The sequence below is a fragment of the Pseudonaja textilis genome, chromosome Z, assembly GCF_049901715.1.
Source record: "Pseudonaja textilis isolate UNSWEBS1 chromosome Z, rPseTex1.2, whole genome shotgun sequence".
Classification (NCBI taxonomy): domain Eukaryota; kingdom Metazoa; phylum Chordata; class Lepidosauria; order Squamata; family Elapidae; genus Pseudonaja; species Pseudonaja textilis.
Genome location: NC_142008.1, coordinates 116202835 through 116274923, shown reverse-complemented (window position 1 = coordinate 116274923; position 72089 = coordinate 116202835). Strand labels below are relative to the sequence as shown.

The 72089-nt window shown below is 41.3% G+C and overlaps 1 long non-coding RNA gene, 1 pseudogene and 2 gene segments (V, D, J or C); all 4 read right to left on the bottom strand.

The window, feature by feature from the left end:
* Positions 1–20540: 20540 nt before the first annotated feature.
* On the bottom strand, positions 20541–42456 carry LOC113448756 (Ig gamma-2C chain C region-like). The segment is given in 8 exon segments: positions 20541–20984; positions 21785–22114; positions 24057–24389; positions 25943–26336; positions 30584–30633; positions 41204–41350; positions 42000–42279; positions 42427–42456. Coding segments are annotated over 8 exon segments (1887 nt in total).
* A 2317-nt stretch (positions 42457–44773) lies between these two features.
* LOC113448757 (Ig gamma-2 chain C region-like) lies at positions 44774–46301 on the bottom strand (annotated as a pseudogene).
* A 13052-nt stretch (positions 46302–59353) lies between these two features.
* LOC148124310 (uncharacterized) lies at positions 59354–63683 on the bottom strand. Its single transcript, XR_015740217.1, has 2 exons — positions 62825–63683; positions 59354–60754 (listed from the first exon to the last, which is right to left on the bottom strand). It is a non-coding gene; the product is annotated as an uncharacterized LOC148124310 (long non-coding RNA).
* Positions 63684–66882: 3199 nt separating this feature from the next.
* Positions 66883–70910, bottom strand: LOC148124309 (Ig gamma-2 chain C region-like). The segment is given in 4 exon segments: positions 66883–67338; positions 67712–68041; positions 68811–69137; positions 70553–70910. Coding segments are annotated over 4 exon segments (1335 nt in total).
* Positions 70911–72089: the final 1179 nt, after the last annotated feature.

The window sequence follows — 72089 nt, the reverse complement described above, 5'->3', positions numbered from 1 at the left end:
TGCCTCCATTGTGGTCCCAGAGAGATTCCCAAGCAGCTAGCCACTAGATTATCAACATGAATTCCAACCCAGTCTTCCCATCGTTCAAGCCGGATGAGGAGAAATGGGAGTCATACAAGAATCGCTTTAACCATTACATCAACGCCATTGGGCTGGCGGACGCAAGGGAGCACCGAAAAAAATCATATTTCCTGATCTACTGCGGAGCCATCGTCTTTGATACTGCCACAGCACTCGTGGCTCCACGTGAGTTAAAAAACGTCCCCTGGACAGAACTGTTAGAAATCCTTACTAACCACTATTCTCCTAGACCCTCACAGATTGCCAGGCGGTTCACCTTCCGTATGAGGAAACAATCAGACAAAGAAACTATCAACCAGTACATGGCTGCCCTCAGGACTGCAACACTCCATTGTGGGTTTGGGACCTACCTGGATGACATGCTCCTCGATCAGCTAGTCTGTGGGGTCAAGGATCTTCACCTTCAAAGGCGCCTACTCGCCAGGAAGGACCTCAACCTCGCTCAAGCCGTCGAGGAAGCCCTGGCAGCGGAGCTGGCAGCACACTCAGCCACCGAGATCCAAGGTCCTGTCTCCAAACAAATTGCAGTTTCCGTCCACTCTGAAGAGGTGGTCATCGAGGAGGACCCCAGTGATGCGGCCGACATCCACCGCCTAGCTCACACCAGACACCCGCAGGTAGGAGCCAAGCAAGAAAGCATCAGTCAATCCAAGCACATCACCCTGTGCCTATCCTGTGGTGGATCTCACCTGAGGACCACCTGCAAATTCAAGGGAGCCACCTGCAACAATTGTCACAAAAAGGGGCACATCGCCAGAGTCTGTCAAGCCACTCACAACTCGGCACAAAGGGTCCCTTCCTTTTCACATACTGGACCCCAAAGGCAAGTATTGAACTGTCGCACCCGCCACCATGCTAAGCACGCTTGCCATACCATTAGTAAAATCTCTCTCTCCGTTTTATTAGAAGGTAAACCTTGCCGCATGGAGGTTGACACGGGGTCAGCGCTCTCAATTATCTCTTGGAGCACCCTCAAGAAACTACAGCCCAGTCTATCCAGAAACCGGCTCCAGAAGTGCCAGCTTAGCCTGAAGGACTACCAGGGGAAGATCATTCCTGTAATCGGCAGAGGCAAGTTTCTTGTTAATTTTAAAACTTTCAAAGGCCACCTACCTCTAGTGGTAGTTAGCGGCAACCTCCCTACACTTTTGGGACTTGATTGGTTCCCCCACCTCGGCCTAGGGTTAACAGGAGTCCATGCGGTCTCAACCTCTGACACTGACTCCCTATTCGCTGACTACTCAAACGTATTCAGCAATGAGCTGGGGTGTTATAACGGTACCCCTATCTCATTCTCAGTCGACCCCCAAGCAGTCCCAATCCGGTTGAAACCTCGTAGAGTTCCGTTCGCTATTCGGCCTAAATTAGATGCGGAACTGGATAAATTATTAAAACAAGGGGTCATTGAGCCAACAGATTTCGCCAAATGGGAGACGCCCATTGTCACACCCCTCAAAAAAGACGGTAGCCTGAGAATTTGCTCGGACTACAAAACCACAATTAATAAGTTTTTACAAGTTAGCGCTTACCCAGTGCCCGTCATTCAGCATTTATTACACACTTTTGAACCTGGCAGCATTTTTGCCAAATTGGACATGTCTCAAGCGTATCAACAGTTCCCTGTTGACAACCAAACAGCGGAACTCCAGACCATTGTCACCCACAAGGGTGCTTTCCGGTGCAAGCGCCCAATTTGGCGTAAGTGTTGCCCCAGGCATTTTTCAATCCCTCATGGAGCGGATTTTGCAGGGCCTCCCTGGTGTAGTACCCTACTTCGACGACATCTTAGTCTCGGCCAGGGACAGACCCCAACTCTTCCAGAGAGTTCGAGCAGTGTTAGAGAGGTTCAGACAGCATGGCCTCAAATTAAAAAAAGAAAAATGTGCCATTGCCACTAGACAGGTGGACTTTCTGGGTTATAAAATTGACGCCTCAGGCATTCACCCCCTGGAGTCCAAGGTTAAGGCAATTCATGAGGCACCCACTCCAACCTCCAAAGCGGAACTGCAGGCCTTCTTGGGGCTATTGAATTTTTACGCATCTTTCCTGCCCCATAAAGCATCTGTGGCAGAACCCCTGCACAGACTTTTGGATAAAAATCGTCTTGGCATTGGGGACACAAAGACTCAGACTCCGCTTTCGCAGTCAAATCACTACTCACGCCGGAGGCGGTCCTTATTCAGTTTGACCCCAACCTTCCATTAGTGCTAGCAGCGGACGCATCCCCTTTTGGAATTGGGGCAGTGTTAAGCCACAGGCTCCCCAATGGCCCGAGGCTCCCATCGCTTTTTTTCCAGGACGCCTCTGCAACAGAGCGCAATTATAGCCAAATCGATAAGGAAGCTTTAGCAGCTGTCGCAGCAGTGAAGAAATTTCATGAATTTCTTTTGGCCACTTTTTCGAGCTGGTCACGGATCATAAGCCTCTCCTGGGTCTACTAGCAGGTGACAAACAGACCCCTCAAGTCCTGTCTCCTAGAATGACGAGGTGGACTCTTTTCCTAGCGGCATACTCGTATAGACTCATACACCGTCCAGGTAAAACATTGTCCCACGCAGACGCCTCAGCCGCTGCCCCTGCCTGCCCCAGCTGAGGATCCTGCCCCGGTCCATGCTATCTTTGAGGTCACCCAACTGGACCTCCCCATCACTGCCCTTGACATTGCCGCCAAATCCAAGGCAGACAAAACGATCGCCCAGGTACTGGACTGGGTGAGGAGGGGGTGGCCGGGCAGTGATGTTGAAACCAAATTCACGCCTTTTAAGACCCGCCTACAGGAGTTATCCAGTTTGCAGGGCTGTTTGCTGTGGGGCACACGAGTGGTCATCCCGACCTCACTGCGTACCCGAGTTTTGGAGGCGTTGCATGAGGGCCACCCTGGCATCGCCAGGATGAAGGCATTAGCACGCAGCTACGATGGTGGCCTGGCCTCGACGATGACATCATCAGATGGGTAAGCTCCTGCCATCCCTGCCAGGAATCCCGTCCATCCCCTCCAATTGCCACCCCCACTAAGTGGGAAAGCGCCAGCGCACCTTGGTCCAGGATTCACATTGACCTAGCGGGCCCAATGCACGGCAAAATGTTCCTGGTGGTCGTGGACTCTTACTCTAAATGGATTGACGTGGCACAACTATCCACAACCACCACGCAAGCGGTTACCAAGGTATTGACTCGCCTGTTCGTAACACACGGGCTACCAGACTCTATTGTTTCCGACAATGGCCCCCAGTTCGCATCGGCCGAGTTCAGTCGCTTCGCTGCCAATCTGGGCATCCGCCACATCTTCACGGCTCCCTTTCATCCTGCCAGTAACGGATTGGCAGAAAGAGCCGTTAGGACCACTAAAGAAGCTCTAGCTAGGTTCAGCAAGGAAGACTGGCACCACAGACTCTCCTGTTTCTTGCTGAGCCAGCACTCAACCCCGTGCACAGTCACTAATAAGTCCCCGGCTGAACTCCTGATGGGTAGACGCCTGCGGACTGTATTGGACAGGCTTCACCCACATTACTGCCCTGACTCTCCCCTCGCTTCCACATCGGGGTTAGGCATTTTGTCTTACAGGAAACCGTGTTCGCGAGGAACTTCGCTGGGGACCCTCTGTGGATCCCGGGCGAGATCGTGGCCATCACCGGACCCAGGTCGTATCGAGTCAGACTGGAGGATGGCCAAATCTGGAAAAGGCACCTGGATCAGCTGCGGAAGCGCCAAGGCACTCACGTTAGCAGTGACTCATGGTTGCAGACCGCTGCGAGGCTACAGCATCAACCCCACATCAGCACCAATTCCGGTGACCTGTTTACACCTGCAGCCGAGCCGGGGAGCCCGAACACGAACCGTGACCACCAGACGGCTGACCAGTCCGAACCAGTCAACGGGAGCACATCCCCAGTGACCAGCCCTACGAGTCCCGAACCAGCACTGACCGAGGAACACGTCGTGTGACACCCCACCGGTCCGACCTTCCTCTGCAGACACTGAACTACCAGACAACTCACCAGAATTGCGCCGCTTCTGGGCGCCAGCATAAGCCTCCCGCTACCTTAAGGACTATGCGTGTTCGCATCTGGGGGAAGGGGTGTTATGTCCCTGGAACTTAAAGAAGTTCCCACCCAGGTCCGTTCGCGCTGCGGGGCGGTTGCCCTCTCTCATTGGCTGGTTCTCCCCAGCAGCCAGCTATAAAAGCAGGCTGCGGGTCCAACCAGTCGCTGTTCGCTGCGAGCCAGTTCCAGGCTTGGCAAGCACGTTCAGTCCTTTATTTCCTAAATAAAGTATTGTTGCATCCATGCCCTGGTTCAGCCTCTCATTGCTCAACTACAACAGCTGGCTCATATTTAAATGGTTGTCCACTAGGACTCTGATATCCCTCTCACAGTTACTGCTATTGGGCAAGGTACCACATATATCCTGTACCTGTGTATTTTTTGCCTAAATGTAGAACCTTACTTTTTTCACTATTGAATTTCATTTTGTTAGATAGCGCCCAATGTCCAAGTCTGTCAAGATCCTTCTATAGATTGGACACACTAGATTGGACATACCCAATTCCTACAGCCGTTCTTCGTATGTTTTAGCCTCCAGGCTCCTAATCATCTTTGTTGTTCTGTTCCACACTCTTTCCAGAGTCTCTACATCTTTTTTAGAATACGGTGACAAAACTGGATATAATATTCCAAGGATGGTCTTACTGGAATGGCATTTTCTGATCCCCATTCAGCTGTCTTTTCCCCCACCCCAAGCTAAATTTGGTCTCTCCTCCAGCCTAAGCTTCTAGACCCCCTAATTAACTTGGTTACACTTTCTTGAACTTTTTTGGAGTTTCTGTGAATTTTACATGAAAACAATGGCATGCTCAATATCTATGGAGATTCTCAGCCATCCAGGTCATGGTTTTCTCAATGGTGCTTCCCCCCCAAAAAAAGATAACTGGATTGTCTCGGATTTTTTCTTGAAGATACAGTATTTAGCTTCTCAGCCAAGAAGCTTCTTCAGTTCTTCACCAGCCAGAACTAACTAAGCTTCTTGGATATAAAGCAAAACATCTTCTGGGAAAAAAACAAGAAAGTCTAGTTGCCTTCTGAAAAAAGAAATTGGGACAATACAGTGGTCTTGTATTTCATTGGCAGTTCCCACCAGGTACAATTCGAATATGGGTATGGCAGTTATAAACCAATAATTATGTCCTTGGGCTTGAAACCATCTTTACAAAGGCCAGCTAAGTTTTCATTTCCTTTCTGTGATCTCAGAAGGGGTATCAAACACATTCAGAAAAGGATGCAAACATTCTAAAAATAGTGAATACATTAGTTTGGAGGGACAGGTTTCAACCAAATGTGTGTGGGTTTCCCCTCTCGCTCTTTTAGGATTTTTTGTGGGGAGGGCAGAAGATTAGGCCTGAGGCTAAGAATTGTGGGGCTTCTTTTAATGACCTGGGTCTCTTGACAATCTGGAAGCAAATTGACAAAAAGGACATTTCTTCATGCAATCTTCTCCCTACATGAAAAAACATTTTTTTTTGGATCTGCTGCTTGTTCTGCCCAGGATAGCTTCATATTCCTTGATAATTAAAATTTAACAGAACAAGAGAGTTGGAAGGGAACTTGGAGGTCCTCTAGTCCAGCCCCTGTTTAAATAGGAAACCCCATATACCATTTCAGACAAATGGCTGTCCAATCTCTTCTTAAAAACCTCCAGTGTTGGAGAATGTATAATTTATGGAGGCAAGTCATTACACTGACTGATTGTTTTAATTGTCAAGAAATTTCTCCTTAGTTCTAGGTTGGTTCTCTCTTTGGTTAGTGTCCATCTATTGCTTCTTGTCTTGCCCTCGGGTTCTTTGGAGAATAGGCTGATCTCCCTGGTGGCAGCCCCTCTAACTGAGGATCTTCAGTGGACTAAAAACATAACTTTATGGAGAAAGATTAAAGGAGATGTCATATTTAACTTGTAGACAAAAAGACTATAGAGGGCAAAATTCTTCAAATAACTGAATCCCACAGAGGTCACGAAGACACATTCCCTCTCATTTCAGATGTAACTGGTTTTGAAGGCAGATTCCAATTCAATGCTAGGAAAAACTTCTTAACAAAGTACTTAGACATGAGTGCTCATGATCCAGACCTACAACCATGAAGCACCTAGAACAGGAGTGTCAAACTCAATTTCATTGAGGGCTGCATCAGGGTTGTTTGACCATGGGGGCCTCAGGGTGGGCGTGGTCAGGGTGGGCATGGTCAGCATGGTGTCACTTGTGTCAGAGGCACCTATGGTAGCCTGAGTACTCTGCCAGTGAAAACGGGCTCCTGAGCTCAGTTTTTGGCTATGATGGCCTCCTGCAATCCTTTGCCAGTGAAAATGGAGCTGGGGGTGGGGCATGCATGGCCCTTGCAAACTCCATTTTTGGCTGGGATGGCCTCCTGCAACCATCTGCCAGCAAAAAGGAGCTCAGGAGGGATGGGCACAGGCTTCTTGAGCTCTGTTTTTGCTGGCAGAGGCACTGTGGGCCAGTTCTTTACAATTTCCAGGGCAGCCCAGGCTCGATCTGGTCCTGAGGCTCTGAGTTTAACACCCCTGACTTAGAACTTCTGAAAGAAAGGGATCCCACTGGCTAATTGTTCTCACCTTCAGGAAGATTCAAGTTCTAGGTTTCTTCTCTCTTTAATTAGTTTCCATCCATTGTTTCTTTCTTTTTTTTAAATAAAGTTTAATTTGGGTTTTCACACATACAAAATACAAGTAAAACATCTTTTTTGAAAATAGCATGGTCCCGGGTTGAACTTCTTTATACAGACACAAAACTCAATTTTATGCTCCTTTTTGTATTCTATTCCATATCTTATACTATTTTACATTTTCTATATAGTTTTTCCCCTCTTTTGATTTTCTCAGTTTTAATTTGATTATCTCATCTCAATTCAAATCATTATATTTATACTTTTGTCTGTTCTGTTTCAATTTCATATTACCTTTTCTCATTAAACAAGTTTTCTCCTGTAGTTACTAATTGGAGTATGACACCTTTGTATCTTTTAATTACATCCATTCAACTCTTATTTAAACTTCAATATATACCTTAAGGTTATGACCTTCAATAAAATACATAATACATAACTTCCAATCGAATTCTACTTGTACATTCTTATAATACACACTATATTCTTTAAAAAAAAGATTGCATATGTAATTATAAACCCTCATTCCATTCCAGTTCAGTTCTATCATTAATAATCATTAAAATCTTAACATCTTTAACACTTCTTTTCAATTAAATATCATACTTCCTTAAAAACACATATAATCTCCATAATTAATTTTTCCCTTATTTCTCTTCACATATGTTTTATAAATCATTAAATATACCTTTTATTACATTTATTTATTGACAAGCATTATGATAGCTATTTTATCAGACATTTTAATCATACATTGTTTCATATTTTCTAAAATTATTTCTGTTTCTAATATAACCATACTATCTTATGTACCTTTGCAGAATCCACTTTTCCATTAAATTTTCACCCATTATCTCTAAATAGGCCCTGTTTCTCTGTATTTTGTTTCTGTCCTTTATGACTTCTTTTCCTTTCTTTCTTCCCTCTCATCTTCTCCCTCCTCTTTTTATCCCCTTGTCTCTCTATTTCTAATTCTCTCTTCTGCATTTCCCTCTTCTGTTGCTTTCTGATTTTATACTTATTTTTCACTCTATTTTTTTTTGGAGTTGTTTTTCCCAATCTTAAACTTTCCATTCTCTTTCCCCCTTTCCTCCCCGCCCATCTAAGATTACTTGTTCATTAAAGATGGCTTCTTCTTTGTCGCAATCTTCTAGTTCTGCAGGCATGTCTTGTTGTTTCTCATAATTCCAAATCTCCATTTCCAAAAACTGAAATACGAAGGCAAAAGAACCTCTCCCTTCTTGTGCATCTTCCTTGTACTTTTTAAGTTCCATTTTCAGTTCTTCTAAAAGTAGAGCCATTTTAAACAGTTTTAAACAACCACCCGATTGATTTTAGTCATTCAAAACAATAAACAAGAATCCAGAAATCATCAAGTAATCCAGATAGTCCCGAGTTATATCTTCTTATTTCTTTTTCAACTTTCTCTTCCTGGGGGTTTTGTTGCGATATTTCAGTTAGAATGTATCTTTTGGAAGTCTTGTTGAGATTTTGCTATAAGTTCTTTTTTAATTCCAGGCAGTCTCCTCCCTTCCAGATGCTGCCCTTTTATTCTTCCTCTCTCCTTTCCTGTTTTCAAAAGCTTTTAATTATCCAGAAATCTTTATTATTCCTTTGACTTTTTATTTTCAACATTAAATGCCTATTGATGTCAAAGTGGATTTTTTCCCCAATTTCTTACTTAAGTCTCTTAGCTGTCGGTATAGGAAAAGGAGAAAAAAACCCAAATCTTTCCCCCTTTCTCTCTCCTTCGCAGCTTAAAAATCTTTTTAGGGAACAATGTTATTGTTTTTTGACAGTTTCAATTCCAGGGTACCTTATTTGTTGCTTTTGCTGTTTGACCTGGTAAACCAAAACTTTCTCTTCTTATCTTCCTCCTGCACATTCTTTTCCAGTCAAGTTCTTCTTTGTGGTGGCCATTTCTGACCACCGCTGCAACCACCTTTGTTGCAGCTGGCCATTGCACTGCTGCAATGGCCAGCTGGGGAGGAGAGATGAGGCTCTCCTCAACCCTGCAGGCAGTCTCTCCCCCCTTCACCACCTCTACAGGGTGGCTTAGCCCCGAAGCCAGCCAGCTTGGGGCGCTCCAGCGGCGAGCACGGATCAAAGCCTCACAGAGACAAGGTTTCGTTCTGTCACTGAAGAAGCTCAAACCGGAATCGCCATCCATTGTTTCTTGTCCTGCCTTCTGGGTTTTGGAAAAATCGAACACTGCCATCATTTCACTCCTAGTGTTTCTTTTCACTACATTAGACATACCCAATTCCTACAATTGTTCCTCATATGTTTTATAGCCTGCAGCCCTTTAATAATCAGTTACACTTCTCTGCACTTTTTCCAAAGTTTCAACATCATTTTTATAATGTGCTGACAAAAATTAGATGCAGTATTCCAGGTATAGTCTTACTAAGGTTTTATAAAGTGGTACTAACACTTCATGTGATTTTGATTGTATGCATCTGTTTATACAACCAAGGATTGTATTACCTTTTTTACTGCACATTGCTGGCTCATATTTAAGTGATTGTCCACTATGGCTCCAAAATCCCTCTTATAATTACTCCTATTAAGCTAGGTTTTGCCATGGTCAGACTGGAAAAGGAATTAAGAGTAATAATGCAGAGAAACAAGTTATTTCCTGAAACTAAATCAGGTTGCTTTTATTTCTCAGTACGGTTATTCTATAACCCCCTTTTTTCCTCTAGGAATCTGATTCCTGTGCCATCTCATTTTTGACCTCCATGTGTCAAGAGATGGCTTCCCCACTGATTTTAAATAATTTGATTGAATGGATTTCACCAGATCATTTTGATTACAGGTCTGAAAAGCATTTTCTCTTGAAATGAGTAAAGGAAAAATAATTTCTGCTAAAAGTAGAGGAGAGAAAAGAGCTTCCCCCTAAATGTATATGTTATGTATGCTATATATTAAAATCCCTAGCATCCATCAGCTCATTAATGAGGTCAATTGAGATTTCGGGTTCTTAAAAGTAGACATCAGTCAATCTGAGAACATTCCAAACTGCCTCATACAAAGTCAGAACTTTGATCATTTCTGCCTTACTTGCTTAACTTGAAAAGGTTGTTCGAAGGAAGTTTCCATTTAACAGATAACATATAATCAGAGTTGGAAGAGACCTTGTAAGTCATCTAGTCCAACCCCATGCCCAAGCAGGAGACCCTACACTATTTCTGACAAATGGCAGTCCAATCTCTTTTTGAAAGTCTCAAGTGATGGCGCTCCCAGAACTTCTGAGGGCAACTTCTGTTCCATTGGCTGATTGTTCTCACTGTCAGAAAGTTTCTCCTTATTTCCAGGTTAAATCTCTCCTTGTTCAGTTTCCACCCATTGTTCCTTGTCTGGCCTACAGGCACTTTAGAGAATACCTTGACCCCTTCCTCTCTGTGGCAACCCCACAAATATTGGAAGAGTGCTATCATGTCTCCCCTGGTCCTTCTTTTTACTAGTCTAGCCAAGCCCAGTTCCTATAACCATTCTTCATATGTTTTAGTCTCCAGTCCCCTAATTATCCTGGTTGCTCTTCTTTTTACTTTTTCTAGAGTCTCAATATCTGTTCTTTAGGAATGCCTCAGAATAACTAAAAAATTCCCTTTTTAATACTTTTGTCAGCGAATGAAAAGAGAGTTATAACTGATTCAGAAGCAACATTTTTAACCCATTTGATTTACAGATTAACAGAGTTGGAAGGGATCTTGTTGGTCAACTAGTCCAAGAAGGAGACCCTACACCATTTCTGACAGATGGCAGTCTAATGTCTTCTTGAAAGCTTCCAGTGATGAAGCTCCCACAATTTCTGAAGGCAACTTTTGTTCCATGGGTTGATTGTTCTCACAGAAAATTTCTCCTTACTTCTAGGGTGAATCTCTCTTTGATTAGCTTCCATCTGTTATTCCTTGTCTGGTCTTTGGGTGCCTTGGAAAATAGCTAGACCCTTTCCTTTCTATGGCAATCCCTCAAATTGATTTGATTTATTTGATTTGTCAATTGCTTACAAGATAATAGGTATAAGTATATACATAGTTATGAATACATGAAATTGATACATGTAAGAAAAATAAAAATAAACAATAGGACAGGGACAGTAGGCACGTTGGTGCACTAATGCACAGCTCCTATAGACCTCTTAGGAAAGGGGTGAGGTCAATAGTAGAAAGTCTAAGATTAAAGTTTTTGCGGTTTGGGGAAGAAACCACAGAGTCAGGTAGAGTATTCCAGACATTGACCACTCTGTTGCTGAAGTTGTATTTCCTGCAATCAAGTTTGGTGCGGTTAACCTTGAGTTTGTATCTATTGTGCATTCTTGTATTGTTATGGTTGAAGCTGAAGTATTCATTGACAGGTAGGACATTGCAGTGTATGATTTTATATCCTATACTGAGATTGGACTGAGGCCAGTGTAGGTCTAGGTTTTCTACATCTAGAATTTCAAGTCTGGTGGCATAAGGTATTCTGCAATGAGAAGAGGAGTGGAGAACTCTTCTTATGAAATATTTCTGGACTTTCTCAACTATGTTAATATCAGATACGTAATGTGGGTTCCAGACTGATGAGCTGTATTCAAGTATTGGTCTAGCAAATGTTTTGTATGCTCTAGTTAGTAGCATGATATTACCAGAGAAAAAGCTATGTAGGATTAGGTTAACAATTCTTAATGCCTTTTTGGCTATGGAGTTACAGTGGGCTCTAGCACTTAGATCATTAGAGATGAGTACTCCAAGGTCGTTGACAGAATTTGGATCATCAACAAAGTCTTGACTATTCAGCTTGTATTTATTTTCTGATATTTTTTTTTGCCAATATGTAAGACAGAGCATTTATTTGTTGAGATTTGAAGTTGCCATTTGTTTGACCATTCTGATACATAGTCGAGGTCTTTTTGAAGGGTAGCAGTATTTTCTGCGGTGTTGAATAGCTGTACATCATTAGTTGTTTTTAATATGATCACAGAGGTCATTTATGTAGAATATGAAGAGAGTTGGTTCTAGAACACTGCCTTTGGGGACACCACTGTTGACAGATATAGAATTTGATAGGATGCTCCCAATTTTGACCATTTGTCATCTGTTTGACAGGAATACTTCTATCCAGTTATGCAGGTGTCCAGAGATACCATAAGATTTTAGTTTTAGTAGTAGTTTGTTGTGTACCACTGAATCAAAGGTTTTACAGAAGTCTATGTAGATTGCGTCTATTTCTTTGCCCTGATCGAGTTGTCTAGTCCATATGTTTTTGCAGTGTAAGAGCTGCAAATCACAGGATAGTTTTTTTCTGAAACCAAATTGTTTATTAGAGAGTAGGTTGCTTGTCTCTAAGTGGAGGATAATGGACTGGTTAATAATTGATTCCATGACTTTACAGGTGACGCAGCATAAAGAGATTGATCTAATTTTCAACTAGGCTGGGTTCTCCCGTTTTGAAGATAGGGATGACCATGGCTTGTGACCATAGGTTTGGCAAGGAGCTGGTCCTGAAAGATTTTTCAAAGATTATGCTTAGAGGTTTGGCTATGGCAGTGGATAGCTTTTTTAAGAAGTAGGCACATATTCTGTCCTGTCCAATAGATAGAGATGGTTTTAGATTGCATAGTGCTTTTTCAACATTGTCTTTTATTGACCCCTTTTCTTTGTGGTAGCCCCTTAGATACTAGAACACTGTTATCATGCCATCCCTGGTCCTTCTTTTCATTAAACTAGAAATATCCAATTCCCGCAACCATTTTATTTTAGTCTCCAGTCCCCTAATCATCTTTGTTGCTCTTCTCTGTATTCTTTCTAGAGTTTCAACATCTCCAGTTTTGGTCATCACAGTATAAAAAAGATGTTGAGACTCTAGAAAAAAATGCAGACACCAGCATGATTAGGGGATTGGAGACTAAAACATATAATAAAAGGCTGCAGGAACTGCTCATGGCTAGTCTAGTGAAGAGAAGGACCAGGGGAGACATGATAGCAGTGTTCCTATATTTAAGGGCTGCCACAGAGAGGAGGGAGACAAGCTATTTTCTGAAGCACCCAAAGGCCAGACAAGGAATAATGGATGGAAACTGAACAAGGAGAGATTTAACATGGAAATAAGGAGAAACTTTCTGACAATGAGAACAATCAATCAACGGAAGAGAAGTTGCCCTCAGAAGTTATGGGAGTGCCATCACTTGAGACTTTCAAGAAGAGATTGGACTGCCATTCATCAGAAATGGTGTAGGGTCTCCTGCTTGGGCATGGGGTTGGACTAGATGACTTACAAGGTCTCTTCCAACTCTGTTAATCTGAATCTGAATCTTTTTAATATTGCAGTGACCAAAACTGGATGCAATATTCAAAGTGTGTCTTACCAAAGTGTCATAAAGTGGTACTATCACTTCACTTCATTTGTGCATGAATGAAGGCAAATATAAATGTCCCAGGATAATGTTGCAGAATTCAATCTGGGTCAGTCATTGGGACCAGAGGTTTAGTCTTTCAAACTTTTGAACTCATGCTGGAATCCATCCTCACAGTGTCAGGGTTCCAATGGATTCCCTAATTAAACCATGAGCCTTGAGCCAAGTTTCAAAAGAAATCCAGTTATTTATTAGGGGCAACATGTCAGCACAAACCCAAATGAAGTCAGCTCTGCCTCATGTAATTTACTGCCATCCTATGACCTTTTCCCCTCCTCCTCAAGGGTGTGTCATAAATCACATTAAGCAACTAAGCACTTTTGCAGGCTATAGAGATCATGCCTCTCTGGTTGGTCTCAGTAGTCTGGGATACACTATAGCCTTGAAGAAGGTTTGCATGGAATGTGCTTCTGGTTGTCGCTGCCATTCTGCTCCATCAGTCCCCCCCCCCCATCTATGGCAACTCAAGAGCAGGCCAAGAATGCTTTACGAGTTGACACAGGGAACTTCTCTCTGTCCATTCTGGTGAAAAGAAGTTCCCCGAGATTGAGCTCCAGCATGAGTCCAAAGGTTTAGAAGACTAAAAATCTCGTCCCGATGACAAACCCAGATTGGATCCTCCCTTTACTCGTTCCCTTCATCTCACCACCAGAAACACATATAGGAAGACTTTTATTTCGTTTCACATTCTCTTTATTTATTCTCTAGCAAATATAACAAAGATGACAAAAACAGAATACCAAAGTACAGCATCAGTGCCTCCATTCTGGAAAAGAAACATTGTGACATTGGGGAAAGGGAGAGACAAGAGGAGGAAGAAGAGTCACAAAATATTAAGACTATACCTAAGTTGCTATTCCTAAAATTTACTTAAGAGAACATTTTTTTCTCCTGGTGGTCTAAGACCATCTAAGACCAACCTGAGGACATATTTAAGGAGATACTAGCTTAAAAGACCTTGGGATAAAATGAAGACTTGAATCTTCACAGTGTGCTAGTGAGTTGGAATAAAAACATTTGAAGATGCTTCTTACAAACTTAGGAGCGTCCTTAGATCATTTGCTTTCTGCAGGGACTTTTATAATATTTTTATTTCCAAAACCAATTGCTTTTTGGAGAAGATGTTCATGTTTTCCTTTTGCAAGATGACTCTTTCAGCTGATATTAAACAGAAATAAGCTTGGGAAATGGATTCAAGCAAGTTGGCCTCTCGTTCACCAGAACATCATCTCCAACTCAAAAAGAAGAGAACTGGTGGGTCAAGGAGAAGATATGGAATGGACCCTCCAGAAAAATTGGTACTATGTTCTTTGCTGGATTATATTCTTGTAGTGGGGGCCTATTGGCTTCTTCTTCAGCTTCTTCAGAGCAGATGCAATCCATTTGACCTGTTTAGAGGTGGTGGGGATAATACAACAATAAGATTACTTTAGCAAATGCAAGTCATATGAAGGCATAGAAAAAGAGTTAGAAATAATAGAATAGCGTTAGAAGGCACCTTGGAGGTCTTCTAATCCAACCCCCTGCTTAGGCAGGAAACCCTATACCACTTCAGACAGATGGCTCTTTTCTTAAAAACTTCTAGTGTTGAAGCATTCACAACCTCTGGAGGCAAGTTGTTCCACAGATTAATTGTTCTAACTATCAGGAAATTTCTCCTTAGTTCATGTTAATATAGTACGATAGACTTGCGAGGCGAGCCATTGTTCAATAAGCTCACATAGGGTAATAAGATTGGGTCTGGGTTAGGGACTTCTGTCCTCACTGTGAGTTGTGTTTGGGGGGTGCATGAAAGGTGGCTCAGCCAATCTCATTGTACGCATGTTGTACTCTGACAATAAAGGTAATAAGTATCTACGAGGCCACCTCTGGCCAAATGTTGACTAAAGTTGAGATAACTAAAAATTGTTTTTTCTCCAACCCTTCTCCTCTACATCTTCCATGTATTCCCCTTCCATTGACCTGTTGGTTATGGGGACCACTGTAAACCATAAGGACCACTCGGTCTATCAATGATTTCTTCTTTTCTTACTCTTCTCTTCACAAATGTTATGTCAACCTTTTTCCATCCTGTAGCCAGGATGAAAACCAATGCTTTTTGCAACATCTTTCTTACTTTCAACAATGTTATAACGGCACCGTAAGACACACTGAGCAGGAAGAAAATGTAGAACATCACGACAGTTGTCCACAATTGCTTCATCTCTTCTTCCTTCTTTGTACTGTAATTGTTCTCGATGGACACAGTTGTCTCTGTGAAATGAGAAAGAGACTTCAGTCTGGGGTTTTTCAACAACGCAAAATATCCAATGTCCATTTCCCCATTAATTAGTGCTTTGTTTAATCATAAGCTTGGGTCCTTTACATCCATAAATATGATAGAAAGATCGTGAATCTCTATCCATTAAAGACGGATGGATGTCCACTGAAGAGTGAAGCATACAATGTCTACTGTGTGATATATTATTTTTAGTTTTTGGATTTTATTCTGAATTATTAGGCTATGTCTACTTAGTTATTCAATTTATTTCGGTTCTTCCTTGTATACCAAGATAGGAAAGAATTGCTTAGGAGTATATCCTCTTCTGTGGTAGATCTCAATTCTTCTCCATCAATTTATATAACCTGATATTGTGCTATCAAAGCAGGTCTGGAAAAGTCATAAAAGAGTAGTCCTTGACTTACGACCGATAGTTTAGCCACCATTCAAAGTCAGAACAGAGCTTCTAAACCAGGCTTGTCCAACCCGCGGCCCGTGGGCCGCATGTGGCCCAGGTCGCCTCGTAGTGCCCACCCCAACCTTCGTGCCAGAGCCAGCGAGGAGGAGGAGGAGAGGCAGGCACGAGGCGGGGCGAGGCGAGCGTCAGGCCAAGGCGCCATCAGAGCGCCACCTCCTGCTGTTACCGCCGCTACCACCACCGCCGCTTCTGCCCCCGCCGCAGCTTCTGCCCCCGCCGTTGCTGCCACTGCTGCCCCACCACCGCCACTTCGGCCGCCACTGCCGCTTCTGCCCCCACTGCCACTGCCCCCACTGCCACTTCTGCCCCCACCATCACCGCCATTTCTTCCCCCACCACCGCTGCTGCCCCCGCCGCCGCTTCTGCCCCCGCCGCCGCTTCTGCCCCCACTGCCACCCCCGCTGCCATTGCTTCTTCCCCTGCCACTGCTGCTGCTTCTGCCCCTGCTACTGAAGCAGTGGCAGTGGCGGGGGTGGTGGTGGGTTTAGAAGCCGTGGCGGTGGCGGGGGAAGAAGTGCCGGCGGTGGGCGGGGTGGCAGCAGGGACAGAAGCGGCGGCGGGGAAGAAGCAGCTGCGGTGGCGGGGGAAGAAGTGGCGGCGGCGGTGGGGGCAGAAGCGGCGGCGGGGCAGTGGGGGCGGGGGCAGAAGCAGCAACGGTGGTGGGGAAGGCTTCTGCCCCCGCCGCTGCTGCTGCTTCTGCCTTCCAGTCCTGCCTCATCCAGCCAGGCCATTTGCAGGAGGAGAAGTAGGCGCGAGGCGGGTGAGCTTTCTCGCCCCCCCCGCAAAATTTGGCCGGAAAATAAACCGTGATAAAAAAACTGTGATAAAAAAACCGTGATAAAAAATAAATAATTTTTAATAATTAATTAATAATAAATAATAAAAACATCTCACTAACTTCATTTCCAAATAAATTTAATATGTTAACTATGTTTTCTATGGTTTTTTTGGATGATCAGGTATCGTTACTGTTATTTTATTTTATGTGCGGCCCAAACCAAATTTTCATCTTCTAATGTGGCCCAGGGAAGGTGAAAGGTTGGACACCCCTGTTCTAAATGGTATTTATTATCAGTGGTGGGATTCAATTTTTTACAATCAGTTCTGTGTGTGTGGCTTGGTGGACATGGCAGGGGAAGGACACTGTAAAATCTCCACTGAGAAGTTATATTTTGCAGTTCTCTGAACTACTCAGAATTTCTGCTACCGGTTCTTCAGAACTGGTCTGAATCTGCTGAATACCACCTCTGCTTATTATCTAATTTAAAACTCCTTGTAGCTGGACCTCTTCTGTGATCACATGCACACATTTTTGGGTAAATGGCAACCAGGCCACATGTACGACCATTTGCAATATCCCACAATCATGTGACCATGATTTTCAGCATTTTTTGGGTTTGTGTGTGTGTGTGTGTGTGGGTATGTCAGAATCTAGGGTTCATTTCTGGTTTACAGCAAAAAAAGGTCCATTGGGGAAAATAGGTTTGCTTAACGACTGCTGCTTTCACTTAATGAATATTGTAAAAAAACAAACAAACATAAAATTGGCTGGCTTAACGACCGCCATGATTTACAACCATAATTCTATGCCCAATTCCAGTTGTAATTTGAGGTCTACATGTTTAGGAAGCCCTTGCTTGTCCATAGATCACCAAAGGGGATCATGTGATCCCAGGACACTGCACCTGTCATAAGTATGAACCGTTTTGTCATGCCCCTGGTGCAGACTCTGAGGCAGAGGAGGAACAGCCAACAGGGAGTGGAAGTGTGGCTCTGGAGGTTGTGGAGGAAGCTTGGGAAAGGTAGAGGCCGGCTGGGCAGTCAGAGGAAGAACCAGGCCCATCCCTTATCTATCCTAGGGCATGCAGGGAGGAGAGGATAAGGGAGAGACATGGTCTACTCAGGAAGAGAGGGCCTTGAACCTCTTCATCGGCTGCAGCTGTGACAACTGAATAAGAGGATGGCCATGTGTATGGGCGAACGCTGGAAACAAAGCGTTATCTTTAGTTTATGGTTTCTTTCTGAGTTTGGCATCCTTCCCAATGTGTGTTCTGTTATCTGCGGACATCTTCCAGCCCTTATCTTGCCTGGCTTGTGTTGCTTTTTCCCTCCTTCTTGTAACTTTTTGTGTGGGAGTTTTTTGTCTTCCGTCAAGGATATTTGAAGCTTGGAAGCAAAGTGAAGCAATAAAAGGGGCTTCACCGGGGTTTTGTGACTGTGTTTGTGTTGTATTCCACCCTGGGTCATCATACAGTTGCCAAACATCCAACTTTTGATCACATGACCTTGGGGATGCTGCAATGGTTGCAAGTGTGAAAAACAGTCATACTTTTTTCAGTGCCATTGTAACTTTGTACGGTCACCAAACCAATTGTTGTAAGTCAAGGACTACTTGTACTAGAAGTTTCTTCACCGAATTCAAAATCCGAATGCCAATATTCCAAAAATATTTGGCCTATGTATTGTAAAGTGTTCACTATTTGCCATTCTTCTTTTTTCCATGTTTCTTCTGTGTTGCTCCTCAGCTACTAGAGAGCAGATTCTTACAAAGAACAGGGAGTGTGATTATTTTATGGTGCTTGACAAAATGTTTTTAAATTAGTTTGTGATGTCTGAGAAGTCTTAATGTTTGTTTTCCAAAATCATGGGTGTTGGTTATAATGTGCTTAGAAATCTATTTTGTGGTCTCTTGATTTTGAAGAATAACATTTGAAATGTCAGAAATCTTTGAAGCATTTTCTGATGTTTGTGTAATGTCAGAAAATGCTTGTGTACTCTTGTCAGAAAATGCTTATGTACTCTTTGAGTCAATTGGTCTTAATAAGTCTTATTTTATTTTGTTTTTCTTTTTTTCTCTTTATGGACTAATTGTGAGTTTGTTATTATTATTATTATTATTATTTTTGAGTCATGATTGCATGGTTAGAATAGGATCCTCAAGCATCTCCCCACCATCCAATTTATATTCTGAAAATAAAGATTTTGATTAGGCCAAATGTTTCTGTATTGTATATGTTAGTGTTTCTTGAATCAGCTGCTTGGAACAGAAGTCCAGGTATCATCAATCCATCAAGTTGGAGAAATCTATTCTCCAAAGCACCAGAAGGCAAGATAAGACAAGAAGCAATGGATGAAAACTAATCAAGGACAGAAGCAACCTGGAATTAAGGAGGAATTTCCTGACATTGAGAACAATTATCTAGTGGAACAGCTTGGCTCCAGAAGTTGCGGGTGCCCCAAACACTTGAGGTTTTAAAGAAGAGATTGGACAACCATTTATCTGAAATGGTATAGAGCTTCCTGTCTGAGCAGGGGGTTGGACTAGAAGACCTCCAAGGTCCCTTCCAACTCTATTATTCTGTTAGTCTGGTCTAAGTCCAACATGCTACAATATATGAGAAGTCTATTAAATAATTTGAAAATATGACCCTTCCTTCCACTTCTGTTTCTTTAAAATTGCGCACAAGAAATTATCGTATTAAATTGGAATTATACTCTTCACAAATTATTTTGTAGCTGTGGTTTGTGAGCCATCTTTTGCGGAAACTTTCTTCACCATGCTATTTCATTTCTTCTCTTAGAGATTCTTAGATGGATTTGTGGATTGAGCAATGAATGCCTTATGCACTGTCATGAGGAAAATATGGTGTACATATCTCTCATTGTACCCATTGGACTGGTTAAAACATTCTTTTCCTCCTAACAATTAAGTATAAAAGAAACAGGGGGAAAAAAAGGCAGGGACAGGATAACCATTTACTTGCTTCCTGAAATTACTATTTAGTTTCTAGCATGTTATGTAGTGTCTTGATGTAGTTTCTGAATGACATAAGGATCTATTCAAGGAGAAACAAAATGGAGGGAGATACTTCAGCTAGGACTGCCTAGTATATTTGGTGTGTATTCTTGCACATTATATGATTCATTGCTATTTCTTGGATTTAGGATTCCTTTGATGTGGCATTCCAGTAAAGGGTTTTCCAAGGCTACACTATTCATCCCTCTACTTCACTTACAAAGATAAATTGACTTAATTCTGTTGCTTTTTCTTTCTTTTATATAGTGCTTTATTGCTGGGTTGTAAGCTGCCTAAGGTTTAGCCAGCCATGATAAGCCATGCTGGATATAGAAGCTATGAGATCAATTGCAAGGATGTTAGAAAGATTACTCATTACCTCCAAGAACTCCCATTCGAGTCTGATTGGGTGGCACCTGGCTGAAAGATTTAGGATGGAGAGTCAATCAGTGATGAAAGAGAAACTCGATGGGAAATTGTAAATAATTGTAATTCAATGAACTGCACCCAGAAGATTGCAGCCCATGTAGAAAGGAAAAAGGTCTTCTTTGCACAAGCAATTGGAAATAAGTGTGGAGGTTAGAGGATTTTGATGGGATCAAATCTCCAGAAAAGAATGAAATTGTGGGGGAACTCTGAGAAGAAGTGGTACGAATACATGGACCCAAGACCTTTGTTCTCAAATTGATGCTGATACGGGGAAGAGTGAAACCCCTTTTTCTCCAGCATCAACCTTAAGTCTTTGTTCTAACACCCAGAGAAATTAGCCATTTCCCTCTTCATTCCAGAACTCATCCCTCAATGTTGCTCAGTCCCCAATTTGTTGAAAAAAAATGGGCATAACCCAAGAGACCTGTGAGTTGGTTTGCTTTTATTTAGCCAGCAGCCAAATACATAAGTGTGTAAACTATTTACAAGGATTTGGATCCAACACCGTGAGAGACAAATCTAGGAGGACAACACATGTTTGAGTCTTCAACGTTTACCTGAAGTTTTCTGTATGTTCTTCTGGGTGAACTTCATTTCAAGGGCTTCATGGACGACCATACAGCTATATGTGTCCCCATTTTCCCAAGATGATTTAGAGATTGCGAGTTTGCTATACATGAAGTGGGAATTGCCTGTCTTTTCCTTCACAGCTGGGGTGTTGACATAGTCATCTTCTGAAATGCTATTGCCATCCTTTAGCCACTGGACATCTAGATCCTCTGGAACAAAGTCTCGAATAAAGCAGGTGAGGATAAGCGAATTGCCAGGGATGGGAGGGTAGATATGGATGACGGGTGCGTTGCTCTTTTCTTTGTGAACATGGAAAGAAAAAAAAAAGATAACATCACATATTTCATTTAGGATAAAGTAATGGAACTGGGTCCATTACTTTATGAAATCATGATTTATTGTAGATTGCCAGGCTCCTAGGACTGGTTTACTTGTGAGATTGACAGATTAGCTACTGTCACTTACACAGAATTGACCTTGAGTTTATGTAGCATTGAAAATCCAAAATAGAACTTAATCTGGTAGAAGAAGCCCAGGCAATATGAGGAATTAATATTAGGAAGATCGGACATGGAAGTCCTCTAAAGAGCTGAACTTCAAAACCCCACTTGGCTACATCATTTCACCTAGTCCGTCTCGCTTTTGGTCGGTGATGTGCCTGTTATATCAGCAGTGCTTATGCTTGGAAGATTATTCCATCAAACGCTCTATAAGGATTTCCCCTTAGGCTTCCCCTATGATCCTTCAGTGCATCAAGAGGAAATCAAAGTCTATGCTGGGGACATTTCACATTGGGGATGGGATCATAGAGATTCTGTATCTCACTTTGTTCTAACTCCCGGCTTGGATTGGATCCAGGACATAAATAGTCCTGAATTCTCTACTCCTAGCAGTGCCAAGATTCTACATTATGGCTGTGCAGAAGCAAGGGATGCCATATCAGTGGCCCCAAGTGCCATGATATTAAGGGAGAGAACAAATGAAAGCTCCATGACTGGAGACTATTGACGTCAACCAAACATTCTGTTCTATATCTCCAGCCTTGTGAATTGCAAATGTTCTCATTTGTGCTTGGAGAACCACTTTGCTTCCTTCTTACCTCTCTTCTTGGAAATTGTCTTCACAATGGGACCCGGCAAACCTGGATATTCCACCGAACAGGTGAAAGTCTCTCCTGATTCCCAATCATGGGCAGACACAGGGAGGTGGCTGACAGCAGTGAAGGTCCCATTGTTTTCCTCGGTCACTGCCACCAATTCTGGATGTGTGGCGACTTCCTTCTCGCGTGACCAGCTTATTTTCAACCCCTCTTCCTGTTGTAGATTGACAACCACACAAGCAATCCTGCCATTTATGTTGATGTACAGATCTTTTGGTTGAGGGGGCAGAAGGTAGGTGGCAACCCCAGAGTAGAACTGACTGGTGGCATCTGTGGATACAAAATTCATGTCAGTGCTTACATCCCCCTCCCTTCTCCCTTAGTCCCTTATTCTAATTTGTTCTCTTCTTTCTAAACCAACTCTTGAGCTTCTGCAAGTAAAATGTTGCCTGTTTTTACTTCTGAATTGTCAAGTGTATGTCCTATTATCTGGACCCAACTGACTATGGCTTAGTGTTTCTCCCTTTCCAAAGACTTGACGTTACACTAAACCTAAAGCAAAGATCCCTCAGAATCATCTTTTAAAAGAAGAAAGCATGTTATTAGTAAAAAAAATATAGACTTCAATATCTATAACCAAGTAACTGGAACAAGGACAAGCCAAAAGGAACTGTTGTCTACTTGGACTAGTAATTTATGGTGAATATCTGTAGCTTGGGTGCAGGATGAGGGTAAAAGTTTGTTCTTCAAGCTTGTGGGTTGGTTTCCAAATGTTTGACCCCGCCCAATCAACTCGTGTAATTGGCCCCACCAGTTCACCTCCCAATGACCCTGACCTGATCACAAGAGCCATCATAAGATTTGCTAATGACTCACAGTTGACCCTCACTTGACACACCCATATAACAAGCCCTTATAAACAGAAGAACAATGACATCCCCTAAACCCCACTGAAGATGTTACTTGGCCTGGTAATGAAATGTTCAGAAACCAAACCACAAGCTTGGAAAACAAACCTCCTCCCTCCAATAATATGTCTCATAAGATGTTGTCCCATGGTCTGGTTGTTCTACTTATTGCTAAATTGCTCATTCCTATCTCTAGGTCCTTCATATTCATGATGAAATGCAGACTGTGGTTTGTATAATGGGGAATGGACAAAGAATCAAACATCAAGGAGGAGGATAGCTAATCCTTTTATGAGACCTTCCCTCTTATAGTGAAATCATACGGAATACTATGGGTAGTATTCCATATGTTACTCTATCGTAATTATGAAATTTTCCCCTTTTGAACATATGAATCTTGCTTCATCTATGCTGTGCCTGAAAAATTGCAATAGGGATTTTCTTGAATACCTAAATATTAGCTAGCAATGAAATTTGTTTTGTTAATCAAGTTTATTTGGAAATGGTATGGATTTCACTATAAGAGGGAAGGTCTCATAAAAGGATTAGCTATCCTCCACCTTGATGTTTGATTCTTTGTCCATTCCCCATTATACAAACCACAGTCTGCATTTCATCATGCATATGAAGGACCTAGAACTACTCATTTCAAAAGATCTAAGCCCCAGAGCTCACTGTAACAGCATTGCCAAAAAGTCATTAACAGTTGTTAACCTATTTTTGCGAAGCTTCTTCTCTGGTAACATTGAACTGCAAACCAGGGCATACAAAATCTTCACTAGACCAATTCTCAAATGCAGCTCATCTGCCTGGCATCCACACTGTATAACAGACATTAATACAACTGAGCAAGTCCAGAGGTATTTCATGAGAAGAGGACTCCACTCCTCTGCTCGCAATGCTACCAGGCTGGAAATTTTGGACCTGGACAGCCTAGAACTATGCTGCCTATAGTCTGATCTCAGCTTGGTACACAAAATTGTCTGCTACAATGTTCTACCTGTCAATGACTACTTCAGCTTCATTCACAATAACACATGGGCAAACAATAGATACAAACTCAAATTAAACAGCTCCAAACTCGATTGCAGAAAACACGACTTCAGCAACTTGCTACATCCTCAAACCCCCAAAACTTGAACCTTAAACTGACTATCGTGGACTTCACTCTATTCCTAAGAGGTCTGTAAGGGGGCGTGCATAAGCGGACCACTGTTCCTGTTCTACTGTTCCCATTTATTTGTACTCATTTATTATGTATATACTTATAGCTGTTTATACTTTTGTTTATATGTTATGTTCATTCTTATACTTGTTTTTCTCATACATGTTTGGCAAACTAAAGTAAATAAATAAATGATTACCTTCACATTTCCTGGTTCTGCTTTTCGTCCTTGTTTGGGATGCTTCGTGGGTTACCTGGCAGTAGTAAGTATTTCCTTGCAACCAATCTGCTTGGGTGATATTGACGACACTATTGGTACTGAAAGTGTACTTATTTGCATCACGCCTGGGAGGTTCAGTGTAGGGAACCAGTAATCCAGAGTGGCTGCCTACCAGCCAATCAACTTTAATCTCTTTGGGGTAGAAACCCTGAATTAAGCACACCAGTGCTATGTTTCCATCACTGCCTTTTGGGTTGCAAGAAGAATGGAGCAGATGGACTTCAGGAGCTACCGGTTCATAGGCTTCACATCCTGTGGGCATTAAGAGTGACTTTTATTCTTTAAGGATGACCTACCTGTTATTGCTTGAAGTCTCTTCCAATTTAGATGACCTTCTTAGAAATATTGAACAACAACAACAACAACAAGACCAATGAAAGACTGATTGCATTGATTAGCAGACTCTAAAATCAAACAGTCCTTAATTAATAATGTGGGATGCAGTGGCTCAGGGGCTAAGATGCTGAGCTCGTTGATCAGAAAGGTGGTTCGAATCCATAGCGCCATGTAATGGATTAAAGCTCCTGTTACTTGTCCCAGCTTCTGCCAATCTAGCAGTTTGAAAGCATGTAAAATGCCAGTAGAAAAATAGGGACCACTTTGGTGGGAAGGGAACAGTGTTCCGTGCTCCTTCGGCATTTAGTCATGACGGCCACATCACCACAGAGATGTCTTTGGAAAGCGCTGACTCTTCAGTTTTGTAACAGAGATGAGCACCACCACATAGAGCTGGAAACAACTAGCACAAAGCAAGGGGAACCTTTACCTTTAAATAATATTAATATTTAATTAATTATTATTAATATCTAATTATTAACACTAATATTTCATTATTATTAATATTTAATTAATATTAATAACTTTAGACCCCTCACATCTTGGACATAGATTGTTTCAACTTCAAAACAACACTATAGGGCACTGCACGCCAGAACAACTAGACACAAGGACAGTTTTCCCCCGAATGCCATCACACTGCTAAACAACTAATTCCCACAATAGTGTCAAACTATTTCTCCTCCTTGTGTGTCCAATCACACTTGGCCAATAAAGAATTCTATTCTATTCTATTCTATTCTATTCTATTCTATTCTATTCTATTCTATTCTATTCTATTCTATTCTATTCTATTTTGATTCAACTATTCTTGTCCTATTTGCCCTTTGGCTTAATGATCCCATGGTTTAAAGTGATGGAGCAGTGGTTAGAGTGTAGTTCTGCAAGCTACTTCTGCTGCCTGCCAGCTGCCTACAATTTGGCAGTTTGAATCTCAGCAGGCTCAAGGTTGACTCAGCCTTCCATCCTTCCCAGGTGGATAAAATTATCACCTAAATTCTTGGGGACAATATTCTGACTCTGTAAACCGCTTAGAGAGGCCTGTAGAGCACTGTAAAGTGGCATAAAAGTCTAAGCACTCAAAATTTTTGCTACTGGTTCTTCAGAACGTGTCAGAACCTGCTGAATACCACCTCTGATTTTAATAGACATGAAAAATACTGTCCCTTCATCATTAAAATTCCAATGGCTTAATTGGATTTTCCCTTCTTCAGATAGAGAAAGTTCCAAATCTTTTCTCTTCACACCAATCACCTGATTCTTGCAAATCACATTGGAAATATCCCATTTTGAGCTATTTTTTTTTCTACTGTAGGACTTTTGGTCCCAAACAGAAATCTAATATTATCCTGAATACTGTGTACTTTCTGCTGCCCCCTGATTGTCATACTTAGGGATTGATTTTGTCTTTGACTAATCAACTGCCCTTGGAAAGGAAAAAAAGATAAGAGCAATTTTGCCAGACTTACGCTCAATGTTTTTGTTAATTCTGGTGTTGGTGGCAGCATGCTCCACGTTGCAGTGGAATGACTCAGATTCCCACTGGCTGATGGGAATGGTGAGCAGGCTGATGTGAGTATACTGGCCAGATGAATGAACTGGAGGAAAGTGTTGGATTCCACTAGTGATGGCACCTGAATTCCATTGCACTGTGGCTGGTTCAGGAAAGTAGCTTTTGACGAGACAACCGATGCTAACATTGGAGTCTGTGGAAGTTGCCCCAGTCACTTGGGTTCCATCACTAGAACTCAATGGGAACACAGCGGGGGCTTTGGGAGTTTCTGTAGGGAAAGATAAAGACAAGATGATGAAAATGGGGTAGATATACCCTCTAATGGACCTGGGAGCTTCTAGAAAATTATTCTACCCCAGGGTTTTTCACACTTGGCAACTTTTAGATGGGTGGATTTCAACTCCTAGAATTCTCCATTGGCTGGAAAATTCTGGAAGTTTGTCCAAACATCTTAAGGGTGCCAAGTTTGACAATCACTGCTCCATACTACTTATGTAAGTTTATGGAGAGAGAATTTGCGAGAAACAGTGGCCCTGCCATTCCGATTGGATTCTCCAAATAGATTTCATTAGGGAGATAAATGTAGAATAGCACTCTGGTGCCATTGGAGAGTTCCACCATCTGGAATCACCTGAAATACAAAATTTAATTAGTGCATGGAAGACAACTCAAGCATATTTGTACATTATGAGGTGTAGAATTTTCTTTTAAGTAAAGCAAAATTGAGGTTATTCATTTGCTGAAATTTGCAATATATCCACACCCTTGTTTCTCCTTAAGCCCTTGGTTTCAGAACTTGGAATGCGAATGCAGGTTGTCCTCAATTTACTACAACTCATTTAGTGTCCATTCAAAGTTACAATGGTGACTTATGACTGTTTTTCACACTTACGAAATTGATCATGTGATCAAATTTGGGCACTTGGAAACTGGCTCATATTTATGATGTTTGCAGTGTCCTGAGGTCATAGGATCACCTTTTGCTACCTTCTGACAAGTAAAGTCAATGAGGAAGACGGATTCACAACAACCATGTTACTAACTTCAAAAGAACTGTGGTGATTTATTTAACGACTATGACCAGAAAGGTTGTAAAATGGGGCCAAAGTCACTTAACAACTGTCTCACTTAGCTACAATTTTGGGCTCAGTTATTGTAATTCAAGGGTTCCCTGTAGCCTGCATATAAGGAAAGTTTAGCTTTTTGTGTTCCAAGTAGGTACATACAGTTAGACAGAAGGTGTTATATATTGTTCCATAAATGAAGTTAAGGCAACGATATGATGAATATAAGGAGTGATGCCATATTTTTGTAGTAAAGGACAAAGGTAAAGTGAAAGAAGAAGATTTTGTTTCACACAAGAGGCACAGAATTTAAAGGAAATGCTATGAAGCCTCTTCCATGTGAAGGGAAAATGGGTTTTGAATTGAAGCTTCCTGTATTTTCTCCCAAAGATACTTTTTCAAGAGGGAACTGGACCTTCTGGTTTTTCTTGGAAGACATTTTGCTTCTCATCCAAGAAGCTTCTTTAGCTCTAAGGAAGCTTCTTGGATGAGAAGTTTAAGGTCTTCCAAGAAAAACCAGAGAGACCAGTTGCCTCTTGAAAAAGCTCCTTTGGGACAACTATGACCTGAATGAATGAGAACCTCCATAGACACTTCTCTATTTTATTTTATTAAACCAATTTATCACCCATCTTACAGGTGACTCCCCTACCAACAAACACTCTCCAAACCTTATGCTTTCAGTTAAGAAGGTCAACTCAATCTCATTTCTACTGATGGACAAAGCAGATCCCATTGGAGGCAAATCCTATAATGTCTCAGTCTGAAAGTTTCATTTCAAAGGCTGAACATTTCATTTTCAGTGACATGCATGCCTTTGAAGGCAATTTAGCAGAAAGAGAAAACTTTGGGGAAGAGGTAACAGCAACATCTATTAAAGGGAAAGAAGCACATAATGACAAGCTGATAAAAATCTATGGCACAAAACAGAAGTTCACTTTAGCTTAGACACATCACAGATCAAGACACAGAGCACCAATATGAAAGATGCTTTCTTGAAGAAGGAAAGGGAAGAAAAAGAGCCAAGTACCTCTCCACCAGCAGTCAGCATCCAAATGAGTATGGATTAACTCCAAGATTAACATCAGACTAAGAATCAAATAAACAACATCCAATCAAGGAACCGCTACACAAGCTAATAGTAAACAGCCCAACCAAAAAAACCTATCAAGATGACTAGAATATAAACTGAGAGCATATCCCACTCCATACTACACTGATGATGTTACCTAATTGGGTAATGAAATGTCTGCAAGAAATCAACCAAGCTCAGAGACCACCAAGGACCCCTCATAGGACAAGAAAACCCACTCAGTCAATGTACACTCCCATCTTCAAAACCTAAGTGTTAGTTCCTCTTATTCAGCTCCATTTTTGATTATCATAGCCCTGCATGGTTTAAGTAAAGAAGCAAGAAAGTTGCGATGGAAAAAAATAGAGCACGGATCACTGTGTGCAAAACATCTGCAGTAAAATGGATAAATTTAGATTCCACTTCCATTTGTTATTTTTTGAATTCAAGATGTGGAAGATTCTCTATCATTTTTGTTATCAGTTTTGTGGGAGTTCAGAAACAATATCACCATCACTAAACGTTGAGTAATTTTTCTTTCCCAATAGATGTACTATTTTAAATCGTTCATCTGGTAGAACAAGACAATTTCATCTAACTGTGCCAGGATACAAACAACCAGACAGTTAGTTTGGGGCTTTGGAGATCAACCTGAAATCCTATCAAAGGCCATCTGAATTCAAACTGAAGCTAAAGACAAAGGAACAAATTAAAAAAAAGGACAGAATTGGCATTTCTGAACTTAACTTTCCCCCAGTAACTTGAATTTCAACATCTTTATCCATGAAATTTGTTTGAATCTTTATCCATGTTTCTTTCAAACCACTCTAGCCTCATTTATTATCTATACTGGTTGATATTTCCCCAGCAATAGGCTGACATAAATGTCATGTTTCACAGGATACTGGGACTTTGGCCAATTTTCAGAGAGAAAAATAATCTTAACCTCGTGAGGCTGTGAACAGATGGATAGTTCATGAGTCCAACAATACACAATTCCTGAGAAAGAGAAAGATTAGTCTAGCTCTGATGGGGATAGCAAGTTAAATTCTTGTGATTTTCTATGGTGTTGAGCAACAGTGCCTTGTACTTGTTATCAAGGGTCATGCTAGGGATAAGGATGATGGGAGTTACAGTGCAATATATTGCAAAATTCTATTACAGGTGAAAAGTGTCAATTTACAAGAACTGTTCTGCTTTTATCTGGCAGTAAACAAGGACCCTCATTGTGGGAGTTAAGGATTTGACTTTTAGCTAGGATTCAGTTGTTCTGATGGGTAAAATTTCCCCTTTGGTTTTAACTCCTTGGTACAATCTAGTCCCTAATCTACAGGACCCCGATCTAGAATCTGAGATGTCCCAGTAAAAATAGCACTAGGCTAACCTTATGTGTTAGGCCCTTTATATCTCCTCAGCCTCTTTCGTGCTTTCTTACACACTTCCATTGTTAAACATGGAGGAACTAAGGTTGCTAATCACTTTTGCTAACCATCCATACCTCTCTACAGGCCTTAGCAAGCCATCTATCAGTAGGACAAGAAACAAGGGATGGAAACTAATCAAGGAGAGAAGCAACATGGAATTAAGGAGAAACTTCCTAACAGGGGGGACAATTATCCAGTGGAACAACTTGCCTCCAGACATTGTGGGTTCTTCATCACTGGAGGTTTTTAAGAAGAGATTGGAGAGCCACTTGTCTGAAATGGTAGAAGGTCTCCTGCCAGGGCCGGGGGCTGGACTGCAAGACCTCCTAGGTCCCTTCCAGCTCTATTTTGAATCATCCTATGAATGTCCCTCTTTGAATAGCTATTGCCTACTGACCTTCCTGCTGCTACCGGCAAAGGAGCAAGTTGAATTATGATTTATTTCTTATTTAAGTGGCAGTCCTAAATAAAACCAAGACTCGCCTTGCTTCCACCTTCTTGAACCCAGTTAATCATCTGGGGGATTAGAGATTGCCTAAATCAGGCATGTCCAAATTCCGACCCGGGGCCAATTGTAGCCCGTTTTCAAATTTTGAGCAGCCCGCAGCCTCTTTTCCCCACCGGCTCAGCCTGTTACTCATCACTGCCAGCCGGCATTTAATGTTAATGGTTCAAAGAATGTCGGGCTGAATGGTCGGCCCCCACACATTTTCACCTCACCAAAACTGGCCTTACTTGCAAAAAGTTTGGACACCTCTGGCCTAAATGAAGTCTTGCCCTGCCATACGGTTTCTCCTGCACCTAGATGGTGCCCAAAACCTTCCCAGCCAACCCTCATTCTGATAACCAGCATCCTTGCAACCGATCCCACTCCATTAATTTTCCACCTGAAATCTGCCTGGGCTCATGCTTTGTCCTTTCCTGTAGCTTCACTGCAGCCTAACATTAATTTGGGAGGACAGAAACATTCTGCAGCAGCCCAGAAATTCCTCCAGCTCACCTGAACAGAACCATCTTTGAGGAACAGCAAGGCACACCTGGGAATTAAAACCTTTCTGCTGGAAGCTTTTCTCATCATGAATGAATCCTAAATTTAGCAAAGGATGGGTTTTTAAAGGCATTTCCTTTAGAATCTCCCAGATGTGAGCAGGCACTGAACGTTCATTTAAGTTGCCTCTTTGCTCTTCACTAGCTTGTTTGAACCTAAAATACCCATAAAAGAACCCAAAAGGTTACAGATGTGCCCAGGGCACATAGCAGGTAACCAGTTAGTTTCCTTCTCCTTACCAACTGATCTGAAGCGAGCAGCAAGCTTCCTTACCTACTCAACTCAGAAGTGGAGAATTTTTGGAGTGAGCTTTCGGCTGGAACCTAATTCCAAAATTTTTTTCCAGTTCCTGAACTTCAAACCTATCCTCTCCTAACTGAAATGGCAGGCTTGGCAATGGGATAATATTCTTACTCCTTGCTACTTTCTCTAAACTCTAGCATTAATCAGAAAGCTCGTAGCTGGGCTCCTGGCTGAGAGTATAAACCCATATAGCCCGTTTCTACTCACTAGCTTGATTAAATTCTGAATACAGCTAGGATAGCAAATGGCACAGTGAAGGATCCAATATGGAATGGGTTTTCTTTTTCCTAACACTCAAGCCCAAAGTAACAGATCTCCCAGCTGAGTTACCCCAAGACACCCATACCCTAGAATTCAAATTTGAGACCAAGAACTACCAGTCGAGGATCAAGCTTGGAGTGGTTGTTGAGTTACTTCATCCTAGTCCTCAGCTGAAGCTACCAATTCTCTCCTTTGATTTTCACTTGCAGAACCCCCCAAATGAGCTACCCCAAGGCATACGTATCCTAGAATTCAAATTTAGGATCAGGAACTATCAGTTGAGGTAGAGAAAGCTTGGAGCAAATGTTGAGTTAGTTCATCCTAGCTCTCAGCTGAGGTTACCAAATCTCTCCTTTGATTTTCACTAGCAGAACCTCCCAGATAAGCTACTCCAAGGTACCCATATCCTAGAGTTCAAATTTAGCATCAAGAACTACCAGTTGATGTAATGAAAGCTTGGAGCAGATGTTGAGTTAATTCATCCTAACTCTCAGCTGGGGCTATCAATTCTCTCCTTTGATTTTCACTAGCAGAACCTGGAGTTGTTTGCTATGGTCTAAACTTCCCAATCAAATATCAGGACTGTGGGGTTATTTAGGTGATCCTACTACTGCACCTTCAGCTTGTCTCCTCCTGCACATTGTGTGCTAAAATATATTTCAGTTGAGTTTGGTTGAGGCTTCAGCTCCAGGATCTTCCAATTAATAGAATAGGATTGAATAAGAATTAGAATTAGAAGAGAAGAGAGTTAGAAGAGAAGGAGAAGAAAATAAGAAGAGTTGGAAGTCTTCTAGTCCAAATCCTGTCAAGCAGGAGATCCTACACCTTTTGAGACAAATGGTTGTCCAATCTCTTCTTAAAAACTTCCAGTGTTGGAGCACTCACGACTTCTGGAACCAAGTTATTTCACCAATTAATTGTTCTAACTGTCAGGAAATTTCTCCTTAGTTCTAGGTTGCTTCTCTCCTTGATTAGTTTGATTGAATAAATCTTATAAATGAATCTCCTAACCTGAAATAGAGTATCTGCCAAACCCAACTGAAGTTAGACTATAATCTGGAACACGAAGACTTCTGGTAGTAACTACAAATTGCCCAGTTTCCAATTGCAAGGCTCACCTGAAATCTTAAGGATTGGGATGGAATGCAACTACCTGATAAATTGTTCTAAGCCTGATGGACCAATAGTTTTCAATCTAGTTCTTTCATTGGTGAGATAGGCGGAAGACCAAGTTTTACAATTCAGTAACTGTATGGAAATGTGGATCTCAAGTTCTCTTAATTTTCTATATTTTCATCTTCCAAAGCCCCAGATTTTGATGAATATTGTACTTACCAAGCCAAGTGCCAGCCTCAGTTCAGTGTCAATCTATGTCTCAGAACTTTCCCCTTACTTTGTTCTTAAAAGAATGTCCCTCCAAAATATTTTATTTTCCAACTAGTCATGTTCTTTGAGCTAGCGTGAAGGTGTGAACAGAAAACAACAACCAGGCCCCGTGGGTCCAAGAGATATATTTGGGATCCAAAAGGTGCCATCATAAAAGCAATAAAAAGCATTAACCACAGAGAACTTCCCCATTTCCTGCCTTTGGTTGTCTATTTTCAAAGTCCAAAAGTTTCATCGCTAGGCAAGGCAAAGCTGTTGAAGCCAACTTGAACAAAAAATCCTAATCTAGGGGATAAGGGTAATCCAGGGAAAAGAAGGATTGGGTGGTGGTAGTGGAGACATGATAGGATATTCCAGTATTTGTGGGGCTGCCACAAAAAAGAGAGGGTCAACTTATTTTCCAAAGCACCAGAAAGCAGGACAAGAAACAATGGACATAAACTAATCAAGGAAAGAAACAATCTGGACTTGAGAAGCTAACTAACGGTGAGGACAATTAACCAATGGAACAGCTTGCCACCAGAAGTTGTGGGTGCTCCATCTTTGGACATTTTAAAGAAGAGATTGGACAAGCACCTATCTGACACATTATAGGGTTTCCTGCTTGAACAGGGGGTTGGACTAGAAGACTTCCAAGGTCCATTCCAGCTCTATTCTGATGGATCCTGGTTGATTCCCATTCCACCAGGCCCCCAAATCTCTTCCTCACTTACATTTCAAATAACTAGGGATCACCATTTTGGCCAGGTCATGTTTTTGTAAGTCATAATTGCTGCCTCCTTGGAGTGGCCATCATTTTCAGCACTCTTGCAACGCCTTAATGTGGTATGTACAGTGCTAGAGCTGTGAAGACCATGTTGCCAATGAAACAGTTTGTCCGTAGTGGCCTCATGGAAATAGTTGTTATTTTGTTCCACCCATATGAGTGTTCCAAAATGGTGGCTGCTTCTGGGTTGCTATCTTAACTCATGCCTACTAAGCTTAACATCTATAGATGAAGATGGTAATGATGATGATGATGATGAAGATGATGATGACCTTCTCAACCTTCCCCAACCCAATGTCCTTCAGAACATCAGGGCTGAAACTGCTGGAGAACCACAGCAAATATTGCCATGCTTAGCTGAAGATATTGGGCAGGTGGATTGGAGGCAGCAGAGTTGGTGGTAGACTATCCTTGAACTGCAAAGGACATTGGGAAGGCAGACATGAGTTTGGGTACAATTGGCAAATGAGCTGGATGATCCACCCTTTCAATACCTCTCAGCACAGTTGCCATGTGCTCATCTCCTTCTGTCCTCAGTCTCTCTGAAGCCACCATGGTCCTCTAGTCTTGATACTCTCCTCAGGTCTTCTTTTGCAGGCTGCTGGTAACCCATATTGACATTGCAAGGAGAAGAAAGTTGATGCTTCTGCCTCATCCAAGAATGGAGCAATCCAACGGCTTCAAGAGATTGGATGGTATTGTGGTGAGCAGAGTGTAGAGAAAAAGGACCACGAGAGAAAGGACCACTTGTAGTCCAATTTTCTGGAGCCCAGTGGACCTAGGTATATAGTGGATCTTTGTGTCTCATAAATGACATCATTATATTATTCCTTCAAAGTAAATTGCATGACATTAGTAGCTCCTTTGCACCTCACACACTTGTAGTTTATTTCAGTTTCTCTTTATTATTTTCTAGAAAATACAACGAAGCTGACAAAAATATAGAATATGAAGTACAACAGTGCTTCCAGTCTGGAATCTGAGAACAGTGACTTTGGGGAAAGGCAGTGATAGGAGCAATAAGATACAGATAAAGATTAACAAAGTTGGAAGGGACCATCTAGTTCAAACCCCTGCCCAAGCAGAAGACCCTACACTATTTCAGACAAATGGCAATCTAGTCTCTTCTTGAAAGCTCTTTATTATTTTCTAGCAAATACAATGAAGATGACAAAAATATAGAATATGAAGAATAGCAACAGTGCTTCCCATCTGGAATCCAACTGCAGTAACATTGGGGAAAGGCAGCAATAGGAACAATAAGAGTCACAAAATATCATGGGACAAGGCTGTATCTATGTTACTATTAATTAAATATAAGGAAATCACACATTCTTTCTATTGGCTGATCTAAGACCATTGGAGAGACTGAGGATATATTAAAGGTGATAGCCACAGAGATTAAAAGACTTTGGGATAAAAGGAAGACTTAAATCTCCACCTTGGGCTGGGGAGTTGGAAACAGGAACAGTTTGAGAAGCTTGTTAGAAGATTATCCGCTTTTGCGGGAACTTTGGTAATACTTTAATCTGAAAAGACGGTTGTTTTGGGGAGATGATATTTGTGTTTTCCTTTTTGCAAGATGACTCTGTAAAGTTCAGCCGATACTAAGCAGAAATAAGCGTGGAAATAGATTCAAGCAAAGCAGCCTCTCCTCCATCAGAACATCATCTACAACTCAAAAGAAGAGAACTGGTGGGTCAAGGAGAAGGGTGCGATTGAAAGACGTTGAACCTTCAGAAATGGGTACTATGTTCTTTGCTGGATTATATTCTCGTAGTGGGGCCTATTGACTTCTTCTTCAGCTTCTTCAGAGCAGATGCAATCCATTTGACCTATTTAGAGGAGGTGGGAATAATGAAATCATAAAGCTATATTAGCAAACATAAGTCATATGAAGGTATAGAAAAAGAGTTGATAGGCATTTTCATGACGTTGGAGATTGTGTATTCTTTTCTTTCCTATTACATCCCTACCCTTTCAACAATTCCTTGTAATTATGACCTTTGCAGGTCTATGAAGCAAAGGAAAGCTGAAGTAAGAATGGGTTAGCACACAGTTGGGGTTTCTCTTAGTGACAACTTTGTGTTTTGATAGTAGTGGTGTTCAGTGATTCACAACCAAGTCAGATAGCAGATAACAGATAATCACAGTTGGAAGGGACCTTGTAGGTCATCTAGTCCAATCCCTCGCCCAAGCGGGAGACCCTACACCATTTCTGACAAATGGTGGTCCAATCTCTTCTTGAAAGTCTCAAATGATGACACTCCTACAACTTCCAAGGGCAAGCTGTTCCATCGGCTGATTGTCCTCGCTGTCAGAAAGTTTCTCCTTATTTCCAGGTTAAATCTCTCCTTGTTCAGTTTCCATCCATTATTCATTGTCTGGCCTTTGGGTACTTCAGAAAATAGCTTGACCATTTCCTCTCTGTGGCAGACTCTCAAATATTGGAACATTGCTGTCATGTCTCCCCTTGTCCTGAAAGATTTTTCAAAGATTATGCTTAGAGGTTTGGCTATGGCAGTGGATAGCTTTTTAAAGAAGTAGGCACATATTCTGTCCGGTCCAATAGATAGAGATGGTTTTAGATTGCGTAGTGCTTTTTCAACATTGTCTTCTATAAAATCGATATGTATTAGATTATAGTAGTTGTCTGTGGTTTGACTAGGAAATACTGGGCGTGATCCATTGCTGTTTACAAATACTGAGCCAAAGAATGTGTTAAAGAGGTTGGCTTTAATAGTGTCACTGTTGCAGTCTTTACCATTAGGTCCTTTCAGGGGTGGGATGGACCTTGAATCTTTTAATTTGTTGCTTATAAAATTGTAGAAAGCACAGGTGGAATTGGTGTGTAGAAGGTTTTCTTCTTGGTTACTGTGATAATTGGTGCATTCAGTTTTTATCTGGTGCCATAAATTTTTGTATCGGCTTTGAAGTTGGCAACGTGAAGACTGCTGTCATATCTCCCCTGGTCCTTCTGTTCACTAGACAATCCACAACTTCTGGAAGCAAACCATTCTACTGATTGATCGTTCTCACTGTTAGGAAATTTCTCCTTAGTTCTAGGTTGAATGACATCATTATATTATTCCTTCAAAGTAAATTGCATGACATTAGTAGCTCCTTTGCACCTCACACACTTGTATTTTATTTCAGTTTCTCTTTATTATTTTCTAGAAAATACAATGAAGATGACAAAAATATAGAATATGAAGTACAATAGTGCTTCCAGTCTGGAATCCGACAACAGTGACTTTGGGGAAAGGCAGTGATAGGAGCAATAAGATACAGATACAGATTAACAAAGTTGGAAGGGACCTTGTAGGTCATCTAGTTCAAACCCCCGCCCAAGCAGAAGACCCTACACTATTTCAGACAAATGGCAGTCTAGTCTCTTCTTGAAAGCTCTTTATTATTTTGTAGCAAATACAATGAAGATGACAAAAATATAGAATATGAAGAATAGCAACAGTGCTTCCCATCTGGAATCCAACTGCAGTAACATTGGGGAAAGGCGGCAATAGGAACAATAAGAGTCACAAAATATCAGGGGACAAGGCTGTATCTGTTACTATTAATAAAATATAAGGAAATCACACATTCTTTCTATTAGCTGATCTAAGACCATTGGAGAGACTGAGGATATATTAAAGGTGATAGCCACAGAGATTAAAAGACTTTGGGATAAAAGGAAGACTTAAATCTCCACCTTGGGCTGGGGAGTTGGAAACAGGAACAGTTTGAGAAGCTTGTTAGAAGATTATCCGCTTTTTGCGGGAACTTTGGTAATACTTTAATCTGAAAAGACGGTTGTTTTGGGGAGATGATATTTGTGTTTTCCTTTTTGCAAGATGACTCTGTAAAGTTCAGCCGATACTAAGCAGAAATAAGCGTGGGAAATAGATTCAAGCAAAGCAGCCTCTCCTCCATCAGAACATCATCTACAACTCAAAAAGAAGAGAACTGGTGGGTCAAGGAGAAGGGTGCGATTGAAAGACGTTGAACCTTCAGAAATGGGTACTATGTTCTTTGCTGGATTATATTCTCGTAGTGGGGCCTATTGACTTCTTCTTCAGCTTCTTCAGAGCAGATGCAATCCATTTGACCTATTTAGAGGAGGTGGGAATAATGAAATCATAAAGCTATATTAGCAAACATAAGTCATATGAAGGTATAGAAAAAGAGTTGATAGGCATTTTCATGACGTTGGAGATTGTGTATTCTTTTCTTTCCTATTACATCCCTACCCTTTCAACAATTCCTTGTAATTATGACCTTTGCAGGTCTATGAAGCAAAGGAAAGCTGAAGTAAGAATGGGTTAGCACACAGTTGGGGTTTCTCTTAGTGACAACTTTGTGTTTTGATAGTAGTGGTGTTCAGTGATTCACAACCAAGTCAGATAGCAGATAACAGATAATCACAGTTGGAAGGGACCTTGTAGGTCATCTAGTCCAATCCCTCGCCCAAGCGGGAGACCCTACACCATTTCTGACAAATGGTGGTCCAATCTCTTCTTGAAAGTCTCAAATGATGACACTCCCACAACTTCCAAGGGCAAGCTGTTCCATCGGCTGATTGTCCTCGCTGTCAGAAAGTTTCTCCTTATTTCCAGGTTAAATCTCTCCTTGTTCAGTTTCCATCCATTATTCATTGTCTGTGTTAGATCGGTGGATCGGGTCACATAGGAGGCGAGACGCAAAAGTGAACAGTCAGCTCTTTATTGTGACTTCAGAACAAGGACAGCTAAAGTGTGTGAGCCGCTTGGCTTTATACAGCCGGCCGGTGGCTCGGCCGCCAATGGCAGTGCTTTGAATCTCCCACGATCGGCTCGGCCAATCGCAATAGATTCTCAGCGCTCCAATCACAGGCGTTCAGTGAACCAATCGGGTTGCGGTCCAGACGGACCAATCGGAATGCGAGTTTACAAGAATGTTAATACAGAACACCCCTCTCCTCATGGTTTCATCCGACGGAGCATTGTGACATAGTCGCGCAGGTAGGTGGGACTCCGAACCTGCCTAGTTGACCTGCGCGGTTCAGTCTGTGTGTGATCGTCGGCCGGTTCGGACAGGCTCCGCGTCGCTCTCAACTCCGTTGATGGAACTGCCTGGAAGGGTGAGCTGGGCCTGTTGCCGCAGCTCCCGCCCGGACTACCTGGGTCGGTCGAGTTGCGGTTCCTGTTGCTCTCGCTTGGTGTTTCCGGGCTGGTTGAGCTGGCTTGGCTGTACCTTCCAGGTGAAGATCCCGTCTGCGACAGTTCGAGGTCTGCTGGTGAGTATGGTTGGTTTATTTGAATGTTGCTGTCTTCTGATGGGGGGTATTCAGCTTGCGTTGGGGGTGTGTGCCGTTGACGATTCCGGCCTTTCGTCATTTCACCGCTTGGTTGTTGAGGCTTCCCCTCCCTCTCTGCTTTCCGTGGTTGTTGTTGGGGCGTCGGGGGTGTTGGCGGCTAGTCTGGACCGTAGCTGGTCGATGTGCCTCTTCCAGCTCCTTCCATCCGTCATTTGGAGTCTGTACGATCGGGGCCCGGTTACCGGTGTTATTTGTGCAGGTACCCAGAGGGGGGTCTCCCGAGAAGTTCTTTGCGTAGACCGTGTCCCCGGTGTTGAATGCCCGGTACCGGCTGGAGGAGTCCGGGAGTTTCTCTGGGTTGTAGGTGGGGTGTAGCCAGTCCAGTGGAGACCTCAGTTTTTTTCCCATCAGTAACTCTGCTGGGCTCTTGTTCGTGGTCGTGCTTGGCGTGATGTGCTGTATGAAGAGTAGTTTTTTCTTGGATGTCGCCGGTTTCGATTTTTTGGATGGTTTTTTTGTGTGTATTGGACCATCCGTTCCGCTCTACCGTTCGCCGCTGGGTGCGCCATCGAGGTTAAGGCGTGTCTGATGCCCCGTTCGGCCAGGTATCTTTCAAATGCCAGTGCCGTGAACTGTGGGCCGTTGTCCGACACTAAGACATCCGGTAGCCCATGCGTTGCAAAGAGTCTGTTGAGCTTGTCGATGACCGCTTCTGTTGTTGTTGCCCTCATGGTGCTTACCTCCAGCCAGTTGGAGTAAGCATCTACGGTGATGAGGAATGTATGCCCCTTGGTTGACCCGGCGAAGTCTATGTGTATTCGCGACCATGGTCCTCTGGGGGTTTCCCATTCCAGGACTGGGGTGGCAGGGGGGGTGGATCTCGACTCTTGGCACCTGCTGCAGCCGGCGACCCATGTCTCGATTTGTTTGTCCATCCCTGGCCACCAAATGTAGCATCTGGCCAGGGCTTTCATCTTGACAACCCCCGGGTGTCCCTCGTGCAGCATTGCCAGCACTCTATTTTGTAGTGTCTCTGGTATGACTACCCTGTCTCCCCAGAGTATGCACCCCCTTTGTGTGAACAGCTCAGTTTGGCGGTTTCGAAAGGCTTTGAACTGTTTGCCGCCCTCGTTTTCCGGCCATCCCCGCTCTACCCAACTCAATACCCGTGCCAGCCGTTTGTCTTTATTTGTTTCACGGGCAATGTCTGGCATGGTTAAGAGTGGGCTGGGTAGGGTCTCGATTTGCAGGATTGTCATTGTGGGCGCTGGGTCATCATCTAGGTCTGGTAGTGGTGACCAGCTTAATGCGTCAGCGTGCAGAATGTTCTTGCCGGGCCGGTGTGATAGTTCATACGAGTACGCAGCAAGGAACTCGGACCACCACGTCATCCGGGGCGACAGGATGTTCGGGGTGGCTTTGTTCCCCGCGAGTATCCCAAGTAGGGGTTTGTGGTCCATAATGATCGAAAAGGTCCTACCGTAAAGGTACTCGTGGAACTTTTTCACTCCGGCGATGATGGCGAGGGCTTCTTTGTTCAGTTGGCTGTAATTTCTTTCCGGTCTGGCCAGCGTTCTGGAGAAGAAGGCGATGGGTGCTTCCTTCCCGTCGGGTAGGGTGTGGCTGAGGACCGCTCCGATGCCGAAGGGTGATGCATCGCATGTTACCGTGAGTGGTAGGGTCTCGCTATACTGGATCAGGACTGCGTCTGATGTCAGCAGGTTTTTTGTCTGTTGGAATGCAGTCTCCTCCCGCTTTCCCCAGGTCCAGGTGGCTGCCTTATCAAGTAGCTGGTGTAGGGGTTCCGCCACGGTCGCCTTCTGGGGTAGGAAAACATTGTAAAAATTAAGCAGTCTCAAGAATGCCTGTAGTTCCGCCTTGTTTGTTGGTGTGGGGCTTCTTTGATGGCTCTGAGTTTCTTTCCAGTTGGGTGTATTCGTGCCGGTCCAGGAGGTACCCCAGAATTGACCCTCTCGGTGTGGAGTTGGCATTTGTTTCTTTTGACTTTAAGGCCGCCGTCTTTGAATTTGCTAAGCACCACCCTTAAACGGGTTTCAATTGTTCTCTGTTGGCGGCTGCGACCATGCACGTCATCAAAGTAGGGGACCACTTCTTTTATTCCCTGGAGGAGCCTTTCCATGAGACTTTGGAAGACTCCTGGGCGACGCTGACTCAATTGGAGTTGGTTGCATCGGAAATCCTCGGTGTGTAAGAATCGTTGCGCTTGGCTGTCTCCGCATGGACCGGCAATTGCTGATAGGCTTGTGCCAAGTCGAGTTTTTGCGAAGACCCGGCCACCCCCAGTGAGTGCAGAAGGTGCTGTACTACTGGGACAGGGTAGGCGCTTTGCTGTAGCGCGTGATTGAGGGTGGCCTTGTAGTCACCGCAGATTCTTATGGAGCCATCGGGTTTGATGGGGTGACTATGGGCGTTTCCCAGCGGGCATGGTCGATGGGTTCTAACACCCCTTGCACGACGAGCTTGTCTAGTTGCTCGTCGATTTTAAGGCTTGAGCGCAAATGGCACTCGCCGAGGTTTGAGGCGGATTGGGGCGACGTTAGGGTTAAGGTTTAAAGAGATAGAGGGCCCTCGGTACTTGCCTAGCGAGTCGTCGAAGACCTCCTGGAACTCCTTTACGAGGGTCACTTCCCAGTCGGCCTCGTCCGTGTGATGGATGCCCGTCACCTCAATTCCCAGCAGGGAGAACCATTGCAGGCCGAGCAAGCTGGGGCGGTCCTTGTCCACGACTGTGAGTGGCAATATTTCGATGTGGTTCTTGAAGGTGACTTTAAAATGTCTGATGCTGGCCACAGGGATGCGGTTTCCCTGGTAGTCTTTCAGGATTAGCTTCTGGTCGTCTAGTTCGTTGCGGCGGATGGTCGGTACTAGGTGCTTGATTGTGCGCCAAGAGACCATGGAGAGGTAAGACCCGGAGTCCACTTCCATCTCGCAGGGCTGGTCCTCGATGCTCAGCGCCACGTGTACCTTTCGGGCATCCATGGTTGATGAATGGCCGATGACGACCGTCTGGTGGGTCTCCTCGCGCCGCTGTGCTTCGCTGAGTCATCTGCTGCGGCTGTCGCGGCTCCACCGGCTCTCGGTCTGGCGGTCTCGGTGCCTGGGGGGAGTGTTGTCTTGTCATCGGGGGCTGTTTCCTCGTTGTTGTGGGCTGTAGCTCTTTTTGTTCCAGCACACCTTGGCGATGTGCCCCCGCTTCTCGCAATGCCACCAGACGGCGTCGAGAAAATGGCATTCGGAGCAGGGGGTGGTCGCTGCCACAGCCGGCGCAATGGAATCCCAACTTATGTCCCCTTCGGTCCCGGCGGTCGCGCTCAGTCTGTAGCCGATGGATCTCCTCGTCTTCGTCCTTGGTGTCGGATTGGGGTTCGAGGTCACCATGATGTGTGGTTGTTTCTCGGTGGCTGGCTTCTCCGGGCGTCGCTGGGGCTGGGGTCACTTCGTTGGTCAGTGGCCGTTCAGTCGTGTTTGCTTGTCGCATCCGGGCTGCTGATTGGCGGGTGGCCTCAGCGGCAGTAGCCTCGGCGAGGGCGTCGGCGAGGGAGATGTCGCCCTTGGCCATTAACCGGCTTTGCAGCACGGGGTCTCTGAGTCCGAGGACGACTCGGTCACGAAGCGCCTCGTCCAGGTCGGTGAACCTGCAGAGGCCTCCCAGGTTCTACAGTTGGGCCATGAAGTCGCCTATGGTTTCGCCTTCGCGCTGATCTCGGCGGTAGAAGTCGTGCCTACGGATGAGTATGGGCATGGCAGGGGCATAATGGCGGCGCAAGATGGGCTTGAGGTCAGCCCAGTCCATCTCTTTTACTTCGGTGGGCTTGGCCAGCGCCTTGGCCATCTTGAATACCGCGGGGCCACAGTGCGTCAGAAACACTGCCTGTTTCCTCTGGCCATTGGCGTCCTTGAGGTTGCTGCATTCCAGGAACATCTGGAAGCGATCGGTGTACGACTCCCAGTCCTCGGTGGCTGGGTCGAACAGAGCGGGTGGCGGGGTGCTGGCCATCTTGCAGGTCATTGTGCGCCATTTGCCACGTGCTGGTTGGTCCTCGCCTCATGATCCCACCTTCGTCGCCAGTGTTAGATCGGTGGATCGGGTCACATAAGAGGCGAGACGCGAAAGTGAACAGTCAGCTCTTTATTGTGACTTCAGAACAAGGACAGCTAAAGCGTGCGAGCCGCTTGGCTTTATACAGCCGGCCGGTGGCTCGGCGGCCAATGTGGCGCTTTGAATCTCCACGATCGGCTCGGCCAATCGCGGTGAGATTCTCAGTGCTCCAATCACAGGCGTTCAGTGAACCAATCGGGTTGCGGTCCGGACGGACCAATCAGAATGCAAGTTTACAAGAATGTTAATACAGAACAGTCTGGCCTTTGGGTACTTTAGAAAATAGCTTGACCATTTCCTCTCTGTGGCAGAATCTCAAATATTGGAATATTGCTGTCATGTCTCCCTTGGTCCTTCTCTTCACTAGACTAGCCATGTCCAGTTCCTGTAACTGTTCTTCATATGTTTTAATCTCCAGTCCCCTAATCATCTTGGTGGCTCTTCTCTGTACTTTTTCAAGAGTCTCAACATCTTTTTTTTATAGTTGTGATGACCCAAGGCATGAAACAAAAATAACCAAGTCACAAAAATAGAAGAAAGTCCCTTTAATGCCTCCAGCCTGGCCCCAATGTCCAATTATCCCTTGACAAATGTAGAAGTTTATTTTTTTTTTTTATATCATAAGAAACTGAGAAATCTTAATGTTTATTTACAAAAATGATGGGAGTTTGTTATAATATGCTTGGAAATCAAGTTTCTTTTTTTTTGGTTTTGAAATCAGCATTTGAACATTTTATTCTTATTTATTAAATGTATTAATAAATTAATTATAATTTTATTTTTATTGTAAGAGTCATTGAAACATTTCTACTTTTTATGTAAATAAAGCTTATGTAATCTTTGATGTAGCAAGGTGAGTTTTTCTTGTTTTTTTCTTTTCTTTTTTTGAGGCCTGATCAGATAGTTAGAAGAGTACTGTCAATAATTTTTCTCTCCAGAAGATTTACTGAATTTTAATTAGAATATTTTAATAATAAGAAACTTATTGGGCAAAATGTTTGTGTATTATCTCTAAACCAGTGTCTTTAAAATTGGCAATTTGAAGATGTATGGATGTCAGGTCCCCTTCTTATTTTATTTATTTATTTAGTTTAGTTTGTCAAGCATGTATTAGAAAACAAGTATATGTATGAACATAACATATAAACATATACGCATTAAGTGGTATAAGTATATATATAATAAATGAGTACAAATAAATGGGAAAAGTAGGACAGGGATGATAGGCATGCTGGTGCACTTATGCACATCCCTATACAGACCTCTTAGGAATGGAGTGAGGTCAATGGTAGACAGATTAAAGTTAAAGTTTTGGGGGCTTGAGGATGTAACAACAGAGTGAGGTATATATATTGCTGCATTGAAAATTGCCAAGTGTTTAGCCAGCCATGGTAGCTACCAGTGGATATAGATGTGATTAAAATCAATTGCAAGGATGTTGAAAGGATTATTTATTACTTCTAAGAACCTCCCATTCAGCTCTTGTTGTCTGAAAGATTTAGGATTGGGGGGGCGGTTTGCAAAGAGAGATGAAAGAGAAACTTAATGGGAAAATCTAACTAACTGTAATTGGATGAATTGCGTGTCAGAAGATCACGATCAATGTATAAGGGGAAGTGGTCTTACTGCACATACAAATGGAAAGAAGCAAGGAGTGTGGAGGAGATTGATAGGTTCAAATATCCAGGGGAGTATGAACCTTGGCTGTTTGGTCTGGATGGATTACTTCCCGGAAGAGTTGTGAGGAGGATTTGTACATATAACGATCTAGGACTTTGGAGCTTAAATTGATATTGATAAGGGAGGAATGAAACCCCCTTTTCTCCCACATCAACCTTGAGCCCTTGTTCTAATGTCCAGAATTTGTCTCTCAAACTGGCCTTGTTTCCCGTTTGGTTGAAGAAAAGAGCACAGCCTAAGAGAGCTCTGAGCTGGTTTGCTTTTATTCAGCTAGCAGCAAAACATATTAGCATGTAAACCATTTACAAAGATTTGGAGGTAACACTGCAAGAGACAAATCCAGGAGGACATTGCACATTGAGTGGAATCTTCAACGTTTACCGAAAGTTTTCCTGAAGGTCTGCTGGGAGACCTTCGTTGCAAAGGCCTCATGAATAACCATACAACTATACATGTTCCCATGATTCCAAGATGCATCAGGGATTATCAATTTGCTATACTGGATGTAGGAATCACCACTTTCCTTCACAGCTGGAGTGTTGATGTAATCATCTTCTGAAATGGCAATGCCATTCTCTAGCCACTGGACATCAGTACGATGTGGGGAAAAGTTACTAATGAAGTGAATTTCCGGGGATAGGAGAATGGACATGGATGATGGATGCCTTGCTTTTTTCTTTTTCTTTTCTTCTTTCTGTGAACATGGAAAGAAAAAAAAGATAAAATCACATATTATTTCATTTAGGATAAAGTAATGGAAGCAGTACATGGGTTCCCATGTGTTAAGTAATGATTTATTTTAGATTGCTAACCACTGGGGACTGGTTTGCTTGGGAGATTAACAAGGAAGCCACAATTATAATTAGACAGAATTGACTGAGAGATCATATAGCCTTGCGAGCCAAAACAGAACTTGATAAAAAATTCTCAGCCAAGATGACCAATGAGTCATCTGATGGCAGGACATGCAACTCCTCTGAAGGGCTTAACTCCAATGTCCAGCCTTCTAACATTACTCTGCATTATGTATATGTCTGCAGGGCAGCTATTTTCCAAAGTACCTGAAGGCCAGACAAAGAATAATGGATGGAAACTGAACAAGGAGAGATTCAGCCTGGAAATAAGGAGACAATTTCTGACTGGAAGAACAATCAACCCATGGAACAGAAGTTGCCTTCAGAAGTTGTGGGAGCTTCATCACTTGAACATTTCAAGAAGAGACTGGACTGCCATCTGTCAGAAATGCTGTAGGGTCTGCTGGATGGATGGGGGTTGGATGGATGTCATACAAGGTCCCTTCCAACTCTAACGATCTGTATCCGTATCTAATCCATATCTCAGTTGTTTTAGTTCCTTGCTTGGAGATCAGAAGAAGAAACAAAAGAAAATCTGTGACTGGAGACAATTGATGACAACTGAACATTCTGTTTTCCATCTCTGGCTTGGTGGTACCCACCATGTATTGCAAATGTTTTCATCTGTACCCACAAAATACTGAGAAATTAAATTCATTGGTTTGCAAGGTGGAGAGCCACTCTGCTTCCTCTTTACCACTGCTCTTGGAAATTGTCTTCATGATGGGACCAGGCAAACCTGGATATTCTTCCGAACAGGTGAAAATCTCTCCCAATTCCCAGTCATGGGCAGAACAGGGAGGCGGCTGACAGCAGTGAAGGTCCCATTGTTTTCCTCGATCACAGCCACTAATTCTGGATGCATGACGATTTGCTTCTCATGTGACCAGCTTATTTTCAACCCCTCTTCCTGTTACAGATTGACAACCATGCAAACGATCTTGGATTTCTGGTTATGCACAAGTGTTTTGGCTGTGGTGGCAGAAGGTAGGTGTTAATCCTAGTGGATAAATTCCTGCTGGGATCTATAGATACAAAATTCATGTCAGTGCTTACGTCCCCCTCCCTTAGACCCTTCATCTAATTTCTCCTTTTCTTCTTGATCAGCTTTTGAGCTTATCCAGGTAAAATGTTGCTTGAATTGTCCAATGTTTTATTATTTGGCCCCAATCTTCTATGGCTTAGTGTTTTCCATGTCTTCCTTTCCAAAAGTATTCCTTAGAATAAAGTTCATCCTCTTTGAGTTCCTTTCCAAAACATGAGGTCTCCCTGCCTTTGGAAAGAAACTGGAAGGATTATGTTCTCCAGATTCTTTTATGATACCTCCATGATGGCCTCGGACACCTCCCCATCCTTCTTCATTTCAACCATTAAATGCAAGAAAAGGGACATGAAGACGTGCCAAAAGTTTCATATTGATAAATCTGCTACAGGGATAAAAAAGGCCATTAAACCTTTAGAAAAGTATCAAGACAAATTGCACTGAAATCCATCATGAATTTTGGAAACCTGTTCTCTCATTATTGAAACATCAAATGGCTTTACTTGGATTTTTCCTTCTCCAAATTAGAAAGCTCCAAATTTTTCTATCTTCACACCAATCACATCTTGCAAGTTGCATTGAAAAGGCTCCCTTTTTTCTGTACTGTATGATTTTTGGTCCTAAGAAAAAATCTGATCTTATTCTGAATGCTAAATCTTTTCCCCACCCTTCCAATGTTGTATTCAGTGGTTAATTTTTCTCTGATCAAATCAACTGACCTTTGAGAAAAAAAAAGGAGAAGAGTAATTTTGCTGGACTCATGGCCAAAATGTTTGTTGATTCTGGAGTTGGTGGTTTAATGTGCCACATTGTGGAAGAATAACTCAGATTCCCACTGGGTGGCAGGGATGGTGAGCAGGATGGTATGGCTGGATGCATGCTGAACTGGAGGGAAGTGGTAGATTCCACTGATGATGGCACCTGAATTCCATTGTACTGTGGCTGGTTCAGGAAAGTAGCCTTTGAGAGGCAACCAATGCTAACATTGAAGCCAGTGGAAGTCACCCTGGCCACCTGGGTTGGGCTAGTAGGAATCAGTGGGGAAACATTGGGGGCTTTGGGAGGATCTGCAAAGGGAAAGATAAATAAGGAAGATGAAGTTGCTATGGAGATATTCTCCAGTAGACTTGTGTGTTCTAGGCAAAATAGACTCTATTAATGTTTTTCCAGCTTGATAATTTTAAAGGTGTATGGATTTCAATTCAGTTCCTTCCCAGGCACCAGGAGAATTGACACAAATAATGTGAAGGATTCTGGGAACTGAAGTTCACGCCTCTTAAAGTTGCCAAGTTGGAAAAATACTGCTCCATACCATACCTGTGAAATAGTGGAGAGAGAATTTCCAGGGAACTGTCACCATTCTGATTTCTTTGTTTCTTTACTCAAATAGAATTAGTGAAAAAGATAAATATGGAATACCTATATTGTACCATTAGCGCTATCCATCATCTGGAAATATCTGAAATATTAAATTAAATTAGTGCATGGGATAGACAGGCCTCAAGATCAAGATTTTTTTTAAAAAATAAAACAATGATAAGGTTCTTCGTGTGCTGAAACTGTAAAATCTTCACACCTTTCTTTCTGCTTTAGCCCTATATTTCAGATTTTGATGTGCAAATATTCTTTTTCTTCAAAAAAAATTAACTATTGTTTACTACTAAATCTCAGCTTAAAGAGAACTGGATTTCTGGAAAACAAAATTCTAGATTAATTTTACTTCCTTGTATCCATTCAAATGAGATGCATATTTATTTACAAATATGGAGATATATCGCTCATCTGAAATTCTTAAATTGTAAGCTTTCACTTGAGAGGTGAAGAATTTAATGCAAGTGCTCTGAAACCTCATGCTGGCGAAGAGAAAATGGGAATGAATTGATTCCTTATTTATTTTATTAAGCAAATGTATATATTGCCCAGCTTACAGGTGAAAAAAATTGGGAAAATGTAACAGCAATGTCCACTGAAGGGAAAGAAGCACATAATAACAAGCAGATAAAATTTATGGGATGAACAGAAATTCATGTTGGCTTAAACAGATCATACATCAAAGACCCACACACCACCATGAACCATGCCTCCCTTAGGAGAAGAACCCTCCCCCCGCATCAAAGCATCTCAAAATATGTCCTCATCTTTGCAACTCAGTTATTACTTCCTCTTATTCAGCCCCATTTTGGACTGTAAAGAAACAAGCAAGTTGCTATGGAAAAAAATGAATCTTCCAACTGACTAGATGCGAGAAATTTCCTGCCAAGGCAATAGAAAAAAAACAGATTAATTTGTAGATTCCATTTCTATTTGTTCTGTTTTGAATTAGCATTTGAAAGATTCCTTGAGGGTGACCACTATTTCTTTTTCCAGTGGATGATGTACCACTTTAAATCTTTCAGCTGCCAGACATTTTCATCTGACTGTCATAATTGGCCAGGATGCCAGATGGTAAATTTGGGGCCTTGGAGATCAATTTGAAATCCTACCAAAGGCCACCTGGATTCAAACTGGTAGCTAGGACACAGGAATCAGTAAAAAGAGTTGGTGTTAGGTTATTAAATTTAGTAGCTGGAACAGTAAAGTGTACAATGGGTACAAGCAGTTGATGGGTTGGAGAATGCTGGCTCATGCATGAGGCAATCTATCCAGCTATGATTGTTTACTGGGGTATAAAGGGAGAGTTTCTCTTTTTTTCCCTGCCTTTTTGATTTATCTCATGATGTTCCTGTATTCCTGACTATCTTATCTGTTATAAATGATACCTATATTTCTTTATATAAAACTACAAGTTTTGGTCAGTGTCTCCAACTTCATTTGGACAGCTGCTGCACGATTGCCTAGCAGTTGGGCATTCCTGAAGTTAACTTTCCATTAGGAATTGGCAATTCACCTTCTTCCTCCATATTTTTTAAAATCATTCTAGCACTGTTTGTTATCTGAACTTGCTGTGGGCTGAAATAAATTTTAAGTTCATATTGGGACTGGGCCCCATCTGTGAAGAGAAGAAAACCTGTCACCTTAACCTCATATTGGTATAGAAGAGAACAGAATAACAGAGTTGGAAGGGACCTTGGAGATCTTCTAGTCTAACTACCTTGCTCAGAGAGGAAGCTCTATCCTATTTCAGATAAATGGTTCTCTTCTTTAAAACTTTCAGTGCCATACAAACAGCACAGTGTCTAGAGAAACCATTAATTCAGCATCTCACTCCTTTTGAAGCCTGCCAATCTTATGTTTTCTAGATTCAGATTGGGAGCAGATTTTTAAAACAATTTCTGATAGGCTTTGGGCAGTAGATGAATCACATAAATCAGTCAATAAAGATATTAGGATCTGGAAGATCTCTTGATTTTATTACTTGGATCCTTGGGTGTTTCTATATTCAGAAGCTCATCTATCTAAAATGCTAGGCTGCATTTGTAGAGGAATAGAATTATAATCATGTTGAAGAATTATAATCATGTGAATACCCCTTCATAAAGCCATCCTTGGAATTTGGATCCAGTTTTGATCACCACAATATAAAAAAATATGTTGAGACTCTAGAAAGGGTGCAGAGAAGAGCAACAAAGATGATTAAGAGACTGGAGGTTAAAACATATGAAGAAAGGTTGCAGGAATTGGTTCTGCCTAACTTAATGAAAAGAAGGACCAGGGGTGACATGATAGCAGTTTTCCAATATCTAAGGGGCTGCCACAAGAAGATGTGGAGAGGTCAATCTTTTCTCCAAAGCACCTCCAAAGGCAGGGAAAGATTAAATGGATGGAAAGTAATGAAGGAGAGAACCAACCTAGAACTAAGGCAGTGAGAACAATTAACTAGTGGAACAATTAACTTGCCTCCAGAAATGTTGGATGTTCTATCACTGGAGGTTTTAAGAAGAGATTGGAAAAATGCCTGAAATGGTATAGGGTTTATTGCTTGAGCAGAAGTTTGGACTAGAAGACCCCCAAGTTCCTTTCCAACTCTCTTATTCTTCTAATAATTTGGGAGTTTTATATGCCTTTCTCCCACCTTCTGTTAGAGTTTAAGATAGTCCAGACAAAAAGCAGGACTATGAGAACTTGATCTGATAGAAGCTTTTGTCATCATGAATGAGTCCTAAATTTAGCAAAGGAATGGGTTTTTAGGCATTTCTTTTAGGATCTCCAAAATAAAAGCTGGCATTGAGCGATCACCAAAGTTGCTGCTTTGTTCTTTCATTAGTTTATTTGACTCTAACATTGACATAGAGTGCCCCCCAAATTAAAAATGAGCACAGAGCACTAAGCAAGTACCCAGTCAGCATTTTTTTTTGCCTTCCTGCTGATCTGAACTCAGGACTCAGCTAGCAGCTTAGGTATCATGCAGCTGAGCACACAGTTCACAGGAGACATGTTTGCAGGCTGCCTTACCAGCTCAACTCAGAAGTGGAGAAATTCTTGGGTGAGCTTTAGATTCACCCAAGAACCCCGACTCCTAAGACCTCCATTGTTTCCAGTTCCTGAACCTTCAAATGCACCTTCTCTTAACTGAAAGAGCAGGCTTGGCACCCAGATAATATCTTACTCCCTGCCAGTTTCTCTAAACCCTAGCATTCTTCAGGAAGTTCATAGCCAGGCTTCTGGCAGTGTAGAGAAACCCATTTCTGCTCATTAGCTTGACTATATTTGAATATGTTTGATAGGATAACAAAGAGCACGGTGAAAGACCCAACATGGAACAGGTTTCCTTTCTTCTGACACTCAACTCAAAAGTGACTGGTTTCCCAGAGCAGCTATTCCAAGGCACCAATATACTGGAATGCAAGGGTAAGATAAAAAAACAATCAGTTGAGATCAGGGTTGGAGAAGATGCTGAAGTAGCTCATGCTACTACTCAGCTCAAGCTTTCTAAATATCCCAGCTGAACATTATCTTTGATTTTCACTAGCAGAACCTGAATTAATTGGTAAGGTTTAAACCTTCCAGTTAGGTACCCAGCTTGAGAGCTAGCTAATAATCATACTGCTATTCCCTTGTCTCCTGTTTGACTGAGAATGGAAAAATAGATTTAAACTGAGCTTGGATGAGTCTAAAAATTCGTACCAGCCCCAGGATCTTCCTCATTAACCACATCTTTGAGTAACTAACAAAAGGAATCTCCCACCTTGAGATAGTCTCAATTTCTTAATTCGATGCATTTCTTCAGATTCTTTTATATAATGCTAAAAAAGACCATGAGGAACAAAATGGCAGGCAGATCAGATGTCAAATTCTAAGCTTCCTAGTTGTTTATGTAATTTGGAAGAGGATAAGGAAGAGAGAGAAGCTTCTCCTCCTCTCCAGTTATGAAACTTCTACCTCAGCTTCTCAGCTGTCCTTGGCTAGTATGCATTCATGGGTTGCTACCTGCAAAACCTAACTGAAGTTGGACCGTAAACTGGAATAAATTCAGGTAACTTCTGGAAGTACTACAAGCTACCCAGTTCCTAGTTGGGAGGGTCATCTGAGATTTAAGGAGTTATGATGGAATGCAATTACCTTACAAGGTGTTATAACAAGAATTTCAGTCCATTCTTTCTTTCACTAGTGAGATACACTGAAGATGATGATTGACTAAGATTTGCTGTTCGACATCTGTAGGGAAACCTGAACCTCGCTTACCTCAGCTTTCTACATTTTGATCTTCCCAAATCCCAAATTTAGATGAATTGTGTACTCTCCAAGCTGAGTGTCCATGTCGTTGCCAATCTATAGTCAATCCAATGACAATTAAATGGAAAGGACAAAAAAGAAGATCTAGATGGACATTAAATAATACTATTTTAAAGGAAAAAGACTTCACACAGTGGATAGAGAAAGAATTGGCTTTTTTCTTTAGAGAAAACAAAAAAGATACATCAATTCAGAATGTATGGGATACAATGAAGGCATATGTTAGAGGCTTGATAATAGACTATACAAGGAAAAGGAATACTATGAAAAGGCTAGCCTCTAAGGCCCTAGAGGATGAGCATAAAAGACTTGAAAAAGAGCTACAGAAAATGCCACAGAAAAAGGACATCAAGCTAAAAATGGATATAATTAAACACAAAATGGGTCAAATAGAAAAAGAAGAATTAGCACAGAAAATTAGAGATGCTAAACAGAACTACTTTGAAGATGCAAACAAACCAGGTAAATGGTTAGCATACAAATTGAGAAAGGAGAAAGAATCAAGGAAAATATTGCAATTAATAGATGACCAAGTTTGCCATGGTAGCAAAGAGAAGAAGGAAATCATTCAAGACTTCTATGGGAAATTATATATGCAAAAGAATATTGATGAGGAAAGAGTTAAACAGTACTTACAGAATACTAATTTATCTCAGATACCTAAAGAGACTGAAAAAATGTTAGAAAGCAATATAACGATGATGGAGCTAACTGAAGCACTCAAGAAGCAAAATAATGGAAAGGCACCAGGTCCGGCAGAATTTTATAAAACATTACAAGAATTGTTGAATCTTCCATTGCTAGAAGTTATGAATGAAGTTATGTTAAAGAAGAAGATACCTAAATCATGGTCAGAAGCCTATATTACACTTATTCCAAAAGAGGAGGCCGACCCATTACAAATTAAGAACTATAGACCCATTTCTCTACTAAATGCAGATTATAAAATCTTTGCTTCAATATTGGCTGAAAGACTTAAAAATATTTAAATAATTTTATTCATCCTGATCAAGATGGATTTCTGCCAAAGAGACAAATTAAAGACAATATGAGAGTAATCTTGGATACTTTGGAATACTACGAGGCACATCCTGAAAAACAAATGGCTCTGATATTTTTAGATGCACAGAAGGCATTTGATAATGTGAATTGGTGATTCATGGTATTGCTGTTGGAACAGATGGGTTTTGCTAGAAAATTTATTCAAGCAATAGAAGCTATATACTATAAGCAAATGGCAAAGGTAAAGATAGAGGGAGAACTGACAGACTCTATTAATATAAGAAAAGGAACAAGACAAGGGTGCCCACTATCACCTTTGTTGTGTGTGCTAACTTTGGAAGTGTTAAACAGAAATATTAGAGATGAAAAGAATATAAAAGGAATGAAAACCAAAAAGGAAGAATTTAAGCTGCAAGCATTTGCGGATGATCTGGTTTTTATCTTAGAAGATCCTTTAGAAACAGCATCAAAACTGATAGAAAAGATAGAGACATATGGAAAGGTGGCTGGTTTGAAAATAAATAAAGATAAGACAAAAATTTTGACAAAGAATATGCTATTAAGACAAAAAGAAGAACTGGCAGATCTATTGAAAATTCAGGTCACGAATAAGATCAAGTACTTGGGGATATATTTGACAGCAAGATGTAGTACATTAAAAGAGAATAATTATATTAAACTTAAACAGCAGATAGCGCTAGATTTGGTGAAATGGGAAAATTTACAACTGTCACTAATAGGGAGAATTTCAACAATCAAGATGACTATATTACCCAGAATTTTATATTAGTTTCAAACAATTCCAGTTAGGCTTGGAAAATATTACTTTGAAGATTTAAATAAAATTGTGTTGAAATATGTATGGCAAGGTAAGAAAGCGAGAATAAAGTTAAAACTTTTGCAAGATGCTAGAATTAGAGGAGGATTTGGTTTGCCTAATTGGGAGTTGTATTATCGAGCTACAAATCTGATGTGGGTTAAGGAATGGATAACACTAAGAAATACTAGATTGTTGACATTAGAAGGACATGATTTGTTGTTGGGGTGGCATGCTTTTTTATGGTACAAAGGAACTAAAACACAGGGGTATTTTAGAAGACATTATATATGGGAGTCTCTGTGGTTAAACTGGGAGAAGATTAAAAGACAATGTTATTTGAAAATTCCAGTCTGGTTATCGACTATTGAAGCATTTTCATATCTTATAATATACAAAAAGGAATGGTGAAATATTGAATGGAAAGGGTGAACTTAAATCTATGCAAAAAAATAGAGGAACAAGGTATAAAGATGACTTGGTTTTCATATGCATTCAAGGTATGATAAAGATTCTAAAACAGATGGTTTCTATGATAAACTGACTGACTTAGACAAGATTTTGACAGGTACTGATGAAAAGGTGATTAAAAAATTGTATGGATATTTATTAGAAGTTAAACTAGAAGAAGAACAAATTAAAGAAACTATGATTGCTTGGGGGAAGAATTTTGGATATGGGATTGATCTAGAGAAATGGCAAAAATTGTGGTCTCAAAATTATAAAATGACAATGTCAACAGCATATAAAGAAAATTTATATAAGATGTTTTACAGGTGGCATTTCCCCTGACAAGAATAGCAAGAATGTTCAAGAATAAATCTGAAAAATGTTGGAAATGTCATCAGACACCTGGCTCATATTACCATATGTGGTGGACTTGTGCGGATGCTAAAAAATACTGGACTAAAATCCACATGTGGTTGGAAAAAATGACAAAAAAGCATATAGACTTGAAATCAGAGATATTTTTATTGGGAATTTTACCTGAAATATATAATAAAGACTTGAAATACCTGATCATAAATGTATTAACAGCGGCTAGGATTGTATTTGCTAAAAACTGGAAAAATGAGAAAATACCATCACAGGAGGAAATCATTAAGAAAATATTGGAATGTGCTGAAATGAGTAGATTGACATTTGAAATTAGAGAAGATAATAGAGGATAAACAATTTTATAAAATTTGGGATCTTTTCTATCAATGGTTAGACAATAAAGTACAGTAATGAAATATGTAAACTTTTAGAAAATAATAAATATATAATGATATAGTCCTTTCTTATTATATCTACAAAATGATTTTAGGATAGATTTGGGATGATAATATGAACTATTATAAAATAAACTAAGTAAACTATGCTTATCTTGTAAAACATGAATGAACAAAAGTATAGTCAAATGATTGATTAATAATGATACTAAGGTATTTAATTTTTGATTGACAATATGAGATTATATGTAATGTAATTGTAATTGAAGACTACGAAATGGAAGCACAAAACAATTTGTAAACCAACCAGCACACTGTATGTACACCTATGGAAGATAGCTTGATGTTTTTATGTTTTGTTTGTTTATGTTTGTTTTTAAAAACCAATAAAATTTAATAAAAAAAACCTAAAGCTTTTCCTTTAAAATAAAAAGCAGACATAGAAATTTAACTTCCAAAGACAAGAAAAAAACAAACAAAGACAAATTCCAGAGAGCCAAAAATCCAAATAGCTATTGCAAAAAAAAAAAAAAAAAGTAAACTGATGAAGAGGGGTAGCACAGCTTAAAAAGAATAAAAAGAGCACACTGCACTTTGTTTAATTATCCAAGGCTCTTGTTATAACTCTCTTCTCCAAAGACTTATAACCTTTTCTTTTCCTAAGCTTCAACACCAGACTCCAACTGTTGATAGAAACCCAGAAGAGCACCTGTAATAATACTCTCCCGTGCTCTTCCCTCTATCTTATCAAACAGGCAATGTCCTTGAAACAAAGTTTCAGTTCTTTCTCAGCTTTGTCTTGTCAAAAGAAAAATAGAATATTTCCAAGCCTCTAGTTGGCAGTGTTACAAAGTTTCTTTAGCTTTCACTTTCCCTCTCCTTTTCCAAGCAAAATATAATAAGAATTAATTAAAAAAGAAAAGAAAAAGATATTTAAAAAATAACTAAAAGGGAGTCTCAGGCTTAGAATATTATAAAATCAAAAAGGAGAGAAGATGAATATATAAAAAGAAGGAAAAAAACCCAGCCCAGTTTCAAAATATAAGATCATGTGTAGAAAATCCAGCAATGAGAAAAAAAATATTACTTTGACATTCCTGTTTAAAATCACCACTTAATCACTTCTGTCAAGACTTTTACAGATTCTTTCTTTCCCTTAGGGTGTCCTTTCAAGTCTTAAAATAAAGAAAAAGTTCTCACCAAACCGGCACACTCTCTCTGTTCTCTTTCGTTTTGGAGCTGTCCCAAGTTCAGCAGCTTTAATGGCTGCCTCTTTGCCGCTGGGAAAAAGTGCTTCTCCTGGATCTACCAGGGACTTTGCGATATGCCTGGGATCGACAGGATGCGCTCTTTACACTCACCATCTCTTTGGGATGGTTTAGATCCACTTGGACCGTCCAGGAGCAAAGATATCGGCTGCGATCTCAGATCTCCAAGATCGCATGCCGTATCATCGTGACGCCAGCTCCGCCCTCCTCGACTCACATGCCAGTCAGCACTTCATCACTCTCCTACCACCAGGTAGGAGATATAGAAGCAGAGCCAGTCACACCAGCAGGCTGACGAACAATTTCTACCCATGGGCTGTCAGTCTTCTGAACGGAAAATAACTTCATGTCAGCATAGTATGATAAACTTGCAGGGCTGGTGTGTTGTGCAACAAGGTCACATAGAGTAACAAGATTGGGTCTTGGTTAGGGACTTCTGTCTTCACTGTGAGTTGTGTTGGGGTGTGTGTGCACGAAGGGAGGCTCAGCCAATCTCATTGTACACATGTAGTCTGACAATAAAGTTAAGAATAATAGGTTTGCATCTTTTCCATTCTTCTGCATGTTTTTATTTCATCTAGATCTTTGGGTTCACGTGGATGGTGAGAATAAGTGGTTCTTTGATGTGGATTATAAATATGTGGTCTAGTAATGGAACTTGCAAAACTTGTAGAGGGGTTTCCAAAACCACCTTAGACTTGCTTTAAAAAAAGGCCTTGAGCAGCACTTTCACTGCTAATAAAAGAAGATAAGCAATTCCGAGGAGCAGGTAGTCTCATGGCCTATACCCAGATCCTGCTTATAGATGAGGTACCTCCAGTTGCAAAGGCATGATAGCTCAGTGGTTAAAGATGCTGACAATCTGGGTTCGAGACCCAAGTGCCATATGACGGAGTGAGCTCCTATTCATTGTACTTATCTTTGACCATAAAGAATTGAGTTGAATGTTGAAGACTGAGCAAACCTAGTGCGGTGTAAAGGACAAGGAGATATGAGAACTCCCAAGATAACTCTTCTCAGACTTCTCTGAACTATAACTCCCAGATAAGAACTGAGATCTTATTCCCAAGATCCACATGATCTCAGAAAGTGGGATGCTTGAAATGGGGCCTTCCTGGATCATTTTAGGAATTCTAGGATCAAATGGCTCTCTTTAGTTTGTGCTTTTAATTGTGCTCTGACACCCAAAGGTCATTTACTATATATTTCTAAGCCATGGATAGGGACACCTGAGCAAGAAACCTTATGGAAAAGATCAGACTTTAGTCAAAAGCCCTTGGAGGTCTTTCCATCTGTAGAAAATAAACAAGGGAGCAGGGGAAGGAAGTAAATTCATCTTGGATAATTAATGGAAGCTTGTCAAAGAAAGATCCAATTAAAAAATAAGGAGAAATTTCCTGACAGTAAGAACAATTAATGAAATAGCTTTCCTCCCACAATTGTGGATGCTCCATCACTGAAGGTTTTCCAAAATGGTCTGGATAATCATTTGATGGGGTAGTATAAGATCTCCTGCCTTGAGCAGGAGGTTGGAGTGGAAAACCTCCAACATTCCTTCCAGCCCTACCATTCTTTGTTCTATGATTTGTTTACAAGTTTATATATTTTTACAGATTCAATTGAGGTAAACACAAAAATGAAAATGGACAAGTTGGGAATGCTGCCACAAAGAAGAGGAGGCGATCCATTCTCTAAAGCACCTGAAGCAGAGGTGGTATTCAGCAGGTTCTGACCAGTTCTGGAGAACCAGTAGTGGAAATTTTGAGTAGTTTGGAGAGCTGGCCAATACCACCTCTGACTGGCCCCGCCCCCATCTATTCTCTGCCTCCCGAGTCCCAGCTCTTTTGTTGATTCTTTTGTTGCCCTGCACAGGAGAATGAAGCTGGAAAGCAGGTTACTGGAGTGGGGTGGGAATGGAAATTTTACAGTAACCTTCCCCTGGAGTAGGGAGGGAATGGGATTTTGCATTATCCTTCCCCTGCCATGCCCACCAAGCCAAGCCATGCCTACCAACCTACACCCACTAAGCCACACCCACAGAACTGGTAGTAATTTTTTTTGAATCTCACCAGGGACCTAAAGTCAGGACAAGAAGCAATGGATGGAAACTAACCAAGGAGAGAAGCAACCTAGAATTAAGGAGAAATTTCCTGGCAGTTAGAACGATTAATCAGTGGTGTGGCTTGCCTTCAGAAATAAATGCTCCAACACTGGGAACTTTTAAGAAGAGATTGGACAACCATTTGGCTGAAATGGTATAAGGCTTCATGCCTAAGCAGGGAGTTGGTCTAGATCTAGAAGAACTAGGTCCCTTTCAACTGTTATTCTGCTATTCTGCTTTGGAAAATAGGTTGACCCCTTCCTCTTTCCCCCAAGTATTGGAAAACTGCTATCTTCCCTAGACTAGCCATACTCGATTCCTGTAACTGTTCTTCATATGTTTTAGCCTCCAGTCCCTTTATTCCCTAAATTCAATTCCAAAAATTGGAAGAAGCTGTGATTGACAAGGCAGCATGAAGAGCATTGTCTATAAAGTTGCCAAGAGTTAGACACAACTGAGTGGTTAAAACCACAATAGAAAATGAAGACGCTAAAGGGCCCTGGGACACTAGAATTCAAATAGCCTGGTACTTGCCACAGAACATGCCAGACTTAACAATTGTCAACAGGAAAGACAAAAACTGTCTGGATAGTCAGATCTACAAGGTATGCCAGATCAACAACCAACTCCATTTTGGCCTGATACTTCTTTTATTAAGATTGGTTATTGTAACAAAATCTTAGCCTGCTGCATGGACTCTGCTAACTGGGATCAATTCTTTCTAACCATGGTTAGGTGTCTGAATTCAGGTGTAGAGACAGAGATAGATAGATGATAGATAGATAAATGGATAGATAGATAGATAAAGAGAGAGCGGGGGAAAAGAAGGAAGGAAGGAGAGAGAGAGGGGGAGGGAGGGAGGGAGAGAGAGAGGGAGGAGTGAATGTCTCAGGAGGCAGGTTAGAAAAAAAACCCCATCACTCCAAACAGAACAGGATTAATGTTTGCAAATATCCGAAAGAGACAGAGTACTTGTAAAGAGTGTACATTTGGTTTTATTTGTGCATTTATTTTCTAGAAGAGTAACAACAACAAAGTAAGCCATCTATATTACAGCAGCTTCTTTCTGTCCTCTTTCTGTAATTTTTCTCAAAATCATTCTTGTCTAAAAATGTCTAAAAAAAATGTGAGGACAAATATGGGGGAGATGAGAGGGGTATCACTCGCAAAACATATTGCATATTTAAAGCTATAGGCAAGGAGACATGAGGTTTATATGTGTCTGTGTTTATATGGTGGGTTCTCTGAAATAGGTTCACAGAACGGATGACTCTGCTACATTCAATTGAGGGTGATTGTTCTGATGCTTTAGAACAATAGAGATGATGTTCTATATTGTTGTGTGTGAGTGTGTGCCTTCAAATAAATATTGACTCCTGGCAATGACAGGGACAAATCCCTGCTTTTCTTGGCAACATTTTCAGAAATGGTTTGCCATTGCCTGCTTCCAAGGGTGGAGAGAAAGCTGCTGGCCCAAGTTCACCCACCTGGCTTCTTTCCTAAAGCAGCACTTAAACTAATGGTCTCCTGGTTTCTAATCTGATGCTTTAACAACTATACCAGGATCACAGTGGTTTGAGTGGTTGGAAAACTGGGCAGGAGGTTAGCAAGCTCATATTTGAGACCTGAGAGCTGCCATTGGGCAGGACTGAACTATCGACCTTCACTCCAGCTCCTGCTGTGGACATTAAAGAAGCTAAGAGCTAGGCAAGGAGGCAGGAGGCTAGCAATCCTGCATTCAAGAACCTAACAGTGGCTGTGGGGCAGGGTTGAGCTCCTGTCCTCATTCCAGCTCCTGTGGGGGACATGAAAGGAATCTCAACTAGGAATACCCAGGGCAAACTGGAAGTGCCTCAGTGCTTCTGACTTCAGTGCAAAAAACAACAACAAAAAACGTTCAGCAAACTGGCTCACAGAGGAATAAGGCTTAGAGGAGGACAAATGTGGACCTGAACATCTGAAATGGAAGGTTGAAAAACAAAAACATTTGAACAAACTCTTCAGATGCTAAACTAGGTTGGCCTTTGGTAGGCATCCATTTTATACCATGCCTATCTGGATCTGAGACCTTTCTGCTCTTTAGGAAACAATTTAATATGTGTCCATGAGTTTACTTCAGTAGAATTGATTTTGATGACACATGGTCTACAAGAATATGTTTTTCTTTCAGATTCAGGCAACATTCTTCATCTGCATGGATCCACAAATTGATCTCGGATAGTCCAGGAAAGAGAGAGGCTCCAGTTTTTTACTTTGAAGATAGATGAAGTTGTAGACCCAAGCAAATCTTCCTGTTGATGTTCTACTGGATTATATTCTTGTAATTAGGGGATGTTGTTCTCTTCTTCAGTTGGGTCATTGTAGAAAAAAACCATTTTACCTATTGTGAGAACAAAAAATTATGGATTCAGTGTTGGTAGAGAAGAATAGTTGGCAGGTTCTTTCATGAAGAATTGGTTCTGTTTGTTACTAATATGTCTTTCCTTCCCCCTTGATTGCAATGAATAGGAGAAAAGGTTAAATTATTTCATTCTACAAAGTTTTTCATTTTTTTTCTGCTTGACTTGACCAATTGTTTCCTTCTCTTCATCTTGTTTTTATTTTTAGCAGAATATTCAAGAAAGAGAATGCTGTATGCATTGTCCCTATCTTGGGCTTTCAAAACACTTCTAATGCATTCGAGATAAAACAGAACATTCTTAAGTACATGGGAATAATCTTATTAATTATATTGCAATGAAATTAATTCAAGCTTAGTTGTCATCCTAGCTCTGTCCCTTTTCTTTTTTTTAATGAAATTCTCACACACCTATCAATATAATGGAATATTTGTAGCCCGGAGTTAAACTGTGGGGTCCGTGGTATTCCCTAAGATTGAATGTATTCTTGCAGGCATTTAATTATTAAACTAGGTAACATCATCAGTGTTAGAATAGCCTCCTAGACCAAGCCAAGTCCAAAAACACTAGAGAATTTTAGGAGTCAGGCTTTCCGAGAAATCAGCCATCAACAGGCACATAGAGGTATACAACATCTACATATTATTTAAAAGAGACAACTGAAAAGCCAAAAAGGAAACAAAAAAACCCCACCCAAATACCTCCTCACCAGCAATCAACACCTAAATAAGCAGAGATTTACATCAAGGTTAATATTAGACCAATGTCCTGATCAAAGAGCTACCAACTCAGACAAAAAGTTAACCATAAAAATAGCTGAATCAAGGAACATCCAAGACCATTTCCAGCAGTATTGACCAGGCAAGTCACTATTATATAAAATAAAGCAAACTTCACTGCTTTCTAGCACTGATGATGTTACCTGCTTGGGTAACAAAATGTCTACAAGGAAACTACCAAACCCAGAGAGCCCCACAAACCCTACATCCTCAGTAACCTATTGGAACATGGTCCTAGCATATTATTTGAAGGACAAATGCAGCCCTCTTGCTGAAAAACATCACTGTCTACCATTTTAATGGAACAGTTGACAGGATGTCTGTAGAGATGCTTAGTCATCCAGGTCATGGTTGTCCCAAAGGTGCTTTTTCAGGAGGCAACTTGACTTTCTTATTTTTTCTTTGAAGACGTTTCGCTTCTCATCCATGAAGCTTCTTTAGCTCTGACAGGATTGTGGGGAATGGAAGGATTAAAAGAAAAAACAAGAAAGTCCAGTTGCTTCCTGAAAAAGTACTTTTGAGAGAACCATGACCTGAATGATGGAGAATCTTTACAGCCGCTAGCTATACAATTTGGGATAAACACCCTTCAAATGGTGTGGGAGTAGGAATGGATTTCCAGAAGAAAAATTGCAGACTTACAAAAATTGCAAAAATTGCAAAATTACAAGAACCATTTGCACTACTCAGGTGACCCTGAAGACACATATAAGCCTCCAAGTGGCCTCAATGTCCCTCTAAAAGGATGCAAATGACCAGCTGTCTGCAAGGGATATCAATCATTCCATTCTCCACTATTCTGGCAGAATAGAAGAAACTTCTTGGATGAGAAGCAAAATGTTTTCAAAGAAAAAGCACACAAGAAAGTCCAGTTGTCTCCTGAAAAAAAGCACCTTTGGGAGTTGACAGGATGCCATCTTTAGAAGCAGGGATAGATGCATTTCCTTACAGAGAACCACACTCCACCCTCACTGTATTGTAATAAACAATATAAACAACATAAGGATCATACAGGGTTAATCAGACTAATGGCCTTTCTAGTCTAGTGTTCTGTTTTAATAGTGCAGCTTCTTCAACAACATTGAGAAGGCCATAAAGAGAGCTTGAACTTCATAGAAGTGGTTCATCTTAAATATTGGCTAGATACAATATTGTCATCTTGATCATGGGAGGCTGAGCCTCCCATTTTGCCTCGGTCTGTTTCTGAAAGGTCTACATTAACCCCTTTCTTCCTGCTACTCACTGAGAAAGTTCTCTTCCCTCCTCACTTACTTTGAACAATGTTACTATGGCACTATAACACACACTGAAGAGGAAGAGGATGAAGAAAATAAAAAGGATCGTCCACAAATGCTCCAGTTCTTCCTCTTTCTCCAAGCTGTAATCGTTCTCCATAATCACCACTGTCACTGTGAAAGGAAAAACATTACAATGTCATTCTCCGTATTGTTCATTGACATAAACTCTCCATTGATCCATCCTCTCACACTCTCTTCCCCCATTGAAAATGTCATCTTGATAAATCAGACCATACAAGTTTACCCAAACCACAATTGTGGAGCATCTGGATAGAATTGCATTTTTAAATGTTACTCTGTTTGCAGAATTATAAGTTTTGGTTTTTTAAAAAAATCTCTTTAGCTCCATGGATTATATTTCCTCTCAAGGATTCTGTCATGTTCTAGAAGTTAATGTGCATGCATTAAAGATATTGACTGGTCTACAGTCGTCACTCAAACCAATGTTTGCTTATGAATGCTGTGCTATTCCTTCTTTATTTGAATCTGGATTTAAAAAGACATGATACCAGTCGACTTAACAACATCACAATAAATCTCCATGGGTTACGATTTAGACTAGATTAAATTTTTTTATAATATCGGAATTGATCAGAAGGTTTGTGGGTGTCTTGTAAGTTCAGTTTTAGTCGTAGCGATTTCCCTTAGCAATATTTCTAAGTAATCCGCATGAGGTGACCAGAAAAGAGACCAGAATTTCTGTGGCTGAGTAATTTCTGTTTTTAAGGGAGTCATGCCTGACTTTATGACCATTTAATTTTTTTTTTTTTGCCAGGACTATTAAGCAAATCAGTGCAGGTTAAGGGAATCGCCCAGAGGTTAAGCAAATCTAGCCTCCCCCATTGACTTTGCTGGTCAGAGTTGGGATGATTGCGAAAGGGGCCAGAATCACATGACCTTGGGATGCTGCTACCATTATAACTATATGCCTGTTGCCAAGCAACCAAATTTTGATCACGTGACTGAGAGGACGCTGCAACAGTTGAAGCGCAAGGACCGTTTGTAAACCTCTTTTTTTCCTCACCGTGGTAACTTTGAGTGGTTGCTAAATAAATTCTTATAAGTTGGGGACTACCTGCATAACATCTTGAGAACATTGGTAAGTCCAAAGTTCAATTCATTGTTGAAAAAATGACACGTAACCGAAGACCTCTCTTTAATCCTGTTTTATTTGTGTTTTAAATAACTTTAGGCCCATACTTTTTCTGTCAGATTGACCGTATTACATCTATTATGTCTTTATTTCAAAAGATGTTAATAATTATCTAGATATATGCTATTAATATTGTTGTTGTCATTATTATTATTCATTAAACATAAAGCTCGGTCAACTGAACATTTAAAAGTGTATCACAAATGTTATTGACTGGCACTGATGGTTGATTCAGGTTGCTGCCAGCATCCTAGATAGCTACTTATTCTTATTCTAATGTGAAATCACAACTTCCATTCTTTAGATGGTATTGGCTTTTCTTCACATTGAGTTCTTTTCTTCATTTTATATTTTATTTATTATTCTTATTTATGTACTAATTTATTTGCCATTAATAAATTATATTTATTTTATTTTGTAGTATAATTTTATAACTGAGTGATATTATCATTGTATTTTAAAACTATTAATTTACCTATTTCTCATTTATTTTGTTCTTTCTGAAGGAGGAAAAAAACCCTGTCTGGCATATTTATGTGTGTTTTCAGCTGTTTGTGTGGAACGGTATTGTCTATTTCTCTCTTCCTTCTTTCTATTGTTTTTACCAAATTATTTTCTGTGATTTTTTTGTAAAAAAAATTATATAGCTGGATTTGTTTCATTGAAGTGATACTTCTCCAATTCTTAGCTTAGCATCAATTTTCAACTTCCATGATCAAAATGTTATGCCTGCATTCTTCACCAGATGAAGATTGCCAGAATTCTTGGCATGCGTATCTATAAAGTTTCTTTTTGGGGGGTGATATATAGTGTTGTGGTTTTTTAGTGTCTGTTGTTATACATTAGTTTTCTCAGTGAACATGTTTATATTTCATTGAACTCCTTGTCTGAAATTTTAATGAATCAGAAAGTGCGAAGTTTTTAAAAAAATCTCAAAAAATATTAGATGTGTCCCAATGTTAATCAATACGATGACATCTGATTATTAATATTTCAATTTGCAAATACATGTTGAAATTGAAAGATCTTACTATTTAATTTTTACAGTTGTATTCTTGTGTTCTGGATAATCTCTCTTTCTTGTTTCTGCATTAATTAGGGTACTGGGGACTAAAACATGAAGAACAGTTGCAGGAACTGAATATGTCTAGTCTAGTGAAAAGAAGGACTGGGGTGACATGATAACAATGTTCCAATATTTGAGCGGCTGCTACAAGAAGAAGGAGACAATCTATTTTCTGAAGCACCAGAAGGCAAAAAAAGAAGCAATGGCTGAAACTAAACAAGGACATAAGAGACCTAGAACTAAGGAGAAATTTCCTGACAGTGAGAACAATTAATCAGTGAAATGACTTGCCACCAGAAGTTGTGGGTGCTTCAACAACAGAGGTTTTAAGGAAGAGATTGGACAACCATTTGTCTGAAATGGTATAGGGTTTCCTACTTAAGCAGGGGTTGGACTAGAAGACTTCCAAGGTCCCTTCCAACTCTGTTATCCAGTCTTGAAATTACATCTGAGATGTCAAAGGTTTGAGGCAATGTCTCCTTTTGGTGTTAATATAGAATTTTGTGTTATTACAGTGAATTTTGGTATAACTTTTAAAGGACAAGAGTGATTGCTTTTTGTTATTTAATTTGTCCTGATTATCAGTACGTTTTGGAAGTATATCTGGAGAACAATTGTTTCTCTATCTTGTAACTTTGCATTTCTGAATGTGGATATCCTGAGAGTTGAATGCCCATCATGATATATTTTCCCTTATTATTCAACCTCCAGTGTTTAGTAATTTGAATTAAATATTTCTTCCCTCCCACTCTCCCTTGATTTTATATTTGAGTACTTAAGAGTATTCCCTGATAAAGTTGATCCTATTAGATCATGAATGTGATCCTTCCATTTATTTTTTAGTTTTGATCATAGCATCCTTATATTACAATAGATGATTGAGATTCTCCCTTGAGCATTCTCTGGATTTTTTTTTGTATTAGATATGAATCCTTGATATTGAAATCAAGTGTAGATTATAGACCTGCAATGAACAGTGTTGCTTTGTCCCAATTGATTGGTCTATGGAGAAATTGTGGCTAAGAAGAAGTTGGCCAAGGGATGTGGCTGGATCTGCGATGGGACATTTTTCAGTAAATAATTACAATTATATATATTTTGGCTACTTTGACTATTTGCTCTTGGGCTGAATGGACATCTTACAAAGAAAGGCACTTAAGAATAGAGGAAAGGTGATATGGAGCAAAGAGCAAAGGATCCTTGTCCATGAACTTGATGGGTTCAAATCTCCACTGAACCCTGAAGCTCACCAGATGCATCTAATCAGGGATGGGATGCTGCCAGTATAACAACCGGTTTGGTGATTATGCGCTTCACTGAGCGCATGTCCACACAATGCAAAAGTCCTTACCTAGTATGTTACTTCAGGGGAGTAACACAGCTAAGGAGCGGCAATCTGCTCTTCCATGCTAATCAGCTGTAACAATAAAGGTCACTGCTGCACAGGGGTTGGTGGTGGGCCCACATGATCATTGCAGTGAACCGGATCAGAGACAGCTGATTTTCAGAGCAAGGGATTTGACTGAACTAGTCCTTTTCTCACAGGGCTGCAGTTAGGCTAATTTGGGGGTACCTGCCCATAACCCAGCTAAATACACTGGTCTTCTGTGGGATTCCTACAGAAACATGATGAACTCCATTTTGTTAGATTATCAAAACAGTGACCCACCCAGATTCATTTGCTGAGATGGGCGGCTGTAGAAATCACATCAATCAATCAATCAATTCAATAAATCAGTCTTAAGGCTTGATTCTGCATTTTCAGACAATTCACCCCCTTTCCCTTAAGGAGAAAAGAACAGAACCTGAGGAATTTCTGAGATGGTTTGCTTTTATTCATCCAGATGAGAAATGGGTGAGCAGGGAAATTATTAACAGTTTGGTCTCACAGTGTTAGAGGCAAATCTAGGATGGATTGAAACGGAGCAGCTGGTTCATTTTTTACCCTGGGTTTTTGAGATGTTCCTCTGGGTGAACTTCATGGGGAGGTCTTCATGGGTCACCATACAAGTGAACAAATCATTATTCCACTCTTCCCTGGAAACAGACAGTTTGCTGACGGAAAAGAAGGAATCATTATGCTTATTCTTCATAGGTGGAGTATTCACATATTTGTCTTCTGACACAGGATTGTGATTCTGTAGCCACTGGATATCAGCATCAAGTGGAATGAAATCATTTACCAAACAGAGAAGAGACACCCTTCTGCCTGGATTGAGCTCATCTCGGTGAGGAGGGTAGACATAGACCTTGGGTGCCTTCTTGTTGCCTTTATGAAGTTTGAGGAAAGAACACAACAATGAAATGGAGGACAAATTAGTGGCAGCAATGAATGGTTCACATCTCTTGCTAAACTGTGATTCTTTTAGTCATTGTTCATTTATACCACTAAACCATGGTTTGCAGGCCATTTTATGACATGGTTTGCAGGCCATTTTATGACATTGTGCAAAGCAAGTGTGAATTTTGTTATCCTGGTGTACTTATCCACCCAATATTTGGATTGTCGATGCCACCCCTTTTCATGTCTCCAAGCTTGCATCCCACACCATATATTACAGATCTTGTCTTACAATGTCTTGGCACAAATGAAAACAAGTATGTTGGTGTGCATGAGGGAGAAAAATGTAATTCCTCCTTACCTCTGGTCTTGAAAATGCTCTCTGTGATAGGACTAACAAAGGAAGGATGTTCAACCCTACAGGTAAAACTTTCTCCTGATTCCCAATCTTGAGCGATGACATTGAGGCGACTGAAAACAGTGTAGGTACCATTCGGTTCTTCTACTATTTCTATTACATCAGCATTCAGTTGTCCATTTTTCTCCCGAGACCAGGTAATTTTCAACCCCTGTTCATTTTGCAGATTGTTCACAACACAGGTGATCTTGCTATTTCTATCAATGTACAAGGCTTTTGGTCTTGGGGGCAGAAGATATACATTAGCATCTCCAGAGGAACAACTGCTTCCAACTAAGGATAAAAAAAATTATGTCAGTTGCCTAATTGACTCTCATTTCTTTCCCACCCAACAGGCTCTTGATCTGATCTATACCGGAGCTGCTTTTGAGTTTAGTCAATAGCAATAGCAATAGCAGTTAAACTTATATACAATTTCATAGTGCTTTAACAGTCCTCTCTAAGCAATTTACAGAGTCAGCATATTGCCCCCAACAATTTGGGTTCTCATTTCATTGGCTTCAGAAGATTGGAAGGCTGAGTTAAATTTGAGCCAGTCAGGAAATCAAACTCCTAGCAGAGAACAGTGAGCAAGTCTGCAATATTGCATTCTAGCCACTGTGACACCACTGGCTCCAATTGAGCCAGAAAAAACATTTCCTGGATTCTCAGACATCTAGGTCATGGTTTTCCCAAAGGTGCTTTTTCAAGAGGCAACTGGACTCTCTGTTCTTTTTTTATTTGAAGAAATTTTGCTTTTCATCCAAAAAGCTGAAGAAGAGCTGAAGAAGTTTCTTGGATGAAAAGCGAAATGTCTTCAAAGAAAAAACCCCCAAAGTCCAGTTGCCTCTTGAAAAAAGCACCTTTGGGTTTCCTCTCCCAAAATACAGTTGTCTGAACAGGTGAAGAAGCTGTTATATTAATAAAGATTTATTGAAAATAGTGTGGATTTTTACACAAGACCAAAGGTCTTAGGAAAAGGCGAGCTAGTCTCCTCTGTGGTTTTCTATTTTCATTCCATGCTCATTTATACAAACCAGAATTAGCATAACATCATGATTACCTTCACATTTTTTGAGTTTGCCTTTCACCTTGGTTTGTGATGCTGCATGGGTTACTTCACAGTAATAAACATTTCCTTCCAGCCAGTCATCTTTGGTGATGTTGACTATGCTGGCGGTACTGAAAGTATATGTGCCGGGATTCTGCCAAGGAGGATAATTGTATGGACGTAGCAATCCAGAGCGACTGCCCACTTTCCAGTCAATGTCCAATTGTTTGGGGTAGAAGCCTGAAATCTGGCACCACAGTTGTATGAGACCATCTCTGGAATCGCATGAGGAGTGGGACACATGGATCTCAGGGCCCACAGGACTACGGCTTGCAGCGCCTAAGCATGAGGAATTAGATGACATATTTAACTATTATTTAGTATAACAGGGTGGAGAAACAGAAAGGATGGTCACTACACCTTGAGTAGTAGCCTAATACAGCCCCTATCCTTCATTGATTGGTCTTCTCAGCATTTTTCCCTCTGATTATTCTTGGGGTCTTCTGATTGAAAGATTCCATGGCTTGGAAAATCCTTGATCTCTTACCCAAATACCTCTTTGTCTTCAGAATCCCTCCTCAAGCTTTGTTTTCCCGGTCTATATCTATCAAGCTTTGCCTTAATTCCTTCCACATGTTGTTGTGGCCCACCAGCGACCAGTAGAGCTGGCAACAGACTTGGACAGTGAGGAGGTTGGGGAGGAACATGGGCCAGTCCTGGAGTCTGGGGAGGGTTCTGATGAGTGTTGTGCATTGGTGGCAGAGATGGGGCCAGGGCTGTCTGATAGTTACCAGCTGCCTTTGGAGTCAAAGATCAGTGGGGCAGAAGAACAGCTGGAGCCTGTTCCTAGTGTGCGCATGCACAGAACTGCCATGAAAAGGGAACAGTTAAGGACAAGGGTCGACTTGGGAGTAAGGGCTCAGGTGGATGGTGAATGGCCCTCCCATAGGGAATAAAGAGGAGCAAAAGTTCCTGACTTCTTGCCAAGTAATTGCTACTACAGCATGGCATTTGGAAGATATCAGCCTGGCAACTTTCCAAGCCTGATAAAGGTCTCTATTTGTGAAATCTCATGAAAGACTGTTTGCCAGGACTTTGCTGGAGAGGAATTCACTTTAACCTAAGTAAAAGAGGTTTATCAGGATGAGGAGTCTGCTTCATGATCTTGGGAAGCTTAGGTCAGAAGACATGTGATGGATACTCCTATCTTTCCTCCTGACATTGGTTCATAAGTACCTTTTGAGGAGACCACAGGTAGTCTTCAGCTTGTAACAACAATTGAGCCCAAAACCTATATTGCTAAGCAAGACTTTCGTTAGGTGAGTTTTGCCCCATTTTATGACCTTTCTTGCCACAGTTGTTAAATGAATTGCTACGATTATTAAATTAGTAACATGGTTGTTAAGTGAATTCGGCTTCCCCATTGACTTTGCCTGTCAGAAGGTCACAAAATGTGAGACATGACCTTGGGACACTGCAACCATCATAAATATGAACCATGAAATATGAATTTGATCACGTGACCACAAGGGTGTTGCAACAACTGTAAGTGTTCAAATGGTGACCATAGGTCATTCATAAGTCACTTTTTCAGTGCTGTTATAGCTTTGAATGGTCACTAAACAGTTGTAAGTCAAGAATTGCTTGTACCTTCACAATTGTCATTGTTTCCCACTGTTTTACCTACACACTTGGATTTTCATGTTTTTGACAAATCAACTGCCCTTGAGAAGAGAAAATTTTACTGGACTCACGCTCAATTTTTTTGTTAATTATGGTGTCGGTGGCTGCATGGTGGACGTTGCACTGGAATGACTCAGATTTCCACTGGCTGATGGGGATGGTGAGCAGGCTGCTGTGAGTATAGTGGTTAGAGCCAAGCAAAAGTGGAGGGAAGTTGTGGATTCCACTGGTGATGGCGCCTGAATTCCATTGCACTGTGGCTGGTTCAGGAAAGTAGCCTTTGACGAGACAACCGATGGAAACTTGGGGAGTATCTTGGTTACAAGGAGACAGTGGGAAGACAGTTGGGGCTGTTTTAACAGCTGTAGGGGAAGATAAAGACAACACAGTGAAGATAATGAATTCATATTCCATGCTCTCTAGTAGTACTGATGTTTCCTATTATTTTTGGTGGATCTCAAGAGATGAGACTTTGAATATCAAAAGAGTGGTCTTTAAATAACAAGCAGATTTCTAGGACAATTCCAGAGGTGGTATTCAGCCAGTTCTGACAGTTTCTGGAGAACTGGTAGCAGAAATTTTGAGTAGTTTGGAGAACTGGTAAATACCACCTCCAGTTGCCCCCCCCCCCAATCTATTCGCTGCCTCCCAAGTCCCAGCTGATTGGCTGGGTCTTCTTTTGTTGCCCTGCACAGGAGAATGGAGCTGGAAAGCAGGTTAGTGTCAGGGGGGGGGGAGGGAATGGGGATTTTACAATATCCTTCCCCTGGAGAGGGGTGGAAATGGGGATTTTACAGTATCCTTCCCTTGCCATGCCCACCAAGCCACACCACACCCACAAAGCCAATATCACCACTGTACTATTCATCCCTTCTTTTCAAATGAGAAGGAAATTCTGACTGAGGGAACAGCAGTTATCTTTTTCAGCATGGTAATTAGAAAGAAGCAAAAGAGAAACAAGAGAAGGAGCAAGAGAGGAGGCATTTTACAGATTCAGGAAGCCCGGGGTACAAATATCTCCCCTCACTGTATTGAACTAACTTTCTCTCACTCATACATCTAAGATAGATGGACTCTCACTCATACATCTAAGATAGAGGAACTGCTCCTTTTAAATAGGAACAAATCAGATTTTTTCCAAATGCAGCAACTCTCTGCTTCATTTAAACATGGCTAAAGGATTTGATTAATGCCTCAGAATTTCAGATTCAAAAGGCAGATAGAATTGCAAAAACATCAGTAAAAAGAAGGGAGGAGTACACTAGATAAATTTTGTGAGGTGGACTTAGAGACACCATTCATTATTTGTGTATTCTTTTATGCCTCTTGAGAGTTTTCTTCATTTATCATAGTTGGGATCTACATACAACCTCACGTTTGCATCAACAATACATTGCAGGCACCAGGGCTGTGTGCTCTCTCCATTACTCTTCTCTTTATATAACAATGACTGTGTCTCAACGGATCCCTCTGTACTGTATTAAAGTTTGCAGATGATACAACAGTCATTGATCTCATTGAAGACACTGATGAGTCTGCATATAGATGAGAGCTAGATAAACTGTCGTGCAGCCAGAACTATCTGGAGCTGAACACTCTTAAAATGTG